Raw genomic sequence first — 72,089 nt, 5'->3', positions numbered from 1 at the left:
TCAATGTGTGCCCTCAAGTGTGAGGGGCCTTCGATATTGGTTCAAATCATTGAGGGCACCCTTATAAAGAAGGGGCCCTTTGGTGATTTAAATCATCGGGGTGTGTGCAAATGTGTAGAAAAGGGAAGAGTAGAAGAGGGGATTTGAGAGGTATTCTTTTGTCAAACCCACCTTATTCCAATCTTGATCTTCAAGGATGTACCCCTTTGAGTTGATCTTGACTTGCTTGAGAATGTAGAAGATTGAGTAGAGTTGTAAACTTTTAGTGAATTGAGGAGTGTTGAGTATGGATGTTGGGAGATAGTTGAGTGTAGATGATTGAGATTAGGATAGTATTCTTTTTCAAATGTTCATTAGTTCTTGTAAGGGGAGAATGGAGGGGTTTTTATAGAAGTTTGAGGGTTAGTTTAGGGGTATAATGGGGTGAAGGATTAGAATAAGGGATAATGGCATGGGTTTTAGAGAAGAAGGGTGTGAAATTTGAAATGAAAATGAGGGTAATTTTGTAATGAGGGAAATGGGTTGTGTTTTAACCCAAATGGTTTGGATCTTACCCAAATCCATTTGGGTAGAGTGTTTGGTGGGATTAGATGAGTGATGGTTGATGGGGGTGATGGGGGTGTAAGAGAGTTATTTAGAGAATCAGTGTTAAGTTGGTTGAGGTGGTGAGGTGTTTAGATTTAGGAGAATGAGTTGTGTAAGGGGTTAGGTGTTTGGATTTTTGGGAGGGATAGTGAGATGATGACATGTGTTAAAAGGGAAGAGTTGATGTGATGATGAGAATAATTGATTGGTGATGATGGTTGGTTGATAAGAAAGAAAGGTATGGGTTAGTTTGGTGATGATGGTGGGAGGTATGGGTTGAGGTGATTTTGTAGGAGTGTTTTAAGGGAAAGTGATGGGTTGAGGTGTGGGAGATATGGGTTGTGATGTGGGTGGTTGATGGTGTTAGAGAATGGGAAATAGGTTAGAGTATGTAGGGTATGGGTTGTGATGTTGGTGGTTGATGATGTTAGAGAATGGGGAATAGGTTAGGTTAGGGTAGGGTTATGGGTTGAGGTGATTTTTGGAGGGAAGTGATGTGGTTGGTTGATTAGATGAGGGAGGTGAAAGGGGGTGATGACATGTGTCATCTTTTGGTGTTGAATTGGTGATTGGTTTGATGTGGATGATGGGTTAGATTGGGTTTGGGTAGTGAATTGGGTTTGGGTAATGAGTTGGGCTTTGAACTTTGGTAGTGAGTTGGATTAAGGAATGATATGGTTTTAGATTGTAGGTTGGGCTTGGGTAGATAATTGGTTAGGGGGTTGAATAATAATGATAATGGACTTGGGTTTAAGAATAACGATTGGGCTTAGGTGGAATAGTATTGGGTTGAGTTGATTTGGATTAGGGTAGAGGTCCAATGGGCTTAGGCGATGGATTTAGGTTGGGTTGGGAAGTGTAGAATAAAGATGGGTTTGGGTTTATATTGAATTTTAAGGATGTAGGACGGTGGTGAGGTGTTCGGGTCTATGGGTCACGTGAGTATCTTTAGACATTTATTAATGGAAAATGCATTGGATTTTTGTAGGTTTGGGCTTTGGAGCCCATTCCAATTTTTCAATTTTCGGGGTATTTTGCGTCAAGGGCCCACTCAAATTTGGGTATCTATAGCTGCTCCTCTTTGCAAGAATTGCGTGCAAAGAACTGCAAAGAATAGACGAAACCCTGATTTGTGCGGGTCCAAGGATTTTGCTCAGACAAGTTTTGAAAACACTAATTTGATTTGATGGATAAGAGATGACTACCCAAGTACGGGGTCTGACAGGGTGAGCCTTTTGATCTCTTCGACCTCGTGGCGCGGAGCTCGTGTGAGGTCTCGGATTTGTGATAGTATGAGAAAAACTTTGGAATGGGTATTTTCAAATGAGTCAAAATGGTATTGAGCCATTGAATTTGGCTTTTGCAACAATACCATTTTCACTTTTGATTTTTGATTTTTTTGATTTATTTATTTTTTTTTTTGTTTTTTTTGTTTTTTGTTTTTTTTTTTGTTTGCTGTGCAGATATTCTCGGTCACCTTTCCAACTCTTCCTCACTCGGTCCAGGAGCACCGAGAGGTGTGGGCAGCCTTCAATCGAGACATGCGATGGGAGATCTATCCCTGCTTCATTGGCCATCTCCTCTATGTGTACTACTTCGGGGAGCGGTTATTCTTTCAGCATGATCGGTTTCTCAGTATCCCGACAACTCCGGTGACGCCTTCTTCTATGGATCTATCGGCTGAGGAGTACTTGGCCCAGGTCGGTGGGGTACCATTGCGAGGGCTTCTAGTGGAGGGCGATTATATCAGTTGGTTCAGGACCGCCTCCATTGGTTGCTTGATGCCTGCTATGCCTATGCGTGCCGGGGTTACTGAGATCGGTGGAGTCTTCATCCGGGAGCATGATGATACCGTAAGTCCTGGTTTTTCTTTTCTTTTCGTCTTCTGATTCTCCATATTTGTTCAAGTCTAATTTTCTACTTTCTTCTCAGATTGATGATCTACGTTGCCTCCGAGAGGGGTACAACGTGATCGAGGCCCAGGCGGCCCGTTGTGCTAAGATGGAGGCTCGATGGAGAGCAACTTAGGCGGAGGTGGCAGCTCAGGCCGAGTGTGTCCATGAGTTGGAGATGAGGCTGGCCATGAGAGAGTCTCGTTCACAAGCTGAGATGGTACCCTCTTCTTTTCCTTTACCTCTTTCAATTTATTATTTTTATCACTATAGGCTGATTGTTTTGTTTTCTTGTGGTGTTTCAGGATTATCATCAACGCCATGATGGGGCCAGCTCATCTGCTCATCAACCTCCTCCTACTCAGGTATATTTAATTTCAGTCATTTTCTTTCATTAGCCTACTTGCATATTTGCCTGTTATTTGAGTGCGCCTGTTTGTCTTTTCAGGCTTCGGATGGTGCCAGACCTTCTACCCGACCCCTAGCTTTCATTGCAGATTTTTCGGATACTTCCGATATGGGCTTAGGGATGCATGATTTGCCTGCCTCTTCGGGTACCGGCTCTGTCTTCTCCGGTTTGAGGGACGTGGATCTATCTGGCGTTGATTCTGCTGCCCGAGATGCCCTTGGACCAGATGATGATACCCGACTCTGTCTTCTCCGGTTTGAGGGACGTGGATCTATCTGGCGTTGATTCTGCTGCCCGAGATGCCCTTGGACCAGATGATGATAGGTCTTAGGATGTATTTATAAACATTTGAAACACATGTATATATATATATATTTTTTTTGTATTTTGTATTTTGTGCACATTGTATAACTCATTTTGATTATATATATGACATCGTTTATTTCATTTTGGATCTTTTTGTGAAATTGTGAGTTATTTTTTAGGGGTGCTTGATCTCGCGAGTCCTTAAGACTCTCAATTGACTTGTCTTTTCAAGACCTCGAGATATGTGTGATGAGACTTTTGGGCCTCTGAGAGTGCAAGGATTTGGCAATATTTTTGGCCTCTCAAAGGTCTACTTGCGTGTTTCGATGTATTTGGGCCCACGAAGGCCCTCATGGTATGACCAGGATTTTTGAGATCCTGAACGAGTGGTAACATCAAATAATTAGGGTTTGTGGGCCCCTTTTTGCATCAATTCAACATCTTGAATGTACTGGTCCGTGCATGAAGTACGGACTGTGCTAATTTTGAACGGTCCGTGCTTCATGTACGGACTGTTTGAATTCCTTTCCGGTCCGTGCATGAAGCACGGACTCAACTAAATTTATTCAGTCCGTACTCCATGTACGGACCAGAACCTTTTATTTTCCCCTTTTAACCCACAGCACCTCATTTGGTCATTCTCTTTCACGATTTTAGGTATTTCACACCCACTAGGGCATCAATGGAGCCTACTCATGCTTTGGAGGATTCAACCAACTTTGATCTTGCGGTTGAAAGCTCATCTCTCGCTTTTGAAGGTAACTTCAACCTTCCAAATCTTAAAAGGTACGCCGTTGTAGACCCCTTTTTACATCAATGGCTTAGTTCTATGACCCATGAAGAGAGAATTAGGTGGGATTCTAACAAGCATGGGTTCACTCTCTCTTTGTCGAAGGTCACTATCATGTGGGACTTGATAGAGGCTCTTATGGGATTTTGGGTCCCGGAACTCAATTTGTTTTGTTTTGGAGACAAAGAAATGACTCCTACGATTGAAGAGTTTGAACGCATACTTGGCCTTTGCCAATCACCTCGGATGGTGGTACCACCTTTACGTGAAAGTTATAGGAAAGAAGCGTCGGGATTCTTTGGGGTCACAAAGCAACAACTAGAGCGGTTTGATGGGAACTCGAATCTCCTCAAGGTTTCTAAATAATTTTTGCTTCGATGGCTTGGGGACATGAATTCCCAATCTCGTTTTGACATTTTGACCTTGGTGGTAATGAACCAACTCTTGTTCCCTCGGAACGATGAGTATGTGAATCTAGCTTTGATAAGCGTACTCGACCAAGTTCGTCAAGATTTTAGATTGGCTCTTATGCTTCTAGGGGAAACCTATTTGTCTCTCACGACTTGTTCGAGCGGGAGAGAGCGAGTGTATCATGGATGTGCTCCATTGTTGCAAGTAATGTCCCTTTTTTGTCTGTTTCAAGTTTGTAAACATCACGATTAGAGTTGAAGCCTTTAAATTTTGAAGCGTTAGAGTTGACTTCCCTTTTTGTGCAGCTTTGGTTCTTCGATCATTTGGCTTTGATTACACCCATTAGTCGCCCTTTCAACGTCCATGCTGATTTAGTGGTTTGATGAACAAAAGGAAACTCCCTGTCCATTTAGGTGGCAAGTTGGGTTGGTTTGAAGGTTTGCAAGGTATGCCAAATGAAGAGATATGTTGGTTAGGCACCTTCCAACCTTCGACTCCACCCATTCTTTCCTTTTCCCAGAGTTATTTTGCCATATTGATTGGATTAACTGGGGCTACTCACTACATCCCTCTTCGTGTGTTGCGACAATTTGGTGAAGAACAGGGCATAGTGACTTATGGAGATTTCAGCGAGTTGGTTGGGTATTTTTCTCCTTCTTCGCCCTCATGGTGATTGCGTGATCAATTGGAGAAAGCTTGGAAGAACGTGGTAACTCTTGACCGCCCTGTATTTCCCGGTTATTCTTTTTCGAACTACCAACTTTGGATGCAACAACAGATCACTGAGAGAGCTTGTACCACGTCTTCGGTTCAAGGGAGGACTTTTGGTTCTCGTTCTTTTGACCACCGTAATCGACTAGCAGAGATGAAGATGTCTCATAAGCGGATTGAGAAGATTTGGTTGCGTTCTGAGAATGATTTGAAGAACCAGATAGCTTGACTCGAGTCTTTGAAGAATGAAGAGTCTTCCATTCTGAGGGCAGAGATTGATGATCTCCGGGAGAGACTTGCTCACGGTCCCTGTTTTGATGCGTTTGCAGCATACCTAGTGAGCCGTGATGCTTCGGACGCTGAGGTGGTAATGATAGGGCAAGCTACCCGCATTCGCGCCTTGGAAGAGAGACTCGATTCCTTCTTCATTTCTCGTCGAGATGTGTGATTGACACCATTTTTTTGTATTTTCTTTTCGTTTACAAAATGTAATGTGAAATTTTTTTGAAATGAAAGGAAAATAAGTTTTTACTTACTTGGCCTCAGGTGTATCTATTGCTTTGAAAACATGATTTTGAATAAGTCCTAGATTTTTCATCATTGGCCAAAATAGTAATTTTGAAAATATTTGAATTTTTGGTGATTTGTCTTTGTCGAATAGATATTGTAGATCCAAAATATGAAGATTTTCGAAAAAATTTTGTTATCTCGATGATATTTGTGCTTTTGCCAACTACTGAGGATATAGATGTCAGCAGTTTTCAGGCTCTTTTTAGAGTCATCCCCAGTGCCCCAGTACTGGGTGAATATCGATTGAGCAATGGGACTTAGGATTTTGGGAAATTTTCGTCGTTCACAGTTTATACTCATGCGGGCCAGGAGTTCTTCATTTTGTTTTTTTGTATTTTTTTTTATTATTTTATTATTATTTTTTCTTTTTTTTCCTTTTTGTTCCCTTATTGCCCCTGGTGCCAGTTACGGTTTTCACCAGACCAGGTTTCCACATTTTTGAGCATCGACGCCTTTTTGGGTTTTCATCGTGCCGGTGGCTTTGGTCTTGCCATAGTCTGATTCTTTTACTCATAACGCCTTTTCAGGTTTTCACTATGCCCTTTCAGGTTTTCACTATGCCCTTTTGAGGTTTTCACTATGCTTGTATTTTTTTGGATTTTTACATTACAAATCTTGTTTGGAGCCTCTGTGTCTTTGTGGCTTGGTGACTCAAGTTGAGCTGCGAGATCGGCGACTCTACTTTTGTAGTGGCACTCTTTCTTGAGTAACAGATCTAGATTCCCCTCTCGAGTTTGCTGACGACTATTCGTGGCTCGGCAACTCAAGTTGAGCCGTGAGATCGACTACTCTACTCTTGTAGTGGCACTTTTTCTTGAGTAATAGATCCAGATTCCCCTCTCGAGTTTGCTGACGACTATTCGTGGCTCGGCAACTCAAGTTGAGCCGTGAGATCGGCTACTCTACTCTTGTAGTGGCACTCTTTCTTGAGTAATAGATCTAGATTCCCCTATCGAGTTTGCTGACGACTATTCGTGGCTCGGTAACTCAAGTTGAGCCGCGAGATCGGCTACTCTACTCTTGTAGTGGCACTCTTTCTTGAGTAATAGATCTAGATTCCCCTATCGAGTTTGCTGACGACTATTCGTGGCTCGGCAACTCAAGTTGAGCCGCGAGATCGGCTACTCTACACTTCAAGTACTCTTTTTTCTTCAAATATCCGACCTAGATTCCCCTCTCAAGTCTTCCAACGACTAATAAAACTTGAGGTCCGGATCAAGTTACCAGATCATTAGTGCTGCCACCGTCATTATGACGCCTTAGAACATTTCCTGATCCGAAAGGACTTTTGATAGGACAAAGTGTTGGCTAAGGCTAAGCGTAGTGGAAAGATACAAAAAGGTTAAGGTAGGTCCGTCTAGAGTGGGTTAGACTTGGGGTTCATCTATTTTTGTTTCGAAAAGGTGATTTATGTCTCCTTCCAACGTCTCTCGAACTTGTTTAGGCTGAAGATTTGGGTCGAGCTCAAGATCAAGTATCCGAATTTTTTGAATTTTTTGATTTTTTTGTATTTTAGCCGTTCACAGTTTATCCTCATGCGGACCAGGAGTATCTTGATGCTTTGATTTTCTGATTTTCTTTTCTTTCGTCTCTTTTTTTCATTTTTTTTGTAACGTTGACTTGCCCGAGTCTTAGGTTAAGAAATGAACGTGATACCTCAAAAGGGGTTGACTAGGGTTAGATAGTTGTTTTCAGGTTTAGTAAAGATGGCCTTTCGTCGTCTCAGGGTCAGATCTCGGCGTAATATTTCTTGACTATGTCAGCATTGATCGGTTGAGGAAAAACTTGTCCGTCCATCTCTATAAGGATCAAAGCTCCTCCCATCATCACCTTCTACAAAATGAATGGTCCCTCGTAGTTTGGTCTGAATTTTTCCCTAGAATCTTCTTGTATCGGTAAAATCTTTTTCAAGACAAGGTCTCCTGGTGAGAAATTCTAGGGTTTGACTTTCTTGTTGTAGGCACGTGCGATTCGCCGTTGGTAAATTTGACCGTAACAGATAGCTGTGAGACGTTTCTCTTCTATCAGATTCAACTGATCGAATCGAGCTTGAACCCATTCTGTTTCATCCAACTCTGCTTCTTTTAAGATCCAGAGAGAGAGAATCTCAACCTTGACGAGTAAGACCGCTTCCATGCCATACACCAATGAGTATAAAGTTCGAAATGAAGTCCAATAAGCGTAAAGGGAGAAAGACAACATGTCGTGCCAATCTTTGTAAGTGACTGCCATTTTCTCGATGATTCTTTTGATATTCTTGTTGGCGGCTTCAACTGCTCCATTCATTTTGGGCTTTTAAGGTACAGAGTTGTGATGAGTGATCTGGAAGTCTTCGCACATCTTAATCATATCCTTATTTTTGAAGTTCTTGGCGTTGTCCATCACTAACCCGTTGGGAAGCCCATATCTGCAGATAATGTTGTTCTTGACAAACTTCAGAACACTGCTCTTGGTGACATTAGCATAAGAAGCTACTTCTACTCATTTCATAAAGTAATCGATAGCGACTAGGATGAAGCGGTGCCCATTTGAAGCTTTTGGGGAAATCTGTCTAATAGCATCCACGCCCCAGAACGAGAAGGGCCAAGGAGTAGTCATATTGTGCAATTCTGAAGGTGGCGCATTGAAAGCGCCCTCGATCCGCGGGGTGCGCGGATCCGCTTTTGACCCTTGAGGTTTGGGAGTCGCCACCTAGTTATTACGGTCTAGGAACCGATCAATGACTCTAAACGGATAAAAACTAATCTAAAACCAAAAAAAACTGAATTCGGGGATCAAGTTACGGGGTTGGAGGAGGTGTTAGGCACCAACCCCGCCCGGCCAAAGCCGGTCTCTACTAAATTCTCAAGTAAATTACATTGCTAAAACCTAGATAAGAAAATAAATAAAAATAAAAGGTTTACCTTTCCGATGGCAAGGACTTGGTTCCCTCAGATCTGACAAAAAGAACTCCTTGTACCGTGCTCCCTTGCTTCGTTCTGCTTCCGGATTTGACTTCGGATCTCCGAGGCAAGGTATCTCCTTGTTTTTTGAATCTGAACTCTTCAAGTTTGTTGCGGATTTGGAGATGTTTTTAGAAGGCTTTTGGGTGTTTTCTAGACTAAAATTGAAGGAGGGATGTTAGCTAAGGAGTTGGGGCTCCAAAACTAGGGTTTATGGGGGGCTAGGGGAGCTTCTAGACCTACTTCTCTTAGGGTTTATATTGATACATACCAAAATAGGGTGAGCACCTCTATTTATAGATGTTTTTAGGGGTTGATTTGGATAGAGTTAGTGTTTAATTAGATCTTTTAATTAGAGTTGTGTTTTAGTTTGACTTGTTTTCGGTAGTAGAATTGTGTTTTAATTAGAATTGTTTTAGGTAGAATTGTGTTTTAATTCAAATTGTTTTAAGTAGAATTGTTTTTAAGTTAGAACTCTATTAGATAGAGTTATTATTCTTAGATCTCTATTATGACTTTTCTTATTTGATTGACTTTAATTTTGTTTTGACTTAGTCTTAATTGATCGACTTTCAATATCTGACTTCAGTCTTGCTTATTGACTTTAATTTTGACTGTAGTCTCACTCGATTGACTTTAATACCTTGACTTCAGTCTTGCTTGATTTACTTTAAATTTTTGGAGAAGGCCCCTCCATTATTTCTTTAATTCTTTGGACCCCCAATGGGGGGTCCTTAAAGAAATATCCCACGAACCCTCAACAATTTTGCCTGAAGTCCGATTAATCGATTTTTTAGGTTCAAAATTTTAAATTAATTTCATTAATGTTTCACTTTAATTATTTAATGTTTTATTTATTAATTTCGGAATTTTTTATCATGAAAATTGTGAAATTACCGTTTTGCCCCCGGAGAGGACTTCTCACGTTTTAAGTCGGTTTTTAATGTTCTAGGATGTTTTAGAATCGGTTTTTCGTAAGGAATTCAATGGAAATATTGGTTTGTGTCATTTATGAAATTTTTTATGTGAAATGATTGTGAACTTTATGAGGGGTATTTTCGTAATTTTGTCAGATTCTGTTAAAATTGGTGAAATGATCTATTTGGTTCTGATTTGTTATTTTATGTGTTCGAGAGAGTTTTCCTAAGCGTAACGTAGGCTCTAGGGTTGTTTTGAGGTTAGGGGTATTTTGGTAATTTAATCATTTTTAGTGATTTTTATCGTGAAGCTTCTTTTTGGTTTGCAAGATGATGATTTCTATGTTTTTTGGGGTTGTGTTTTCCTAGCGTAGCGTGATTTCTAAGGTTTTGTCAATTCGAGATCCTCATCCGGATTTCTGAAACACATCTGGTAACAAAATAAAGCAATGGAATACACATCCATCATTGGGAATCATTGCGATCGGGTTGACGAGTTGATTAATCAGGCGGATGCAAAAATGGGGTGTCTACAGATGCCCCTCTTTGGCAGAGGGTTGAAGCAAACTAGATAGCAAATCTATTTTGGTAGTAGTGCGATATCCGAATGCCAAAGCTAGTGACAGTTCATTTTGCAACCTGATTAGCAATTCGTCAGGGTGTTCGGATCCTTGAGAATTAAGCTCTCCCCGAATCAAAAGGTTGTCAGGTCCTTGAGCGCAAACTCTCACTGACGGTGTCAGATCCTTGAATTTTAGAGAATTCTCCCTGACTAAAAAGTGCAAATGTGCAAGTGTGTGCACTGTGTGAAACTGAGTAAAACTTGAGAATAAATTGAGCATAGTCTGAGTATAAACTGAGCATAATTTGAATATAAACTGAGCAAAATTTGAATATAATCTGAGCATAAACTGAGCATAGTTCCGAGAAAACCCTCGGCGGTATCTGAGCATAATTCCGAGAAAACCCTCGGCGGTATCTGAGCATAATTCCGAGAAAACCCTCGGCGGTATCTGAGCATAGTTCCGAGAAAACCCTCGGCGGTATCTGAGCATAATTCCGAGAAAACCCTCGGCGGTATCTGAGCATAATTCCGAGAAAACCCTCGGCGGTATCTGAGCATAGTTCCGAGAAAACCCTCGGCGGTATCTGAGCATAGTTCCGAGAAAACTCGGCGGTAATCTGAGCATAGTTCCGAGAAAACCCTCGGCGGTATCTGAGCATAATTCCGAGAAAACCCTCGGCGGTATCTGAGCATAATTCCGAGAAAACCCTCGGCGGTATCTGAGCATAATTTCGAGAAAACCCTCGGCGGTATCTGAGCATAGTTCCGAGAAAACCCTCGGCGTTATCTGAGCATAGTTCCGAGAAAACCCTCGGCGGTATCTGAGCATAATTCCGAGAAAACCCCCGGCGGTATCTGAGCATAATTTCGAGAAAACCCTCGGCGGTATCTGAGCATAGTTCCGAGAAAACCCTCGGCGGTATCTGAGCATAATTCCGAGAAAACCCTCGGCGGTATCTGAGCATAGTTCCAAGAAAACCCTCGGCGGTATCTGAGCAAAATCCAAGATAACCCTTGGCGGAGACTGAGCAAATCCAAGATAACCCTTGGCGGAAACTGAGCAAAATCCAAGATAACCCTTGGCGGAGACTGAGCAAAATCCAAGATAACCCTCGGCGGACTGAGCAAAATCCAAGATAACCTTGGCGGAGACTGAGCAAAATCCAAGATAACCCTTGGCGCAACTGAGCAAAATCCAAGATAACCCTTGGCGGAGACTGAGCAAAACTGGCAAAGGAATGAATGAATTTTGGAGAAAACTGATTAGAACGAATCGGAGAACGAATAAATCTGGAAGATAATGAATCTGGAAGAGAAATGATTGATTCCAAGAATGATTGAATCTGGAAAAGAATCTGGAGAACGAAAGAATGTTATATCTCCTATGTGAGATCCAATATGCTTTTGTTTGAACCTCAAGGATTTATCAAAAAGTTTTATGAATTTAAAACCTGAGTTTTTATTTCTTTTGAACCTCAAAAGTTTTTCGAAAAACTGTTATCAAGAGGGTAACCTTACTTTGGGGTTCCTATTATTTTTTAGGATTAACATTGCTCGAAGACAAAATGCCCCTAGTTTGACAATGACCATGGCCTTGAAAATAATTGAACACATCATAAAAAAATGCCCCTAGTATAAGGGGGAAAAGTTACATTAACAAAAGAAGAAAATGCCCCTTGTATGAAGGTTTGAAATAATTGATTACCACAAGCGCAATAAAGACTCAACTTTTAATTTTGATTAATTTTATTGAAGGTTTTGAGTCAGGCTCAAGAATACAAAATTATTTCCTTTCGAGACTCATCATAGAATTCACCCTTATCTCCCTTGGTTCACTTGGGGAGTAAACATTTTCAGATCGATCGTAGACAAGATACTTGTAATTTCTGAGTCTATGCCTGGTTTAAGTTAAGTATTGACTTTGATTATTCGGACTTCTGATGTTTCAGCTTGGATCGCTCTCAGCTTGGGATTTTTTTTCTGTTTTTCTTTGTTGCTCTAACTTTTTCCTAGATCGCCTTTTCAGGTTTTCAATCTAGCGAGCTTGCTCTAACTTTTGCCTAGATCGCCTTTTCAGGTTTTCGATCTAGCGAGCTTTTTCTTTTTTTTCTTGGCTCTGATTGTTGCCAAAGTTGTCCTTTCAAATTTTCAACCTTGCGAGCTTGCCTTAATTTTTGCCTAAGTCGCCCTTTTCGGGTTTTCAACTTAGCAGGCTTTTTCATTTTTTTTTTATCTTTTTCTTTTTTTTCTCTGAACTTCTGGAGTTGCTGTCTAATCATGCTTTGCTATCTTCCTTGACTTCTCGCACGGTACTTAGGAGGACTTTCATGGGTAAGCTTAGGACTGGGTATAAAAAGAAAAGGATTTTGAGGCTCAAAAACCCAAATGCCCCTTGTGTGGCATTTCCTTTTAAGTTATTTCTTTTTCTTTAAATTTTCTTTCCCACTTTGAATTTCTTTTTCTTTTGAATTTTCTTTGATTTTTTGATTTTTTGTGTGGGGAAATAGATTTTTTTTTTTTTTTTGATGTGGTCGGGCCTGAAGTAATTTCTCAGGTTGCCTACGTACCCCAGAATTTTGGGATCAGACCAAAACGTAGTTCGAAATTCCCTCCCCTAGGTTAGGTGATCGGGCTGAGAAAGAAAAGGGCATCATTTTTTTTTTAAAAGGCTGCAAAGGGCTGAGAAAGGAGATAATGAACTGGGTAGCAGGAAAATTGATTCGGCCAAAGATGGCCTCCTTAAATGTAGTACCATTTGATTCGATCAAGGTTAGTTGACTCTGGTAGTTCACTTCCATCATGATCTTGAAGTCTGACGACTTTTCCAGACAATATTTCCTTAATGAATGAATTTCTCCAATTAGGTTCAGACTTTCTCCTATAGTCGAGGAGGAGTGTTCAATTTTCTTTGAAGTCTAACAGTTAAATCCTTGACTTGTAAATGATGAGCTTTGACCTTTTTGTCAAATGCACGGGTGACTCTTCTTAGATAAACTTGCACATGGTATAGGACTTTAACTCGTTTTCTTCGATCAAATTTAACTTTTCATATCGTTAGCGAACTCAGTCTACTTCTGACAACTGACTTTCCATCAAGACCTTGAAATACAGGATTTCCAATTTAACTAGCAAAACTGCTTCCATATCATATACTAGATAGTAGGGAATATCTTCAATAGAGGACTGCATTGAAGTATAATGTGCCCCTAGTGTGAATGGTAATTTTTCTAACTAATCCCAGTGTGATTAACACATTTTCTTGATGATTATCTTGAAACTCTTACGAACTGCTTCAACTGCTCCATTAATCTGAGGAAGGTAGAGTGATGATCTGCGATGCCAGATTTTGAACTTTGTACACAGAATAATGACTTATGCTTTGAAGTACGACCCATTATCAGAGATCAGTTTAGAAGGTATCCTCATATCGACTGATAATATGTGATTTGCAACTCAAGATGTAGTAAGGATAGTGCTGATACATTTTATAAAATCTTCTTTGATTCCATCGATATAGACGAGTATCTAGTCCATGTCGAACAAGACTCAAGCTTGTACCTAACATACCCTCATATGATCACACGAACAAGTCTTTTGAAATTTCTGAGAAAATTCATTATCCCCTTGTGTTCCTCTAGAGATAAGATGGTTTCTATTTGAATCTCTTTAGGAATTTAATTATGTTCCGAGGTCAATGACCTTTACTCTCTTGAGCCCGACTCTTATCTTCTTGTTCAGGAGAAAAATCTATCCTTGAAGCCAGATCAGTAGTTAATTCGTTAATGCACTCGAGGTATTCAAAAATTTCCTTTATCCAATCAAATTCAGAAGGGACGATAAACACCTCTATAGACTCGACGAACTAACTTGACTCAATAAGAAAGAGTAGACTCAATCTAAGGAAGACATGATCTTGCTAGAAAAAAGGACTCGAGCTAACCCAAATGACTCATGAAAACTCAAGACTACCCAAAACGGGCCTGATGAGAACTGAGACATTGCTTACAACCGGTAGGATTGAAGCACTATGATTTTCAAAGAATAACTGGATGATGTTGAGAAATTTTGAGGTCATTTCTGACTGTTGACTTGATATTGACGTTTATTCTAACTAACCGGATTTACAACTTATCTTGACGATGGACGATTGAGCTTAGATACAATGATAACCCTTAAACCTCTTTCAAGGTGAATTTAACCAATTTCAGTGTCACCCCCTTGATAACATTTTAAATGAACCTTGAGATTTTATTGAATTTTGTGCACCAATCCATTAAAAAGTTCATCCATTTAATGATTATTCAGAAGAAAAATATTGACAAATAATGTTTTCATTGAATAATAACTTCAAACATATTTCAATAATTTTTCATGCAAATATATATCTTTTGTAAATCATTTTTCCTTCATTTTTTTCTTTTCTTTTGGAAAACATTTTCTTCTGGAAAACATTTTTTTCTTTGAAAAATAATTTTTATTTGGAAAACATTTTCTCTTGGAAAATATTTCTAGAAAACATTTTTTTCTTAGAAAACATTTTTTCTAGAGAATAACACTTTTTCTGGAAAACACTTCTTTTGGGAAACATTTGTCCTAGAAAATACTTTCTTTTTCTTCTTTGAAAATTCGATTTCCATATAACTGGCCCGGTCCATCATGATTGTTGGATCGGGATGGACTGGGTCATTATTGTAAAAGAATGGATTTTTTTTATTGGATCGGTGCACCCATTTTACTTTTCAAAAGCAACATTTTTATCCTTGAGATCAATTATGCACTCGGATTTCATCATTCACATCATTCACATGCATTCATCAATCGCATGCATTCATTCAATAAACAACCCGGGAACACCTACGATAAGTTCGAGTCGTGACCTACTGGGAAGGTTTCTAGACTCTAGGCTTACTACGTGCAATGCATTTTTATCTGGCCACTCTTGCCCAAGCACACCTATATACCTTTCGATACGTGGTGACTTGGTTTGATATACCGTATAGGTGATAATCTAAAACCTCAATTCACTTCTCTGAAGCCAAAAACAGCCAGTTTGATCTCCAGTTGAGAGGTGGCGCACAATGCTGAGCAAGGGCCCACTTAAATACCTCTCGTCTAGAATAGACGTAGTCTATCCCCCTCGTACAGTAGGGTACAGCGGGGCAAGATCTTGCTTAGGCACCGATTTTGACCAAGAAGTGCAATTGATATACTTAGATTACCTTTTATACCTACGGATACGAGTCAAGAGTTGTAGCTTTCATAAATGGTTTGGCATCCCACGAGGGGACCGACCACGTACTAGTACTACGTTGGCAATCGGGACATGTGACTGTGTGGCTTACAATAGGATAAAGGCTCAGGTCACCCCAACATGGGTGCATCAATATGTCTCTCAGAATCACCTGATCAGACGGTGTTGATGCCCCAGTTCGATATACCCTAAGGTACGTGACTGGAGTTGTGGGTTTCATGAATGACGTCGCATCTCCGAAGAGACTGGGCCACGCACTAGTGCCACGTTGGCTAAATGGGACGTGTAAGTGAGTAAAGCGGTAAACGTGCATGTGGTGTGTGCAAAGTAAGGTGGGGTGTGCCCGGGGCCTTTTCAAACAAATGGGCCCATGGCCCAATCAAGCCAATCAAGAGAGGATATTAAATTATACAAGTGCAAGCAAACATCGATCAGGAACATACTCATATGGTTTAATTCAAGCTTTAAACGTGCACATCTCTAGCATTCATCAATTAGCAAATCAATTAATAAATAAGGGCCTATAATAATTAATTAGCTCTAATCATCGCAATAGGCACAATTTTTATAATTTTTAAAGTCCAATCAATGATCACTTTTAGGTGATCCAAAATAAATCGAGATTCCAATAGGTGTTACATTGATGATAGAATGACAATGGTTGAGATGAGCTTACTCTCAAGAACATTAATTGTGCCAACATTAGATAAATTCAGATTTTCTGTGAATTAGGAAAATACAATCTGAACTTGCATTGCATCGATGATATCTAAGGCTCTCGATAACGAAATCGAGTGAACTCAAGTTCTAAATTAATCTACTCGATGAGATCTACATTTTAGTAATAGGTGTCCAGACTTAGTTCTCACCAGAATGTTCTGTAAAAACGTTTTAACGTTGCTGTCCCAACTTTCATTCAGAAAAAATTCCAGATTTACAGATTGAACTTGCATCGATGATATCTAAGGCTTCCGATAACGAAATTGAGTGAACTCAAGTTCTAAATTAATCTAATCGATGAGATTTACGTTTTATTAAGAGATTCCCAGATTTAATTCTCACTAGAATGTTCTGTAAAAAAGTTTTAACATTGCTGTCCCAACTTTCATTCAGAAATAATTCCAGATTTACATATTGAACTTGCATCGATGATATCTAAGGCTTCTGATAACGAAATTGAGTGAACTCAAGTTCTAAATTAATCTACTCGATGAGATCTACGTTTTATTAAAAGTTCCCAGACTTAATTCTCACTAGAATATTCTGTAAAAAAATTTTAACGTTGCTGTCCCAACTTTCATTCAGAAATAATTCCAGATTTACAGATTGAACTTGCATCGGTGATATCTAAGGCTTCCGATAACGAAATTGAGTGAACTCAGATTCTAAATTAATCTACTCGACGAGATCTATGTTTTATTAATAGGCTCTCAGACTTAATTCTCACTAGAATATTCTCTAAAAACGTTTTAATATTTCTGTCCAACCTTCATCATTCCATCAATTTGAATCTTTCATTATTTATGGGTCATCAAAAAGTGATCCTTAATTGAAAAAAAAAAAATGCAATACCCAAAAGCATCTACAATCAACAAAAAAAAATAAATAAATAAACAGAAAATAAATAAAAAAAATCCAAATAAATAATAAAAAAAACTAGGTCATCTTGGCAATGCTATACTTGGGGTTTTTCAAGTTTGATCCTCAATAGTCCCCAGCGGAGTCGCCACTGAAAGCGCCCTCGATCCGCGGGGTGCGCGGATCCGCTTTTGACCCTTGAGGTTTGGGAGTCGCCACCTAGTTATTACGGTCTAGGAACCGATCAATGACTCTAAACGGATAAAAACTAATCTAAAAAAAACAAAAAAAACTGAATTCGGGGATCAAGTTACGGGGTTGGAAGGTGTTAGGCACCAACCCCGCCCGGCCAAAGCCGGTCTCTACTAAATTCTCAAGTAAATTACATTGCTAAAACCTAGATAAGAAAATAAATAAAAATAAAAGGTTTACCTTTCCGATGGCAAGGACTTGTTCCCTCAGATCTGACAAAAAGAACTCCTTGTACCGTGCTCCCTTGCTTCGTTCTGCTTCCGGATTTGACTTCGGATCTCCGAGGCAAGGTATCTCCTGTTTTTTTGAATCTGAACTCTTCAAGTTCGTTGCGGATTTGGAGATGTTTTTAGAAGGCTTTTGGGTGTTTTCTAGACTAAAATTGAAGGAGGGATGTTAGCTAAGGAGTTGGGGCTCCAAAACTAGGGTTTATGGGGGGCTAGGGGAGCTTCTAGACCTACTTCTCTTAGGATTTATGATTTGATACCAAAATAGGGTGTGAGCACCTCTATTTATAGATGTTTTTAGGGGTTGATTTGGATAGAGTTAGTGTTTAATTAGAGATCTTTTAATTAGAGTTGTGTTTTAGTTTGACTTGTTTTAGGTAGAATTGTGTTTTAATTAGAATTGTTTTAGGTAGAATTGTGTTTTAATTCAAATTGTTTTAAGTAGAATTGTTTTTAAGTTAGAACTCTATTAGATAGAGTTATTATTTAATTAGATCTCTATTATGACTTTTAGTCTTATTTGATTGACTTTTAATGTTTTGACTTTAGTCTTAATTGATCGACTTTCAATATCTTGACTTCAGTCTTGCTTAATTGACTTTAATTTTGACTGTAGTCTCACTCGATTGACTTTAATACCTTGACTTCAGTTTTGCTTGATTTACTTTAAATTTTTGGAGAAGGCCCCTCCATTATTTCTTTAATTCTTTGGACCCCCAAATGGAGGGGTCCTTAAAGAAATATCCCACGAACCCTCAACAATTTTGCCTGAGAGTCCGATTAATCGATTTTTTAGGTTCAAAATTTTAAATTAATTTCATTAATGTTTCACTTTAATTATTTAATGTTTTATTTATTAATTTCGGAATTTTTTATCATGAAAATTGTGAAATTACCGTTTTGCCCCCGGAGAGGACTTCTCACGTTTTAAGTCGGTTTTTAATGGTCTAGGATGTTTTAGAATCGGTTTTTCGTAAGGAATTCAATGGAAATATTGGTTTGTGTCATTTATGAAATTTTTTATGTGAAATGATTGTGAACTTTATGAGGGGTATTTTCGTAATTTTGTCAGATTCTGTTAAAATTGGTGAAATGATCTATTTGGTTCTGATTTGTTATTTTATGTGTTCGAGAGAGTTTTCCTAAGCGTAACGTAGGCTTTAGGGTTATTTTGAGATTAAGGGTATTTTGGTAATTTAATCATTTTTAGTGATTTTTATCGTGAAGCTTCTTTTTGGTTTGCAAGATGATGATTTCTATGTTTTTTGGGGTTGTGTTTTCCTAGCGTAGCGTGATTTCTAAGGTTTTGTCAATTCGAGATACCTCATCCGGATTTCTGAAACACATCTGGTAACAAAATAAAGCAATGGAATACACATCCATCATTGGGAATCCTTGCGATCGGGTTGACGTGTTGATTAATCAGGCGGATGCAAAAATGGGGTGTCTACAGACTGTAGACACCCCATTTTGCATCCGCCTGATTAATCAACTCGTCAACCGATCGCAAGGATTCCCATGATGGATGTGTATTCCATTGCTTTACTTTTGTTTCAGATTTGTTTCAGAAATCCAGATGAGGTATCTCGGACTGACAAAACCTTAGAACCACGCTACGCTAGGAAATACGACCTCAAAACATAGAAATCATCATCTTGCAAATCAAAAAGAAGTTTCACGATAAAAATCACTAAAATTGACCAAATTACTAAAATACCCCTAACATCAAAACAACCCTAGAGCCTACGTTACGCTTAGGAAAAATCTTTCGAACACATAAAATAACAAATCTGAATCAAATAAATCATTTCACCAATTTAAACAAAATTTGACAAAATTACGAAAATGCCCCTCATAAAGTTCACAATCATTTCACATAAAAAATTTCATAAATGACACAAACCAATATTTCCATTGAATTCCTTACGAAAAACCGATTCTAAAACATCCTAGAACATTAAAAACCGACTTAAAACGTGAGAAGTCCTCTCCGGGGGCAAAACGGCAATTTCACAATTTTCATGATAAAAAATTCCGAAATTAATAAATAAAACATTAAATAATTAAAGTGAAACATTAATGAAATTAATTTAAAAATTTGAACCTAAAAAATCGATTAATCGGACTCTCAGGCAAAATTGTTGAGGGTTCGTGGGATATTTCTTTAAGGACCCCTCCATTTGGGGGTCCAAAGAATTAAAGAAATAATGGAAGAGGGTTTTCCAAAACAAAGTAAATCAAGCAAGACTGAAGTCAAGGTATTAAAGTCAATCAAGTGAGACTGAAGTCAAAATTAAAGTCAATTAAGCAAGACTAAAGTCAAATCAATCAATTAATACTAAAGTCAAAACATTAAAAGTCAATCAAATAAGACCAAAAGTCATTAGAGATCTAATTAAATAATAACTCTATCAAATAGAGTTCTAACTTAAAAACAATTCTACCTAAAACAATTTGAATTAAAACACAATTCTACCTAAAACAATTTTAATTAAAACACAATTCTACCTAAAACAAGTCAAACTAAAACACAACTCTAATTAAAAGATCTCTAATTAAACACTAACTCTATCCAAATCAACCCCTAAAAACATCTATAAATAGAGGTGCTCACACCCTATTTTCGTATCAAATCAAAAACCCTAAGAGAAGTGGGTCTAGAAGCTCCCCTAGCCCCCCATAAACCCTAGTTTTGGAGCCCCAACTCCTTAGCTAACATCCCCCCTTCAATTTTAGGCTAGAAAACACCTAAAAGCCCTCTAAAAACACCTCCAAATCCGCAACGAACTTGAAGAGTTCAAATTCAAAAACAAGGAGATACCTTGCCTCGGAGATCCGAAGTCAAATCCGGAAACAGAACGAAGCAAGGGAGCACGGTACAAGGAGCTCTTTTTGTCGGATCTGAGGGAATAAAGTCCTTGCATCGGAAAGGTATTTTTTTTATTCTTATTTATTTTTTTTATCTAGGTTTTAGCAATGTAATTTACTTGGGAATTTAGTAGAGACCGGCTTTGGCCGGGCGGGGTTGGTGCCTAACACCTTCCAATCCCGTAACATGATCCCCGAACTCAGTTTTTTTTGTTTTAGATTAGTTTTTATCCGTTTAAGTCATTGATCGGTTCCTAGACCGTAATAACTAGGTGGCGACTCCCAAACCTCAAGGGTCAAAAGCGGATCCGCGCACCCCGCGGATCGAGGGCGCTTTCAGTGGCGACTCCACTGGGGACATTGAGGATCAGACTTGAAAAACCCCAAGTATGGGAACATTGCCAATGACCTAGTTTTTTTTTTCTAGTTTTAGTTGATTCTATTTAATTGTTAGTTAGTTAATTCTTATTGTTCGTTTATCTTATTTTTTGTTTTTTTTGTTTTTTTTGTTTTTTTTATATTGGTGGGTTTAACCATTAATTTCGGGTCAATTTTGAATATGTTATTCCGGCATATTATTCTTATATAATTCAATTGAGAGTCACTTGGGGTGACTTTAGATAATACCAAGTTTCAACGGATACTTGGTTGAGGGTGGAATAATGATTGTTGAGGATGAAATAATGAAACAAAGGATTCTTTTTACTTTTTATTTTAAGGTATGGCGATTCATTGGTGATGACAAAAGATTTTTTAAAAAAAGGAAACATGTTCGATATCTAATTTGTTTTTAATTAGTTGTTTTTCATTTTTTTTTATTTTTTATTTTTATTTCTTTTTAGATGTGTTATAGGGAAGAGATGCTGCCCCTTGACAGCACATAATTTTTTTTGGAAGTTTCTGCCAACAGCAGCCTCCAATGGTGCGCCCCAAGTAAAGCGATGTGAGCTTTGTCAATAATTTGCATTGGGGTGCCATGAGCAAAATCTTTTTTTTTATTTTTTTATCCTCTCCTTTAAAAAGAAGTCGTCTTCCTCATGAGATCAGTCTCGACAGAGACTCAAGAATTCTGCTGATCAGAGGTTCCGAACCTTAGATTTTGGGTTAATGAATCTCAATCGACGAAGAAATAGTTGCTGGGATTTATTGCTTCTCGATCATACGTTTGTTGTTTAGGCGCTGTTTGATCTCGACTTTGAGTGCGATGTTCTTCGTGGAGATGAGATCAATTTTCGATTCTTGTTGGTTTTCTCTATCTTTCGAATTAAAGACTCAGAGAGACATTTTCCGAGAGAATTTTTTCATCTCAATTTAAGACAGCCCGTTGGAGAGAATTTTACTAATAAAAAAAAAAACTGTTTATTTTCTTCTCTCTAACGCACCAGTATGACAGAAGAGTCACCTGTTTTGTTTCGATTGTTGCTCTCGGTTCTGAGTAACCAAGAACGATTAGTGGCCCAACATCGAGTTGGTAACAGTGGCCCTGTTGTTTTAAAACAGCACCTAAGGATGATCTCGACGCTGGTATACCGTTATAGGCTGATCTCGACGATTAGCCTGCTGTTCTAGGCTGATCTCGACGATTAGCCTGCTGTTATGGGTTGACCTCGACGTTAACCTTCTGATCTCGACGACTAACCTCCTGAGCTCGACGACTAACCTGATGATCTCGACGGTAAGCTGACGTTGATCTCGACGTTAACCTGCTGATCTCGACGTTAAGCTGCTGATCTCGACGTTGAGCTCGACGTTATTATCTTGGTTTTTAAGATCAATTTATTTTCTAAAAAAGGGGGAAATTAATTTGTTTCACAAAAGGGGAAAATCAAAATAAAAAAATAAAGAGTAGAAAGTTTTAAAAAAAAAAGGAAGTTCAAAAAATAATGGAATCAAATTTTTTTAAATGTTGCTAATGGCGACATATGCTCAAGTTGTTTCGTTTTTTGAATTTCCTTGATTGGGCTCAATTTATATTTTTAAAAAAAAATAATAATGATGAACAAAACCATCCTCTTTATTTCATTGATCATTATTATACCCTTAACTCGAAATTCTTAGAAATTTTGAATTATTTTTGGTCGCCTCAAAACACCCTCGATTGGACTATGAAATTTATCAAAATATTGTGATGATCGGGACTCTAAACTACCATGATTGGTATATGAAGGTGGTGTGCATGCTTATGGTTCGGACCATATTATTAATTCATGATAATTGCCTATTTAATGTGCCATAATATCATTGGGAATGCATGTTTGATGTTGGTCATAATGTTGATCATGATTAAATGTTTATGTGATTGGAATGATGCTTATATCCATATGATTCATCATGTTATAATTGGTTTGATTGGGCCATGGGCCCATTTGTTTGGAAAAGGCCCCGGGCACACCCCACCCTGTTTTGCACACACTACATGCACGTTTACTGCTTTACTCACTTACACGTCCCATTTAGCCAACGTGGTACTAGTGCGTGGCCTGGTCTCTTCGGAGATGCGATGTCATTCATGAAACCCACAACTCCAGTCACGTACCTTAGGGTATATCGAACTGGGGCATCAATACCGTCTGATCAGGTGATTCTGAGAGACATATTGATGCACCCAGGCTGGAGTGACCTGAGCCTTTGACCTAATGTAAGCCACACAGTCACATGTCCCGATTGCCAACGTAGTACTAGTACGTAGTCGGTCCCCTCGTGGGATGCCAAACCATTTATGAAAGCTACAACTCTTGACTCGTACCCGTAGGTATAAAAGGTAATCTAAGTATATCAATTGCACTTCTTGGTCAAAACCGGTGCCTAAGCAAGATCTTGCCCCGCTGTACCCTACTGTACGAGGGGGATAGACTACGTCTATTCTAGACGAGAGGTATTTAAGTGGGCCCTTGCTCAGCATTGTGCGCCACCTCTCAACTGGAGATCAAACTGGCTGTTTTTGGCTTTAGAGAAGTGAATTGAGGTTTTAGATTATCATCTATACGGTATATCAAACCAAGTCACCACGTATCGAAAGGTATATAGGTGTGCTTGGGCAAGAGTGGCCAGATAAAAATGCATTGCACGTAGTAAGCCTAGAGTCTAGAAACCTTCCCCATAGGTCACGACTCGAACTTATCGTGGGTGTTCCCGGTTGTTTATTGAATGAATGCCTGTTGTTGGATGAATGTTTGTGAGTGATATGAATGTTGAGATCAAAGTGCATGATTGTCCTCAAGGATCAAAGAAAATTTTTATTTTTGAAAATTAAAATGGGTGCACCGACCCAGTAAAGAGTCCATTCTTTTACAATAATGACCCAGTCCATCCCGATCCAACAATCATGATGGACCGGGCCAGTTAAATCAAAATGGAAATCGAATTTTCAAAGAAGAAAAAGAAAATATTTTTCAAAAAAAAAAAGAGATTATTTTCCAAAAGAAGGCTTCTTTAGAAGAAACATTTTTCAGAAAATATATTTTCCAGAATAAAATATTTTCCAAAAGAAGTGTTTTCCAGAAAAAGTGTTATTCTCTAGAAAAAATGTTTTCTAAGAAAAAAATGTTTTCCAGAAGAAAATGTTTTCCAAAAGAAAAGAAAAAAAAGGAAAAATTTGCAAAAGATCTATTTTTGCATGAAAAGTTTTTATGGACCGTGGAAAACTACCAAAAAATGTTGCAAAAAATAATCAGATTTGTGAAATAAAAACATTATTTTCCAATTTTTTCAAGAGTGCAACATAATTATTTTTCTTCTGAATAATCATTGAATGGATGAATTTTTTAATGGATTGGTGCACAAAATTCAATAAAATCTCAGGGTTAATTTAAAATGTTATCAAGGGGGTGACACTGAAATTAGTTAAATTCACCTTCAAAGAGGTTTAAGGGTTATCATTGTATCTAAGCTCAATCGTCCATCTTCTAGCTAGGGTTGTAAATCCGGTCAGTTAGAGTAAACGTCAATATCAAGTCAACAGTTAGAAATGACCTCAAAATTTCTCAATATCGCACAGTTGTTCCATGAAGATCATCGTGCCTCAATCCTGTTGTTTGTAAGCAATGTCTCAGTCCTCAGTCCTAATCAAGCCCATTGTGGGTAGTTGTATTGAGTTTTCATGAGTTATTTGAGTTAGCTCGAGTCCAAATTTTCAATGTCTTATTTTCCTTAGATTGAGCTTACTTTTTTCCTATTGAGTCAAGTTAGTTCATCGAGTCTATAGAGGTGTCTGTTGCCCCATCTAAAATTGATCGGATAAAGAAAATTTTTGAATATCTCGAGCGCATTAACGAATTAACTAATAATCTAGATTCAAAGACAAGAAGATAAGAGTCGGGCTCAAGAAAGCAAAGGTCATTGACCTCGGAACAGAAATAAATTCCTAAAGAGATTTAAATAGAAATCATCTTATCTCTAGAGGAACACCAGGGGATAATAAATTTTCTCAGAAATTTCAAAAGACTTGTTCGCATGGGCCTATGAGGATATGTTAAGTGCAAGCTTGGGTGTTGTTCAACACGGAATAGATACTCGTCTATATCGATGGAATCAAAGAAGATTTTATAAAATGTATCAGCACTATCCTTACTACATCTTGAGTTGCAAATCACATATTATCAGTCGATATGAGGATACCTTTTGAACTGATCTTTGATAATGGTCGTACTTCAAAGCATAAGTCATTATTCTGTGTACAAAGTTCAAAATCCGACATTGCAGATCATCACTCTACCGTCCTCAGATTAATGGAGCAGTTGAAGCAGCTCGTGAGAGTTACAAGATAATCATCAGGAAAATGTGTCAATCACATCAGGATTAGTTAGAAAAGTTACCATTCACACTAGGGGCACATCTTACTTCAATGCTATTTTATAATGGAGTTACTCTCTACTCCTTAGTGTATGGCATGGAAGCAGTCTTGCCAGTTGAAATGGAGATTCCATCTCTCAGGGTTCTGTTAGAAAGTCAGTTGTCAGAAGCAGACTGGGTTCGCCAACGGTATGAAGAGTTGAATTTAATCGAAAAAAAAACGACTGAGAGCGTTGTATCACGTGCAAGCTTATCAAAGAAGAGTCGCCCGTGCGTTTGACAAGGAAATCAAGGCCCGTCACTTACAAATCGGGGATTTAGTACTCAAAGAGGACAGGGCACCTATTTTTGATCCCAGGGGAAAGTTCAAACCAAATTGGGGAGGTCCATTCATCATCAAAGAAATATTACCAGGAAAAGCTGTCAGACTTCAAGATCATGATGGAACCGAGTTACCAGAACCAACCAACCTTGACCAAATCAAACGGTACTACATTTAAGGAGGCCATCTTTGGCCGAATCAATTTCCTTGCTATCCAGTTCATTAACTCCTTTCTCAGCCCTTTGCAGCCATTTCAAAAAAAAAAAATTGTGCCTTTTATTTCTTAGCCTGATCACCTAACCTAGGGGAGGGAAACTTCGAACTACGTTTTGGTCTGATCCCAAAATTCTGGGGTATGTAGGCAACCTGAGAAATTACTTCAGGCCTGACCACATCAATTAAAAAAATCTAGTTCCCCACACAATAAAAAATTAAGAAAAAAATTCAAAAGAAAAAGAAATCCAAAATGGGGAAGAAAATTTAAAGAAAAAGAAATAATTTAAAAGGAAATGCCACACAAGGGGCATTTGGGTTTTTGAGCCTCAAAATTCCTTTCTTTTTACCCAGTCCCAAGCCTACCTATAAAAGTCCTCCTAAGTACCGTGTGAAAAGTCAAGGAGGATGGCAAAGCATGATCAGACAGTAAATTCTAGAAGTTCAAAGGAGAAGAAAAAGATAAGTGAAAATACCTGCTAAGTTGAAAACCCGAAAAGGGCGACTTAGGCAAAAATTAAGGCAAGCTCGCATGGTTGAAAATCTGAAAGGACAACTTTGGCAACAATCAGAGCAAAGAAAAAAAGAGAAGAGCTCGCTAGATCGAAAACCTGAAAAGGCGATCTAGGCAAAAGCTAGAGCAAGCTCGCTAGATTGAAAACCTGAAAAGGCGATCTAGGCAAAAGTTAGAGCAACAAAGAAAAACAGAAGAAAATCCCAAGCTAAAAGCGGTCCAAGCTGAAACATTAGAAGTCCGAATAACCAAGTTCAATACTTAGCTTAAGCCAGGCATAGACTCAGAAGTCACAAGTATCTTGTCTATGATCGATCTGAAAATGTTTACTTCCCCAAGTGAACCAAGGGAGATAAAGGTGAATTCTATGATGAGTCTCGAAAAGAAATAATTTTGTACTCTTGAGCCTGACTCAAAACCTTCAATAAAATTAATCAAATTTTAAAAAGTTGAGTCTTTATTGCGCTTGTGGTAATCAATTATTTCAAACCTTCATACAAGGGGCATTTTCTTTCTTTTGTTAATGTAACTTTTCCCCCTTATACTAGGGGCATTTTTTTATGATGTGTTCAATTATTTTCAAGGCCATGGTCATTGTCAAACTAGGGGCATTTTGTCTTCGAGCAATGTTAATCCTAAAAAAATAATAGGAACCCCAAAGTAAGGTTACCCTCTTGATAACAGTTCTTTCGAAAAACTTTTGAGGTTCAAAAGAAATAAAAACTCAGGTTTTAAATTCATAAAACTTTTTGATAAATCCTTGAGGTTCAAACAAAAGCATATTGGATCTCACATAGGAGATATAACATTCTTTCGTTCTCCAGATTCTTTTCCAGATTCAATCATTCTTGGAATCAATCATTTCTCTTCCAGATTCATTATCTTCCAGATTTATTCGTTCTTCGGTTCATTCCAATCAGTTTTTTCCAAATTCGTTCATTCATTCCTCTGTCAGTTTTGCTCAGTTTCCGCCAAGGGTTAACTTGGATTTTGCTCAGTTTCCGCCAAGGGTTAACTTGGATTTTGCTCAGTTTCCGCCAAGGGTTATCTTGGATTTTGCTCAGTTTCCGCCAAGGGTTAACTTGGATTTTGCTCAATTGCCGCCAAGGGTTAACTTGGATTTTGCTCAGTTTCCACCAAGGGTTATCTTGGATTTTGCTCAGTTGCCGCCAAGGGTTAACTTGGATTTTGCTCAGTTTCCGCCAAGGGTTATCTTGGATTTTGCTCAGTTGCCGCCAAGGGTTATCTTGGATTTTGCTTAGTTTCCGCCAAGGGTTATCTTGGATTTTGCTCAGTCTCCGCCAAGGGTTATCTTGGATTTTGCTCAGATGCCGCCAAGGGTTATCTTGGATTTTGCTCAGTTTCCGCCAAGGGTTATCTTGGATTATGCTCAGATATCGCCGAGGGTTTTCTCGGAACTATGCTCAGATACCGCCGAGGGTTTTCTCGGAACTATGCTCAGATACCGCCGACGGTTTTCTCGGAACTATGCTCAGATACCGCCGAGGGTTTTCTCGGAATTATGCTCAGATACCGCCGAGGGTTTTCTCGGAACTATGCTCAGATACCGCCGAGGGTTTTCTCGGAATTATGCTCAGATACCACCGAGGGTTTTCTCGGAACTATGCTCAGATACCGCCGAGGGTTTTCTCGGAATTATGCTCAGATACCGCCGAGGGTTTTCTCGGAACTATGCTCAGATACCGCCGAGGGTTTTCTCGGAACTATGCTCAGATACCGCCGAGGGTTTTCTCAGAATTATGCTCAGATACCGCCGAGGGTTTTCTCGGAATTATGCTCAGATACCGCCGAGGGTTTTCTCGGAACTATGCTCAGATACCGCCAAGGGTTATCTTGGAACTATGCTCAGATACCGCCGAGGGTTTTCTCGGAATTATGCTCAGATACCGCCGAGGGTTTTTCTCGGAACTATGCTCAGTTACCACCAAGGGTTTTCTCGGAACTATGCTCAGATGCCGCCGAGGGTTTTCTCGGAATTATGCTCAGATACCGCCGAGGGTTTTCTCGGAATTATGCTCAGATACCGTCGAGGTTTTTCGGAATTATGCTCAGATACCGCCGAGGGTTTTCTCGGAATTATGCTCAGATGCCGCTGAGGGTTTTCTCGGAATTATGCTCAGATGCCGCCGAGGGTTTTCTCGAAATTATGCTCAGATACCGCCGAGGGTTTTCTCGGAACTATGCTCAGATACCGCCAAGGGTTATCTTGGAACTATGCTCAGATACCGCCGAGGGTTTTTCTCGGAACTATGCTCAGATACCGCAGAGGGTTTTCTTGGAACTATGCTCAGATACCGCCGAGGGTTTTCTCGGAATTATGCTCAGATACCGCCGAGGGTTGTCTCGGAACTATGCTCAGATACCGCCGAGGGTTTTCTCGGAATTATGCTCAGATACCGCCGAGGGTTTTTTCAGAACTATGCTCAGATACCGCCGAGGGTTTTCTCGGAATTATGCTCAGATACCGCCGAGGGTTTTCTCGGATTATGCTCAGATACCGCCGAGGGTTTTCTCGGAATTATGCTCAGATACCGCCGAGGGTTTTCTCGGAATTATGCTCAGTTACCGCCGAGGGTTTTCTCGGAATTATGCTCAGATACCGCCGAGGGTTTTCTCGGAATTATGCTCAGATACCGTCGAGGGTTTTCTCGGAACTATGCTCAGTTACCACCAAGGGTTTTCTCGGAACTATGCTCAGTTACCACCAAGGGTTTTCTCGGAACTATGCTCAGTTTATGCTCAGATTATATTCAAATTATGCTCAGTTTATATTCAAATTATGCTCAGTTTATACTCAGATTATGCTAAATTTATGCTCAGGTTTTACTCAGTTTCACACAGTGCACACACTTACACATTTGCACTTTTTAGTCAGGGAGAATTCTCTAAAATTCAAGGATCTGACACCGTCAGTGAGAGTTTGCGTTTAAGGACCTGACAACCTTTTAATTCGGGGAGAGCTTTACCCTCAAGGATCCGAACACCCTGACGAATTGCTAAATCAGGCTGCAAAATGAACTGTCACTAGCTTTGGCATTCAGATATCGCACTATCTACCAAAATAGATTTGCTATCTAGTTTGCTTCAACCCTCTGCCAAAGAGGGGCATCTGTAGACACCCCATTTTTGCATCCGCCTGATTAATCAACTCGTCAACCCGATCGCAAGGATTCCCAATGATGGATGTGTATTCCATTGCTTTACTTTGTTATCAGATTTGTTTCAGAAATCCAGATGAGGTATCTCGAACTGACAAAACCTTAGAAACCACACTACGCTAGGAAATACGACCCCAGAAACATAGAAATCATCATCTTGCAAATCAAAAAGAAGTTTCACGATAAAAATCACTAAAATTGACCAAATTACTAAAATACCCCTAACATCAAAACAACCCTAGAGCCTACGTTACGCTTAGGAAAACTCTTTCGAACACATAAAATAACAAATCTGAATCAAATAAATCATTTCACCAATTTTCACAAAATTTGACAAAATTACGAAAATGCCCCTCATAAAGTTCACAATCATTTCACATAAAAATTTTCATAAATGATACAAACCAACATTTTCATTGAATTCCTTACGAAAAACTGATTCTAAAACATCCTAGAACATCAAAAACTGACTTAAAATGTGAAAAGTCCTCTCCGGGGGCAAAACGGTAATTTCACAATTTTCATGATAAAAAATTCCGAAATTAATGAATAAAATATTAAATAATTAAAGTGAAACATTAATGAAATTAATTTAAAAAGTTGAATCTAAAAAATCGATCAATCGGGCTCTCAGGCAAAATTGTTGAGGGTTCGTGGGATATTTCTTTAAGGACCCCTCCATTTGGGGGTCCAAAGAATTAAAGAAATAATGGAAGAGGGTTCTCCAAAAATCAAAGTAAATCAAGCAAGACTGAAGTCAAGGTATTAAAGTCAATCAAGTGAGACTGAAGTCAAAATTAAAGTCAATTAAGCAAGATTAAAGTCAAATCAATCAATTAATACTAAAGTCAAAACATTAAAAGTCAATCAAATAAGACCAAAAGTCATAATAGAGATCTAATTAAATAATAACTCTATCAAATAGAGTTCTAACTTAAAAACAATTCTACCTAAAACAATTTGAATTAAAACACAATTCTACCTAAAACAATTTTAATTAAAACACAATTCTACCTAAAACAAGTCAAACTAAAACACAACTCTAATTAAAAGATCTCTAATTAAACACTAACTCTATCCAAATCAACCCCTAAAAACATCTATAAATAGAGGTGCTCACACCCTATTTTCGTATCAAATCAAAAACCCTAAGAGAAGTGGTCTAGAAACTCCCCTAGCCCCCCATAAACCCTAGTTTTGGAGCCCCAACTCCTTAGCTAACATCCCCCCTTCAATTTTAGGCTAGAAAACACCTAAAAGCCCTCTAAAAACACCTCCAAATCCGCAACGAACTTGAAGAGTTCAAATTCAAAAACAAGGAGATACCTTGCCTCGGAGATCCGAAGTCAAATCCGGAAGCAGAACGAAGCAAGGGAGCACGGTACAAGGAGCTCTTTTTGTCGGATCTGAGGGAATAAAGTCCTTGCATCGGAAAGGTATTTTTTTAATTCTTATTTATTTTTTTTATCTAGGTTTTAGCAATGTAATTTACTTGGGAATTTAGTAGAGACCGGCTTTGGCCGGGCGGGGTTGGTGCCTAACACCTTCCAATCCCGTAACATGATCCCCGAACTCAGTTTTTTTTTGTTTTAGATTAGTTTTTATCCGTTTAGAGTCATTGATCGGTTCCTAGACCGTAATAACTAGGTGGCGACTCCCAAACCTCAAGGGTCAAAAGCGGATCCGCGCACCCCGCGGATCGAGGGTGCTTTCAGGCGCGTTGATCTTGTTGGCATAGATCTGGCAGAGATCACATTTACGGACGTGTTGATAACAATCACTTTCCATGGTAGTCCAGTAATATCTCATTCTCATGATCTTCTTAGCAAGCATGTGACCATTCATGTGAGGTCCGCAAACTCCACCATGTACCGTTTTGATCAGTAGTTTTGCTTCTATTTCTGCCACACATCGGAGTAGGACTTCATGATGTGATTTCTTGTACAGAATGCCGTTGCTCATGAAGAATTGCCCTGCTAGCTTCTGAATAGTCTTTCGATCATTAGACGTTGCGTCTGATGGGAGGGTTCGATCTTTTAGGTATGCCTTGATGTTCGAGTACCATGGCTTTTCTTCAGATTCTTCTACTTTGACAGGTAGACAGTAAGCTGGCTCGTCTTTGAATCCCTATCTCGAGGGGGTCGATGACTAGGTCTTCCGAAATACTGATCATGGAAGCGAGTATTGCTAGTGCATCAGCAAATTGATTCTTAGCTCTTGGCATATATGTGAATGAAATCCTGTTGAAGCTTGAGCTTAGTTCCTCTAGGTACTTGTGGTAAGGGATCAATTTCTGTTCTCGAGTCTTTCATTCTCCAGTCGTCTGATAGATTACTAGGCTTGAAACTCCAAAAACATCAATCTCATCTACCTTGAGATCTAGTGCTACTTTCAACCTTGCTATGCATGCTTCGTATTCAACCTCGTTGTTGGAACATTGGAACTTCAGTCTGATTGCAATTGGTACGTGGGACCCATCTGGTTTGATCAAGATTGCCCCTATTTCGTTCCCTTTCTGATTTGTTGTTCCGTCAAAGTACATTTTTCAGCCTGGTTCTTCGTCATTGTCCTCAATCTCAATGAGCAATATGGCTTCGTCAGGAAAGTTTGTCTTCAATGGTTCGTAATTAGTCAATGGATGCTCAGCTAAGTGGTCGGCGATGGCTTGCCCCTTGATGGTCTTTTAAGTGTCATAGGTGATGTCAAATTCAGATAACAGTAATTGTCATTTTGCAGTACGACCTGTTAACGCTGGCTTTTCGAAGAGATACTTAAGCGGGTCCATTCGAGCGATAAGCATAGTCGAGTAGCTGAGAAAGTAGTGGCGTAGTCGTTGAGATGCCCAGACCAATGTGCAACAAGTCTTCTCAAATACCGAATACTTGGCCTCATAATCAGTGAACTTCTTGCTGAGATAGTAAATGGCTTGCTCTTTTCTACCTGACTCATCATGTTGCCCCAGTACACAGTCTATAGACGTTTCTTGCACCGAGATATACATTAGTAAGGGTCGCCCTGGCGTAGGAGGAACCAAAACTGGTGGATTGAGCAAATATTTCTTTATCTTGTCGAAGGCTTCTTGACAATCCTGGTTCCATGCTTTCGGCATATCTTTTCTGAACAGCTTAAATACTGGTTCGCAAATGGGCGTGAGTTGTGCGATGAATCTGCTGATATATTGTATTCCACCCAAGAATGCTCGAACATCATTTTCTGATACCGGTGCTTTCATTTCAAGAATGTACTTGGTCTTTGCTGGATCTATCTCGATACCTCTTCTACTGACGATAAAGCCCAATAGTTTGCCCGATGTTGCCCCAAATACGTACTTTGCTGGATTGAACCTTAAGCTGTATTTCCTTAGCCTGTCGAACAGTTTCTTGAGATTTACTAGATGATTTTCTTCTATGCCTGATTTAGCGATCATGTCGTCTACGTAGAATTTCATTTTCTTGTGGATCATATCATGGAATAAAGCCGTCATTGTATGTGGATAGGTTGCCCCTGCGTTTTTAAGTCTGAATGGCATGACTTTGTAATGAAAAGTACCCCAGGGTGTGATGAATGCTGTCTTCTCTTGGTCTTCTTCTACCATTTTTATCTGATTGTACCCGGAGAAACCATCCATGAATGAGAACATACCATGCCCCGCTGTGCTATCGACTAGAGTGTCGATGTGAGGTAATGGAAAATCGTCATTAGGACTGGCTTTGTTCAAATCCCGATAGTCAACACACATTCGTACTTTCCCATCTTTCTTCAGTACCAGAACGACATTGGCTAGCTATTCGGGGTACGTGGAGACTGCGAGAAATCCTGCTTGGAACTGTTTCATCACTTCATCTTTGACTATGAGTGTCCATTCTGGCTTGAGTCTTCTTAACTTTTGCTTGATCGACTTGCTCCCAAGAGCGATCGACAGCTTATGAACAACAAAATCTGTGTCCAAATCGGGTATATCTTTGTAGGACCAGGCGAATACGTCTTGATAGTTACGCAGTAGTTCAATCATTTCTTCATTTTGCTGAGAGGTTAACAAGACTCCAATTTTTACAACACATGGATCGTCTTCAGTGCCGGGATTAACTGAGTCTGTATCCTCAATGTTTGGCTGAACACCTTTTTCATATCGTTCTAAAAGGTCCTTGATTTCCTTAGGAGGGTATTCCACTTCGTCCTCAGATTCTTCCTCGATTCCCATGAGATCGAAGTCGAGTTCTAGACCGAAGTCATACTCATCATTTTCATATTCCGTTCTGTCCAAAGGTCTATTCGATTGAGACAAATCCCTTAAATTTTGAAAAAGCTCTTTTTTGATTTTTGGAATATATCTATTTTTTTGAGATTTTGAAAATTTTTTGATTTTTTTATTTTTTGCAGACTTTTTGATTTTTTTGCTTTTTGAAGAATTTTTGATTTTTTTAGTTTTTGAGTGATATTCTCTGGACATTTGAAATAAGAAGAGCAATCATGCATTAGTAAAGATAGGGAGCCCTCAAAACAGTCTTTACCAGATGACGAGGGCTCGTTATGATCCTCGGGCAAACTGATGTTGCCTAACGACATTTTTTTTGGAGGCTATGGTAGCCTCAAGGGTTAGAGGGAATTCTTCTTAATTGTTCAAAATCTCTCCTTCTATGAGGGGGCGGATGAGATGTGAAAGTGATTTGTTGGATGATTTGGTCGGTGGTTAGGAGATGACCATGATCTCCGATTGATTTTTGTTAGATTGGGGCATAGTCCCTCCCAAACTCGGTAGGATGACGACTGATGCCCAGTCAATGCCAGTGGGGAAAGGTGATTTTTTTCCCTTACTCTCAATTACTTTTTCTTTCGTGGGCTCTTAGGTAGCCATTGACAGATCTTTGTCGGAATCCCTATTGAATAGAACATCAATGCCTTTTACGAAGGATGGCTGGGACTCAATGACTGGATCTTCTTGGATATGCACGGACTTGAAATTTAACGTTTTTGACCTTTTAGCTGGTAGTGGTTCCGATAAGTTGTCGGGTCTAGTATGAGATTTCGGGAAGCTAACGCTGATATGCTGAACTCTGCCCAGATTCCAAACATTTGGTTCACAGTTTTGCCTTCTCGCTAGTCGAAGCTCTTTTTTCATGTAATTCATATCCGATATATCTTTTTTCGTGGGCCTAAACCTCAGGCGAAAATAAGGAATGTGTTTTTTTGCTATGACTGGTATAGCCTTCCCTTTTCCTCCTGGTCCACCCTTGTCTAGGTCGGTAACCTGCTTTCTTCAAGACCCGACCGATCATCAGATTTGTTCTCGATAACTCTACCTTTACCTTCTCTTTCCCCTTCTCAATGTGATTGACAGCGACGAATTGATAAGAGTGATAGAGTGCTTTGTCCTTCGTCATCTCTATATCGATAAAGGGCACTTCCGAAGCTCTGCCAACCGGGATTAAGTTTTCTGTCAAGACGGATATCATCTTCTGCCCCATAATGAATTTGACTCTTTGGTATAGAGAAGAAGGTACAGCCCTAGCAATATGGATCCATAGTCTACCCAGTAGTAAGTTGAATGTTGTTGGTATCTCCATGACTTCGAACGTTACTTCAAAAATACATGGGCCTATTGTGATAGGTAGATCCACCTCTCCTAGAGAATCTCTTCTTGAGCTATCAAAACCTCGAACGACCTTATTATTAGGCTTGACGTGTGACCAATCAGCATCGAGTTTCTTGAAGGTTTCTAGCGGACAAACATTAAGTGCTGAGCCGTTATCAATCAGTACTCTTGCCACCATCATGCCCTTGCACATGACTATGATGTTCAGCGGTTCCACGTGTCCCCGTCCTTCTGGTACAAATTCACTTTCAGTGAATATGATGGGATTGGGAGCCATTATCTGGCCAACTGTTTGTTCTAGTTGTGCGGGTGAGGTAGTTGCAGGTACATGCGATTTTCCCAAAACTCTCAGTAATGGCTCCTGGTGTTCCTCTAACTTCTGCATCAGACCCAGAATACTGATTTGAGCTGGCTGTTTGTTTAGCTGGTCCATAATATTATGCTCACTCTTGCGAATAACCTTAATGAAGTCTGCAGCCTCTTTATCTGTCACTTTTACCTTATCTTCTTTCTTGTCACTTTCGTCCATTTTGTCATTTTCTTTTACTTTTCTTCTTTCTTTGTCTGTCATCCCTTTCGTTGTTTCTTCAGTCTCTTCCCTGATGCTTACCCCCTTTTCTGATATTTTTTTGTACTCCCTGCCTTTGTCATATGGCCGATATCAGCCACCATTGTGGTGATGGTGGTCTCATAGCTCTAGGGAACTGCCTGGTCGGAGCTATAGGGGAATGGTTTCGGTGAGTGTATGGTCATGGGAGGCGGATCAGGTTTCACATTGAGAATGAGGGGTGGTGGCGATGATTTGGATGAAATGACAGCAGGGGGAGTTGATAGAGTATATGGGATGATAAGCGGTGGACGTGAAGATGCCATTTATGGTATATGGAGAGGGGGTCGGGTTGACCCTTGAACATTTGGCAGTGTGTAGGGGATAACAAGAGGAGGTCGGGCCGAGTTTTGATGGTTTGGTGATCCATAAGGTATAATTAGAGGAGGTCGGGTAGTAGCATTTTGATGAGTAGGATGGATGGTGAGGTCGGCCAATCTGAGTGGTGGTAGTGAATTTTGGGATGAGCTTGTTGTATAATGGTTGATTGTGCTGACTGTTGGTACTTCTGATCCCTGAGTTAAATGGACCCTGATTTTTGCCCCGATAGGTGCTATCAAATCTGAGAGATTGAAGTCGAGTTCTCCACAAACAACATTTACCTTGTGTCCACTTCCCCCTCCACTGTGAGTATGTAGGGGATTTTGATTGATGTTCTATTGTTGGGATGGGTTGGCGGGTCCATCCAGGATAAGAGCCTTCCTATCAATCAAGTCCTGTACCTGATGTTTGAGCTGCCAGCATTGGTCTGTAGAGTGCCCTGGTGCACCCAAGTGAAATTCGCAGAACAAATTGGGGTTGTACCCTGGCCCCTTGGCGGCCTCAGGATTTGGCGGACGTTTTGCGAGATACTCACCCCTGAGCAAGATTGGCAGTAACTCGGACAGTGTCATAGGTAACCTGGTAAATACTCTATTTACCCTGTTAGGTTTTGCCTGTTGGTTCTGCCCATATTGTGGTGCTAGCTGTGCTTGTGGAGGAACTGTCCAGAAGGGATTCTGCGGTGCTGGAGCCCAAGCAGCTCGAGGTACTAGTGCCCAAGGTGCTTGGGTGCCTGTGTCCGTTGAGCTGGTGCTTGAATAACGAGAGGTTGGCTGGGTTGTACATTATTGACTTGGATTTCCTCTTTCTTTTTGACAAAAGGCACTGATTTCTTTTGTGCCGATGTCCCCGCTGTTACACTCAAGGCTGTAAAGTCGAATATTAGACCAGTTCGGATCCCGTCCTCGACCCGGTCTGCTACTTGAACTAAATTTGAGAAGGTGTCTGTAGTGTGTCCCACCAGATGAGTATAAAAGGCATGCCCTAGTGTTGAGATAAACGTAGTGTTCATCTTTTGTTCAGTCATCGTGGGCCGTACTTGCGAAGCGGACTCCCGCCATCTCTGGGCATACTCTTTTACTCTTTCTTTGTGTTTTCTCGTCATCTTAGCCATATCATTTCTATCCAGACCCACATCTGTATTGAATCGATAATTGTGCTAGAATATTTCAGCTAAGTCCTGCCAACTCTTGATGAGTATATGGTACAATCCCGAGAACCGTTTGAGGGCCGGTCCTGTTAGGCTTCTTTGGAACAGTTGTACCAACAGTCTGTCATCCTCCCCATATTGACACATTGACCCACAATACAATTTGAGGTGCGATAGAGGACATCCAACGCCATTATATTTCTCGAATTCTAGGCATTTGAACTTAGCCGACAGCTGTGCATTGGGATAGAAGCATAGGTCCCTGAATCTTGTTCCTCCCAGAGTATTTGTGCCCTTCATCCGTCGCATTTCCTCTTGGAGAGATTCAATCTGTCGGGTCATTTTATCGTGGGTAGCACTCTTAGCTTCAGGAGCCTTAAAGTCACACTCATCATCTGGGATCACCATCGGAGGTGGTTGATTATGTGGTATATAGAACGGAGGACCCTATTATATATTGGCACAGTAGGAGGTGGGGTGGTTTGTTCATCCGATCGAGGTTGCTCGGGTGGTTCGGGGTTTGACCCGGATGCTTGGTGCTGAGCTGCCTGTGCTTGCAGAAAATTAGTGTTACTCAAAACGACCGTCAAGATTTGTTCCTGCCTTTTCGTTGTTTCTAACAGCTTTGCTATCATCGCATTAGCTTCGGCCAGTTCATTTGTAGCAGGTTGTAGGTCATCTGAGTTACTCATTATTGATGAAGATGATCGAAGAAAGTATGGAGGCTTCTCATGGTGTTTGTATTTTTTTCGTTTGGCCACCTGTGGATACAGAAGACCAAGTGTTATCATCTTACTTATCAAAAGGAAGATGCATGATGTTTTATTAAGTTCGATAATTATTAGGGATGGTACTCAAAAGAAAATTTTAGTTAGGTGAGTTTGAAAATGTAATTCATCAGCGCGGAGCTAGATTGTTTGAGAGAAAAAAATTACATCAGCACGAAGCTGGCATTGACACGGAGTCGGTAAAACATTTTGAAAAAGAAATTTCATCAGCACAGAGCTGGCATCGACATGGAGTCGGTAAAGCGTTTTGAAAAAGAAATTACGTCAGCATGGAACTGGCATCGACACGGAGTCGGTAAAGCATTTTGAAAAAGAGATTTCATCAGCACCAAGCTGGCATCAACACGGAGTCGGTAAAACATTTTGAAAAAGAGATTTCATCAGCACGGAGCTGGCATCGACACGGAGTCGGTAAAACATTTTAAAGAAAAATTTCATCAGCACGGAGCTGGCGACACGGGGTCGGTAAAACATTTTAAAAGAAGTTTCATCAGCATGGAGCTGGTATCGACACGGAGTCGGTAGAACGTTTTGAAAAGAAATTTCATCAACACGGAGCTGGCATCGACACGGAGTCGGTAGAACGTTTTGCAAAGAAATTTCATTAGCACGGAGCTGGCATCAACATGAAGTCGGTAAAACATTTTCGAAATAAATTATATCAGCACAGAGCTGGCATCGACACGGAGTCGGTAAAACATTTTAAAAAGAAGTTTCATCAGCACGGAGCTGGTATCGACACGGAGTTGGGAAAACATTTTGAAAAAGTAATTTCATCAGCACGGGACTGGCATAGACACGGGGTCGGGAAAATATTTTGAAACGAGTAATTTCTGAGATGAATCAAGTTGGAATCACCCATGTTTTTGGTAGCCTCCAATTCAGTTCTCTGAAATCATCGCCAGCCAGACAGATCTCCAAGGAAGAGGCGGCGCACAATGACACTCTTAAATCACCTTATTCCCTGAATAGACATAGTTTATCCCCCTCGTATCAATAGGGTAAGATCTTTCTAGGCACCGACTTTGATCAAGGACTGCAATTGGTACTTTTGAAATCCTTTTTTTTTTGTTTTTTTTATTTTGAAAAAGTTGAATGCATTTGAGTCGATTGATGGATTGTTATCTTTGTTAGATCATAAATGGATCATGGACTTGATTCGATATGGGTCGTGGACCCGGTTAGAAATGGATCTAGGTCGTGGACCCAATTGAGGTGGTCTGGGTCGTAGACCCAGTTTGAAACCGATCTGGGTCGTGGGCCCAGTTGAAGCGGATCTGGGCCGGGGCCCAGTTGAAATGGATCTGGGTCATGAACCTAGTCGAAGTGCATCTGGGTCGTAGACCCAGTTGGAACGGATTTGGGTCAGGGACCCAGTTGAAATGGATCTGGGTCTTGGACCCATTTGAGGCGGATCTGGGTCGTGGACCCAGTTGGAATGGATCTGGGTCGTGGACCCAGTTGAAGCGGATCTGGGTGGGGGCCCAGTTGAAATGGATTTGGGTCGTGGACCCAATTGAAATGGATCTGGGTCGTAGACCCAGTTTGATTGGATTTGGGTCGTGGGCCCAGTTGACATGGATCTGGGTCGTAGACCCAGTTTGATTGGATTTAGGTCATTGACCCACTTTGAAGTGAATACTCAGTGAAGGACGGGTTTGATTATGACCAAGATCGATAGTGAGTCACGTTGGGCAAAATCCATTTTGAGCGGGATCGATTCTAAGTGGTTGGCCCTGAGTTTTATAGTAAAGTGATTCGTTTAACCATTTTCAAGCTTTAAAACTAAAAATAAAAAACTCCAAGAAGAAAAGTTGTCAGGATTGACATAGAAAACAAAATGAGCACAAATTTTTTTTTTTTTTGGTCCGTTTTTCAAGTACGGACCTAACATTTTTTTGCTGGTCTGTGCTCCAAAAACGGACCAGAACTTTAATTTTTTTTTTTTTTTTGCACTGGTCCGTGCTTCAAACACGGACTTTACCATTTTCTTGAGTCCGTGCTTCAAACACGGACCAGAACCTTTTTCTTGAGTCCGTGCTTCAAATACGAACCAGAACCTTTTCTGGCTTTCCCAACTTGCTCTGTTTTTGGTCCTCATCCCATTTTAACCCAGAATTTCTGGGTTTTGAGGCACATAGTTTCTATTTTTTGGCTTGGGCCACAAAAATGTCACTTTTTTTTTATGATGCCAACATAAACAAAAACGACTTCCCCCTTTACCTAGGGGGACATGAAACAACACATAAAAGGGGAAACCTCCTAACATCTATACAACTTGCCATCGTGGGCTTAAAAAAAAAATTACATCACATATAAGCATGGGATGGATACGGAATTAATTTTGAAAGCCTTAGTGTCCTTTGTCTATTAATTACGCTTCGATGCATGCGGTTTGTAGGTAGTTTTCGGCTACCCATTCTTCAAACCTCGATGTACACCAAAGTGTGCATGTCTTAGGTTGGTGAATGGGGTGGATGTTCTCCTCCCTTGCACCCAAAATAGCGATCTCGGGGGCTAGAGAGTACCGACATCCGGGGTTAGAAATTTAAAGAGGAGGGTGGTGGCTTATGCATAGGGGTATGAATCACATGTACATGTGCGTGCATTATTTATTTTTATTTTTTGAAACGTATCCATCCTTACATTCTTTGTCCCAAAATAAAAATAAAACAAAAAGCATATGTAAATAAATATTACAACCATTCCTATGTGAAACTTGCAAAAATAACAAAATAAAAAAAAACAAAGCAAACGTTAGTAGATAAACAAAAAAGAAAGGAAAGCAAACATTTTTTTTTGACAATGACCGAATCAAAGAAGAGGGCCGGACCCGCTAGTATGTGTCCCCAGTGGAGTCGCCAAGCTGTGGACATGGGATTTTCATCATTTTTAAAACATCCCTCCACTTTGGGGTGTTTTGGAGTCGCCACCATTCAATTTCGAAAATGGGTGTGAATGGTCACCCTAATTTGTATTTTTGAAGAACATGTCATTTTGACATTTGATGACTCTCATAGGGATAGGGTACATGTGGTCCAACCTTTGATTCAAAGGTAAGGGGGTCCATTTATGGAATATGGAAGGTGTTAGGCACCCTATTCTATCCACGTAATGTGGTAACCTCGGATTCGTTCTTTTAAAATAAAAGAAAATAAAATCAAAAAGGATTCGATGTGTGCCCTCAAGTGTGAGGGGCCTTCGATATTTGTTCAAATCATTGAGGGCACCTTTATGAAGAAGGGGCCCTTAGGTGATTTAAATCATCGTAGTGTGTGCAAATGTGTAGAAAAGAGGAGAGTAGAAGAGGGGATTTGATGGGTATTCTTTTGTCAAACCCACCTTGTTCCAATCTTGATCTTCAAGGATGTACCCCTTTGAGTTGATCTTGACTTTTTTGAGAATGTAGAAGATTGAGTAGAGTTGTAAACTTTTAGTGAATTGAGAGTGGAGTGTTGAGTATGGATGTTAGAAGATAGTTGAGTGTAGATGATTGAGATTAGGATAGTATTCTTTTTCAAATGTTCATTAGTTCTTGTAAGGGGAGAATGAAGGGGTTTTTATAGAAGTTGGAGGGTTAGTTTAGGAGTATAATGGGGTGAAGGATTAGAATAAGGGATAATGGCATGGGTTTTAGAGAAGAAAGGGTGTGAAATTTGAAATGAAAATGAGGATAATTTTGTAATGTGGGAAATGGGTTGTGTTTTAACCCAAATGGTTTGGATCTTACCCAAATCCATTTGGGTAGAGTGTTTGGTGGGGTGAGATGAGTGATGGTTGATGGGGCTGATGGGGGTGTAAGAGAGTTGTTTAGAGAATGAGTGTTAAGTTGGTTGAGGGGGTGAGGTGTTTAGATTTAGGAAAATGGGTTGTGTAAGGGGTTAGGTATTTGGATTTTTGGGAGGGGTAGTGAGAAGATGACATGTGTTAAAAGGGAGGAGTTGATGTGGTGATGAGAAGAATTGATTGGTGATGATGGTTGGTTGATAAGAAAGAAAGGTATGGGTTAGTTTAGTGATGATGGTGGGAGGTATGGATTGAGGTGATTTTGTGGGAGTGTTTTAAGAGAAAGTGATGGGTTGAGGTGTGGGAGATATAGGTTGTGATGTGGGTGGTTGATGGTGTTAGAGAATGAGGAATAGGTTAGAGTATGTAGGGTATGGGTTGTGATGTTAGAGAATGGGGAATATGTTAGGTTAGGGTAGGGTTATGGGTTGAGGTGATTTTTGGAGGGAAGTGATGTGGTTGGTTGATTAGATGAGGGAGGTGAAAGGGGGTGATGACATGTATCATCTTTTGGTGTTGAATTGGTGATTAGTTTGATGTGGATGATGGGTTAGATTGGGTTTAGTTAGTGAATTGGGCTTGGGTAAAGAGTTGGGCTTTGGGTTTTGGTAGTGGGTTGGATTAAAGAATGATAGGGTTTTAGGTTGTAGGTTGGGCTTGGGTAGATAATTTGTTAGGGGGTTGAATAGTAATGATAATGGACTTGGGTTTAAGAATAATAATTGGGCTTAGGTGGAATAGTATTGGGTTGAGTTGATTTGGAGTAGGGTAGAGGTCCAATGGGCTTAGGTGATGGATTTAGGTTGGGTTGGGAAGTGTAGAATAAAGATGGGTTTGGGTTTATATTGAATTTTAAGGATGTAGGAGGGTGGTGAGGTGTTCGGGTCCATGGGCCACGTGAGTATCTTTGGACATTTATTAATGGAAAATGCATTAGATTTTTTCGATTTTAGGGGTATTTTGCGTCGAGGGCTCGCTCAAATTTGGGTGTATACAAGAAAAATGTGTCTACTCTTACCATTATATATATGTGTATATATATATATATATATATATTATATATATATATATATGATTTTTAGCCTTGACTATAGCTGCCTAGTTATCACAATGAATGGATATTGAAGGCATTGGTTTTTCCCATAAAGGAATATCTAGTAAAAGATTTCTCAACCATTCTACTTTAGTTCCTGCCAATTTCAAAGTAATGAACTTTGATTCCATTGTTGATTTGGCCATGCATGTCTGCTTGAAAGATTTTCAAGAGACAACTCCTCCACCTAGTGTAAAGAAATAACCACTAATGGACTTAGCTTCATCGGATTCTAAGATCCAATTAGCATCATTGTACCTTTCAAGTACACTTGGACTTCCATTAAATTGTAAGTACAAATTGATGATTTTCCTAAAAAATTTAAGAACCCTCACTAAATCTGTCTAATGATCTCTATTAGGATTACTAGTGTATCTACTTAACATTTCCATAGCAAAAACTATGTCTAGGAAAGTACAGTTCATCAGATACAATAAATTTCCTATGATCTTTGCATACTCCTTTTGTGACGCACTATCACTTCTATTTTTCTTTAATTTCATGTTAGGATCAAAAAGAGTTAAAATAGGTACACTATCAAAATGTCCAAACTTCTTAAGTACTTTTTCTACATAAGCTTTTAAATAAAACATACCCTTCATCTTTTTTTGTGCTTTTAATTTCTAGCATAATATCAACTTCTTCTAAGTTTTTGATATCAAACTTAGATTTTAAAAAGGATTTGGTATCTTCAACTACTTTAAGACTAGTTCCCATGATCAATATATCATCTACATATAAATAAATGATCACATTAGTCTTACCTCTAAATTTGCTATAAACACATCTATCACAATCATTAAAGGTATACCCACTAGATTTAAGCACATAATCAAATTTCCGATGCCATTGCTTAAGTGTTTATTTTAGTGCATGTAAAGACTTTACAAGTCTACAAACTTTATTTTCCTAACCATATACCCCACACCCTTCTGGTTGGTCCATATAAATTTCTTCTTCTAAATCATCATTTTAGAATGCTATTTTGACATTCATTTGATGAATAACTAGCTTATATATAACTTCATAATCATTTTCATTTGACCTCAAAGTTAAAAATCTATCTAAAGAACTATTTTTTGAATATTGTAAGAATGCACAATCAACAGTTTTAGGACCTATCTTTCTCTTTTTAGTTTCTAGGAGTCCTACCTTACACAAACACCCCACACTTTGAGGTAACTTAGGTTAGGTGCATAACCCTTCCATAACTCATAAGGAGTTTTTCCTAATTTCCTATGAGGAATCTTAGTAGTAATATGACAAGCTGTCAAAATAGCTTCTCCCCACATGTTAAAGCATTCAACATCTTTTAAAGTAATATATTCCTTCTTTTTGCTATACCATTTGACTTGGGAGAATATGGAGGAGTAACTTCAACGATAATTCCATTTTGTTCACAAATTTGACTTAAAATATTTAACACATATTCTCCTCTTTTGTCTGATCTCAATTTTTTTAGTTTCTTATCAAATTGATTTTCTACCTTATTTTAATACTTCAAAAACATATCTCCGACTTCATTTTTATTTCTTAGAAGATAAAATCTCGTATATCTAGAATAATCATTTATAAAGATAATATAATACCTTTTACCTCTCCTAGACTTAAGGTTCTTAAAGTTTTCTAGATTACTGTGCATAAGACTAAAAAGTTATAACATAGTTCTAGATACATTAAGTTGTGGTTTGTGGGCAAACTTTGATTCTACACAAACTTTACATTTTCTAACTCTTTAATTTCTAGATTTGGTAAAATCTCTAAATTATTTAATTTATTTAACTTTCCTATACTTGTGTGATCTAGTCTAGCATGCCAAGGACAAGTAGACTCAACAAAATACATGAAAAAAGTACTTTCATTCATAACATTCAGTACAAAAGGTCCTTGATTACAATACCCTTTTTTTTATAATATCCCATTTTTAGTCAATACAAGTTTATCAGTTTCAAAAATAAGTTTCACTCCTGCTTTGTTCAAAAGAGAACCAGAAATTAAGTTTCTTTTAATATTAGGGACGTGAAGAACATCAATAAGCATCAATGTCTTTCTAGAAGTCAGTTTGATTAGTATTTTTCCTTTTCTAGTAACTTGAGATGTCCTCGAGTCTCCTAAGTAGACTATCTCATCCCCAACTAGATTTTAAAAAGTAAACATCTCTCTGTTTCCATAAACGTGCCTTGTAGCACCAATGTCAATAGTCTACTCCTTTGTGTTTTCCACAAGGCTGACCTTTGAAATATCTGTCACTATAATGTCTTCGTCCGTCTCTGTCAGGTTCACTACATTCTGCCTTGGTCTTTCTTTGGTCTTCTTGGACATATACTTTGCAGCGAAGTGTCTAGGCTTTCCACATACATAGCAATTTTTTTTTAAGTTTCTTAAATCCTCCAACATTTTTTTCCTTAGTTTTATCATTTTTGAATGTCTTTTTTATTTTGAATTTTCTAAACTAAGAACCCCCTTCGACAAAGTTAGCTTTTATAACATGTTCCTTCAATTTTTTGTTGTTCTATCTTTGCCTACTGGTTTTTTCTGTGTTGATGTGAACGATGAGATCTTCAAGGGCTTTGTCTTTCTTTTTCTACCTTAAGTTTGTTTTATACTCATTCCAAATCGGAAGTAATTTTTCAATTAGAGACCATGTAGATACGTGGTTTTCGATTACGATGGCCACATCTACTAAGATTTGGAGTCGCCACCATTCATTTTGTAAGTGGGTGTGAATGGTCACCCGATGTACATTTTTTGAAAAAGTGACATTTTTGGCACGTAGTGACTCGTGATGGATAAGGGACCGATCAACCTCGAGATCGGGGTAAGCTGCTCGATTGGAGAAAAGGGAAGGTGTTAGGGACCATTTTTTCCCCGCCAAGTGACGATAACCTCAAAGAACTCGATCATTTTGATAAAAAAAAGTGAAAAATAAAATGTTACATGTTGTGCATTTGTACCCTAAGTAGGGATTTATTTTCGGCTTAATTATATGATTATCCTATTGAGGTGGATGATCTTTATAAATCATTTGTCTTAAGAGCCATGTGTGATTTGAAAAGTATTGGATAAGGTCATGGATCCATTCTCATGGGTTGAGAGGGATCCGAATACCAATTGTCCCAAAACAGTTTAGAGATTAAAATTGATTTCACTTTTTTTTCAAAAAGGATTACAACCCCTACACTTTTAACCGAACCAAAGTCCGATCTATCGGAGATAGGGGAGGGGGATCATTGCATCTTAGAGGCTTTCTAAAATACAAATTAAAAAGATGAGGGGGATAAGAGAAAAGGAAAGTGGAAAGGGTAGAGACAGAGAGGGGGTGGTGTTTTGTTGAACCCACCTTGAAGCCTCAAAATGGTTCTTCTTTCTTCTTCTTCTTCTTCTTCTTGTTCTTTGAGTCTTCTTGAGTTCTTCTTGAGTGCTTAGTATAATATGAGAGTATTTTTTTTCTTTGAAAAGATTGATGATGAGAATGGGGAAGAGGTGATTAGAGAATAGAGATTTTTTTTAGTGAGACTTGGTAACCCATTTTGGAAAGAGAAGGGGGTATTTATAGATGTTTGGGGGTATTTTATGGGTATAATGAGATGAAGTGTGGGAGAGTAGAGAATGACACATGTTTTAAAGGTGGGGGGTATGAAATTAGGAGTTGGGAGATGGGTAATTATGTAATAGAAGTAAATGGTTTGTGTTTTGATCCAAATGATTTGGATCTTACCCAAACCATTTGAGTGGAGTATTTGGTGAGATGAGATGATAGGTGTTTAAGAGAGTGATTGATTGATTTGGTGGTATTTGATTTAAGAGAATGGAGGGTGTAAGATGGTGGTTGGGAGGGTGAGGAAGATGGTGACTTGTGACAAGATTTGTGGAGGTTAGGGGTTTAAATTTAATTGATGAGAGAGAATGAGTGTTTGATTTGAGAGGATAGGTGTAGGTTTAGGTTGTAGAGATGGGTTTATAAGGAATGATGATGGTAGATTAGGGAGATGTATGATAATGGTAGGTTAGGGGGAGGTATGGGTTGGAGGTGTTTGATTTGAGAGAATAGGTGTTAGGGAATTATGAGGGTAGGTTAGGGGTATGTATGGGTTGGAGGTGTTTGATTTGAGATAATGGAGGTTTATAGGGAGTTATGAGGATAAGTTAGGGGAAGGTGTGGGTTGATGTGATTTTTTTAGAGAAAATGTGATGTGGGTAGTTAATATAAAAAAAAAAGATGATAGGGTGGGTGGTTTGATGAGGGAGGTGAGAGGGGGTGATGATATGTATCACCTTTTGATGATAAATTGGTGATTGGTTTGATGTGGATGATGGTTTATGGATTATGATTGTGGGTTGGATAATGAATTGGATATGGATAATGTCTTGTGGGCTTTGTAGTGTTGGGTTTAGTTTTTAGAGATAGTTTGTAGGTTATTTTGGATTGGGTAGGGTTTGTTTTGGATTGGATTTTGTAGGATGGGTAGGTTTTAGGGTTTAGGTGATATGGGATTAATTTTAGGTTAGGGGGTAAGGTGGAAAATTGGTTTTTGGAGAATTGAGGGTTCATGGGCTTTAAACGGGTTTAGGGTATTTTTGGATTTGAAGGATGGAGTGGTGAAGGGATAGGTGTGCCAAGTCTCATTTTTTAATTTTATCCAGGTTTTTGAGATTTTTTAAAATTATTGGATCGGTCAAAATGCCACTTGTTGGCAAATTGGGCTTTTTAGGCTCATTGGCTACTTTTATTGACATTTGATATTTTTTATTTCAAAAGTGGAGCGGTGAAGGTTGGGAAGGTGTATGGTCGGTCAAATCCCTTTGGTGGGCCCACTAAATCATTAGGAGGTCTTAAGGGCCTTGGTTCGATCAAAATGTCACTTTTCAATGACTTGGGCCTTTAAGGCTCGTTGGCCCATTTATTTGGAAAATTGATATTTTTGGGCCATTTCGAGTAGGGGCCCGTTTAAATTGGGGTGTCTACAACTGCCCTTCTTTGCAGGAATTGCCTGCAAATAACTACAAAGAATAGACTAAATCCCTATTTGTACGGAACAAATTTTTTTACTGAAATACGACTTCGAATTATCGGTTGAATTGATAACTTTTGTAGAAAATGGCTACTCAAGCACGGGGTCTGATAGAGCCTTTCCTTATTAATTCCTTAATCTTGATGGCGCGGAGCTCGTGTGAGATCTCGGATTTGATGAAAGTTTGATAAGTTTTGAAATTCGAATATTTTTTATCGTGTTTTAACAAATCGGAGTTGAGTGCAACTCGAAAGGATTTTTGAAAGATTTTTTTTGTGTATTTTCTTGATTTTTAATTTTTAATTTTTTGTATTTTCTCGATTTTTGATTTTTGATTTTATTTTGTTTTTATTTTTATTTTTTATCTTTAGATGTAAGGTGCGTTCTTGACTTCTTTACTTTCTTTCTTCTACAACCTAAAATCCATTATTCGTTTTCTTTTGTTGATCTTACTTTATTTTTACCATAAGTTAATCCTCACAATTCATGCATTGTCCCTTGTAATGACGCCTTTGATTCTTTCAACGGTGCAAGCGATAAGGTTGTTAACAGTTGCCACAGATCCGAGAGGGAGTTTTGATGTTGGAGTTGAATCAACTAAGATCTGAAATGCAACAGTCGGGAGAGATCCCTCAGACCCATCCTCAGTAATTCCACCTTTATGAATTGTTGGCCAATCTGAAAGTATAGTGAAACCTGAAGGCATGGGAGCTACATAGTCTGGGTCACCTCCATTTAGAACACATTCATTGCAACAATATTAATAGGAGCATAAGCTGCGAACGAGCCTATTGCATCGGTGCTACTCTCTTGCAATATCAGCATGTCATTCCGGTTGGAATTTGGAGTATTTACTCGCAGTAGAGACACACAGTTACCAGGATCTTGGCTATTGAACAACACCAATGTTAGAAAGGATATCCCACTCATCACGAGAATCCTCATTCCAGAAGGAATCAAAGACTTTCTTTGGTGGAGTAGGAAGTCAGAAGGAAGTAATTGCATTTAACACAATAACAGGCGGTTGGTCTGGGTCGTTTCTTAGACCACCGTGATCGAATGGAAGAGATGAGGGTATCTCATAAGCGGATTGAGATGCTTTGGCGACGTTCTGAAAACGAATTGAAGACCCGGATAGCTCATCTTAAGTTTTTTAGGGAGGATAAATTTTCCCTTTTGAGGGTTGAGGTTGATGATCTACAAGAGAGGTTCCCTGCTTCGATGCCTTTGCATCTTACCTGATGAGTCGTAATGTTTCGGATGCCGAGGTGTTAATGATGGTACCCTATTTTTTTTATTCTTTTTATTTTTTAAATAATTTTTTTTAATTTTTATTTATTTATTTTTTTTGCTAGCAAAAATGTAATGTGAAGCCTTTGAAATAAAAAGAAAATAAGTTTTTTACTTACCTGGTCTCAGGTGTATCTAATACTTTGAAAACTTGAAGTTTGAATAAGTCCTAGATTTTTCATCATTGACCAAAATAGTAGTTTTTCTTTTTTGAAATTTTATGAAATATTTTTATCAAATGAGTACGATAAATTCAGAGTTTGTAAAATCTTTGATTGTGACGATCTTGGTGTTTTTGTCAAACATAGGGGATATAAGCGTCAATTATCTTTTGGTTCCTTTAGAGTCATCCCCAGTGCCCTGGTGTTGGAAGACTATTTTTTATTCGAGCCACAGGTTTTCTTAGAAAGATTTTGCTGTTCACAGTTTATACTCTTGTGGGCCATGAGTTTTTTTTTTTTTTTTATGTTTTTATTTTTATTTTTTATGTTAACCTTTACTGCCCCTGGTGCCAGTTACGGTTTTCACCAGACCCGATTTCCACGTTTTTGCGCATCGACGTCCATTTTGGGATTTTCATCTTGCCGGTGGCTTTGATCTTGCCATAGTCCGATTCTTTTACTCATAGTGCTCTTTCAAGTTTTCACTATGCCCCTTCAGACTATGCTTGTATTTTTTTGATTTTTTATTACAATTATGCTCGGAGTCTCTGTCTTTATGGCTTGGTGACTCAAGTTGAGCTGCTAGATCGACGACTCTACTCTTGTAATGGCACTCTTTCTTGAGTAATAGATCTAGATTCCCCTCTTGAGTTTGCTAACGACTATTCGTGGTTCGACAACTCAAGTTGAGCCGCGAGATCGGCTACTCGAGTACTCTTTTTTATTCGAATATCCGATTGAGTCTTCCAACTACTAATAAGATTTTGAGATCCGGACCAAGTTGCAAAATCATTGGTGTTGCCATTGTCATTTTGTTGTCCTGGAACATTCCCTAATTAAAAAAGACTTTTGTTGGGATGAAACGTTGGCTTAGGCTTATGGTAGTAGAAAATATACAAAAATGTTAAGGTTTGGGTTTATCTAGAATGGATTAGACATGGGGTTCGTCTATTTTTGCTTCGAAAAGGTGATCTATATCTCCTCCCAATGTCTCTCGAACTTGTTTAGGCTGGAGATTTGGGTTGAGCTCAGATCAAGTGTCTAAGTTTTTTGACTTTTTTAATTTTTTTGTATTTTTAGCCGTTCACAATTTATTCTCCTGCGGGCCAAGAGTACGTTGATCCTTTCTTTTTGATTTTTTGATTTTCTTTTCTTTTATCTCTTTTTTTTCTCTCTTTCCCCCTTTTTTTGTCTTATTTTGTAGTTGTTGACTTACCCCAGTTTTAGGTTAAGAAATGAACGTGATGGCTCAATAGGGTTGAATAGGGTTAGCTAGTTTGTTTAGGATAGCAAAAACGACCTTTCGTCATCTCAGGATCAGTTTTTAGGCGTAGTATTTTTTGACAGTGTCAGCATTGATCGGTTGTGGGAAGACTTGCTCGTCCATTTTTGTAAGAATTAGAGCTCCTCCCGTCATTACCTTTTGCATGATAAATGGTCCCTCATAGTTTGGTCGAAACTTTCCCCTGGTGTCTTCTTGGATTACCAGGATCTTCTTCAAGACAAGGTCTTCTGACGAGAAATCTCTAGGCTTGACTTTCTTATTGTAGGCACGAGCTATTCGTCGCTAATAGATCTATCCATGGCAAATGGCTGCAAGGTTGCTTCTCTTCAATTAGATTTAACTGGTCGAACAGCTTGAACCCATTCAGCTTCATTTAACTATACTTCTTTTAAGATTCGGAGGGAGGGAATCTCAACCTCGACGGGTAAGACTGCTTCCATTCCATATACCAATGAATACGGAGTTGCCCCAGTCGAAGTCCTGAACGAGGTTCGAAAAGCGTGAAGTGCAAAAGGCAACATGCCATGCCAATATTTGTACGTAACTATCATCTTCTCGATAATTTTCTTTATATTCTTGTTAGCTGTCTTGACTGCTCCGTTCATTTTAGGTCTGTAGGGTACTGAGTTATGATGAGTAATCTGGAAATCTTCGCACATCTTGATCATATCTTTGTTCTTAAAATTCTTGGTATTATCAGTCACTAGTCCGCTGGAAAATCCGTATCTGCAGATAATGTTGTTCTTGACAAACTTCAGGACATTGCTTTTCGTGATGTTGGCATATGAAGCAGCTTCTACCCACTTGGTGAAGTAATCGATAGCAACTAGAATGAAGTGGTGCCCGTTTGCAGCTTTTGGTGAGATTTGCCCAACGACGTCCATTCCCTAGAGTGAGAAGGGCCAAGTGGTGGTCATGTTATGTAGTTCTGAAGGTGGAGCATTGATTTTGTTGGCGTAGATCTGACATAGGTGGCATTTGAGGACATGTTGATAGCAGTCACTTTCCATGGTCGACCAATAATATCCCATCCTCATAATCTTCTTGGCTAGCATATGACCATTCATATGGGGTCTACAGACTCCCCCATGTACGGTCTCGATTAGTCGTTTCGCTTTTGTTTCTACCACACACCGAAGTAAGACCTCGTGATGCGATTTCTTGTACAGAATGTCGTTGCTGATGAAGAATTGTCCTGTTAATTTCTGAATGGTTCTTCGATCATTTGGCGTTGCATCTAAGGGAAGGGTTCGATCTTCGAGATATGCCTTGATGTCCGAGTACTATGGCTTTTCTTCAGATTATTCTACTTCGACGGGTAGACGGTAAGTCGATTCGTCTTGAATTCCAATCTCAATGGGGTTGATGACTAAGTCTTCTGAAATGCTGATCATAGAAGCGAGTGTAGTTAGTGCATCTGCGAATTGATTTTTAGCTCTCGGCATATATGTAAATGAAATCCTTCTGAAGCTTGAACTTAATTCTTCGAGACACTCATGGTAAGGGATCAATCTTTATTCTCGAGTCTTCCATTCTCCAGTCGTCTGATAGACTACTAAGCTTGAATCTCCGAAAACATCGATCTCATCTACCTCGAGATCCAGTGTTGCTTTCAACCCTGATATGCATGCTTCGTATAAAACTTCGTTGTTAGAATATTGGAATTTTAATCTAATGGCGATTGGTACGTGGGACCCATCTGGCTTGATCAAAACTGCCCCTATTCTATTTCCTTTTTGATTAGTTATTTCGTCGAAGTACATTTTCCAGCCTGGTTCCTCATCATCGTCCTCAACCTCAGTGAGTAGTATGGCTTCATCCGGGAAGTTCGTCTTCAGTGGCTCGTAGTTAGGCAACGAGTGCTCGGCTAGGTGGTCGGCGATGGCTTGTCCTTTGATGGCTTTCTGAGTGACATAGGTGATGTCAAACTCAGATAACAATAATTGCTACTTTGCCGTACGACCTGTTAATGCCGATTTCTTGAAAAGGTACTTCATGGGGTTCATCCTAGCGATAAGCATAGTCGAGTAACTGAGCAAATAATGACGTAGTCGTTGAGATGCCCAGACTAATGCACAACAAGTCTTCTCAAGCATTGAATATTTTACTTCGTACTTAGTAAATTTCTTACTGAGATAGTAGATGGCATGTTTCTTCCGTCCTGATTCATCATGTTGCCCTATTATACACCCCATTGACGTTTCTTGCACTGAAATATACATCAGCAGGGGTTGTCCTAGAGTAGGAGGGACTAGGACTGGTGGATTGAACAGTTATTGCTTGATCTTGTCGAATGCTTCCTAACAGTCTTTGTTCCACTTCTTGGGTGTATCTTTCCTTAATAGCTTGAAAACTGGCTCACAGATAAGTGTGAGCTGAGTAATAAACCGGCTAATGGCCGAACATCTCTATTTGAAACGGGTGCCTTCATGTTAAGGATATATTTAATCTTTGCCAGATCTATCTCAATGCCTCTTCTACTGACGATGAATCCCAATAGCTTGTCCGATGTTGCCCCGAATACACATTTTGCTGGGTTGAGCCTTAAATTGTAGTTTCTCAACCTGTAGAATAACTTTTTGAGATTTACCAGATGATTTTTTTCTATGCCAGATTTAGCGATCATGTCATCTACGTAGACCTCTATTTCTTTATGGATCATATCGTGGAATAATACGATCATTGCCCATTGGTAAGTCGCCCCTGCGTTCTTCAGCCCGAATGGCATGACTTTGTAGTGGAAAGTACCCTATGGTGTGATGAATGCAGTATTTTCCTGGTCTTCTTGTCGTGTCCTGCTATACTATCGACTAGAGTGTCGATGTGTGATTGTGGGAAATCATCCTTGAGACTGGCTTTATTCAAGTTTCAGTAGTCAACACACATGCGTACCTTCTCATCTTTCTTAGCTACTAGGACAACGTTAGCTAACCACTCAAGGTACGTAGATATTGCAAGGAATCCTACTTTGAACTACTTCATGATCTCATCTTTGACTTTGAGGGTTCATTCTGGCTTCAACCTTCTTAATTTCTGCTTGATCGGCTTGCTTCCCGGAGCAATGGGTAACTTGTGGACGACCAGATCTGTGTCTAATCCCGGCATATCTCTGTATGACTATGCGAAGACATCTTGGTAATCTTGTAAGAGTTTGATCATTTCTTCTTTTTGTTGCTGTGTTAGTAAGGCTCCGATCTTGACAATTCGTGGGTCTTCTTCGGTACCAAGATTGATTGAATCTGTATCCTCGATGTTTGGTTGAACACATTTCTCGTGACGTTCTACCAGGTCTTTAATTTCTTTGGGTGGGTACTCCATTTCACCTTCAGACTCTTCTTCAATCCCCATGAGGTCGAAGTCGAGTTCAAGATCGAAATCATACTCGTCCCTTTCAAACTCTATTTTATCTGGGTACTCATTTGATCGAGACAAATCCCTTGAAAACTCAATTTTGGTTTTTGAAAAATATATAATTTTTTGCACTTTTGAAAGGTTTTTGATTTTTTATCTTTTGAAAATTTTTTGAATTTTTTTATTTTTGAGTAATATTTATTTTTTTGGTACCTTTTGGATACCTGAAATAAGAAGAATAATCATGCAAATTCATTAATAAAGATAGAGAGCCCTCAAAATAGTCTTTACTCGAGGATGAGGGTTCGTTTTGATCTTCGGGCCAACTAGATTCGTTTAATGGCATTTTTTTTTATGCCTCAGCAGCCTCAAGGGTTAACGGAAATTCTTCCCAGTTGTTCAAGACTTCCCATTCTCTGAGGGGGCGGATGAGATGAGAAAATGATTTGTTTAATGATTTGGTTAGTGGTTTGGAAATAACCATTATCTCCGATTGATTGCTGTTAGAGTTGGTAATAGTTCCCCCCAAACTTGGTGGGATGATGACTAATGCCCAATCGATGCCAATGGGAAAGGGTGATTCTTTCTCTTGGTTAGTGATGATTTCCACTTTTGCAGGCTCTCGGATAGTCTCTAATAGATTTGCGTTGGAATTCCCATTAAATAAGATATCAATGCCTTCTACGAAAGATGATTGGGACTCAACAACTGAGTCTTCTTGAATGTGCACAAGTTTGAAACTTACTGTTCTCGACTTTCTGGCTGGTTTTATTGGCAGTGGTTCTGATAGACTGTCGGGTCTAGCCTGTGACTTTGGAAAGCTGACACTAATATAAGGAACTTTGCCCAAATTCCAGACGTTCGGCTCATGATTTTGCATTCTTGCTTGTCGAAGCTCTCTTTTCTTGTCATTCGTTTCTGCTATATCCTATTTCATGGGCCTAAATCCCAGACCAAAATAAGGAATGTGTTTTTTTGCTTCGACTGGTGTAGCTTTCCCTTTTCTACCTAGTCCCAACCCTTGTTTGGGTCGGTAACCTACTTTCTTCAAAACTTGCCCGACCATCAGATTTTCCTTTGATAGTTCTACCTTTATCTTTTATTTTCCCTTTTCCACATGATTAACAGCAGCAAATTGATAAGACTGGTACAGCGCCTTATCCTTTGTCATTTCAATGTCGATGAATGGCACATCCAGAACTTACCCATTCGGAATAAAATTTTCTGCCAATACTGATATCATCATCTGCCCCATGATAAATTTGACTCTTTATTGCAACGAGGAAGGTACAGTCCTTGCTATGTGGATCCATGGCTTGCCTAGCAGCAAGTTAAAGGTTGTCGGTATCTCCATGACTTCAAATGTTACCTAGAAGGTACAGGGCCCTATAGTGATCGATAAATCCACCTCTCCCAGAGAATTCCTACTCGAGCTATCGAAACCTCGAACAACCTAATTGTTAGGTTTGATGTATGACCAGTCAACGTTGAATTTTCAGAAAGTTTCAAGAAAACAGACATTGAGGGTCGAGTTATTGTTGATTAATACTCTAGCAACCATCATGCCCTTGTACATGACCATGATATTCAGTGGCTCGACATACCCCCGCCCTTCAGGCACGAATTCACTTTCTGTAAAGATAATGGGATTGGGAACCATGATTTGACCTACTATTTGTTCTAATTGTGCCGGTGTGGTAGTTGCAGGTACATGCGATTTTCCTAAAATTCTTAGCAATGCTTCTTGGTGTTCTTCTGACTTTTGCAACAGACCCAGAATATTGATTTGAGCTAGCTGCTTGTTCAATTGGTCCACTATATTACGCTCACTTTTGCGAATAAGCTTAATGAAGTCTGCTGCCTCTCTATCTGTTACTTTTGCCTATTCCTTTTCCTTGTCGTCTTCGTCTGCTTTACCCTTCCCCTTTTCCTTTCTTCTCTTCTCGTCCTCTGTCCCTTTTGTTGTTTCTTTTGCCTTTTTTCTAATGCTTACCCCTTTTGCTAGCAACTTTTGGCACCTCCCTACCTTTGTCATATGATCAATGTCAGCTACCATTGCTTTTTTCATTGTTTCGACCCCTGCCGACGTGGTGATGGTTGTCTCATAGCTCCAGGGGATGACTTGGTTAGAGCTATATGGGAATGATTTTGGTGAACGTATGGTCATTGGAGGTGGATCAGGTTTTATACTAAGAATGAGGAGCGGTGGTAATGATTTGGATGTGGTGACGGTAGGAGGAGTTGCGTGAAGGGTTGATAGCGTGTATGGAATGACGAGTGGTGGACGTGAAGATGAGGTATATGGTATATGAAGGGGGGGTCGAGTCATATTTTGAGGACTTGACAATGTGTAAGGTATGATGAGAGGTGGTCGAGTGGTAGCATTGGGATCTTGATGAGTAGGATGGAGGGTGAGGTTGGCCATTCTGAGTAGTAGATGTGAATGTTGAGATGAGTTGGTTGTGTAGCGGTTGACAGTGTTAACCGTTGACGTCTCTGATTCCTTTATTAAGTAGACCCTGATTTGTGACCCAACAGGACCTATCAAAGCAGATGGATTGAAATCGAGTTCCTCGAGAATGATATTTACCATGTGCCCATTTCCCCCTCCATTGTGTGTAGGTAGGGGATTTTGGTTGATGTTTTGTTGTTGGGGATTGGTCGGCCCATCCAATATGAGTGCCCTTTTGTCTATCAAATTCTACACCAGGTGCTTGAGTTGCCAGCATTGATCTGTAGAATTTCCTGGTGCACCCATATGAAATTTACAAAACAAGCTTGGATTGTATCCTGGTCCTTTTTCAGCTTCTGGGTTTGGTGGTCGTTTCGTGAGGTACTCTTCCCTAAGCAAGATCGGGAGTAATTCTGATGGTGCCATTGGCAACCTAGTAAACACTCTGTTAACTTTGTTAGGCCGCGTTTGCTAACTCTGCCCATACTGTGGTACCTATGGTACAATGGGTGGAGGATTTGTCCTGAACAAGTTCTGAGGTACGGGATTCCAGGTTGGTGAAGGTGTCGGAGCCCATGAAGTTGATGGCGCTTGTGGTCTTGGTGCTGATGAAGGAATGAAAAGGGGTCGGTTTAGCTATACGTTGTTGACATATGTTTCTTCCCTCTTCTTTCTCGTAGGCATTGGCTTTCTCTGAGAAGGGATTCCTGCTGTTGTCCCTAGACTTGTAAAATCAAATATTAGACCGGTTCGGACCCCGTTCTCGACCCGATCTGTTACTTGTACCAGATTTGAGAATGTGCTTGTGGTGTGCCCCACCAGATGAGTATAGAAGGCGTGCCCTAGTGTCGAAATAAACGTGGTGTTCATATCTTGCTCGGTCATTGCAGGTCTTACTTGTAAAGCAGCCTCTTGCCAACTCTGTGCATACTCTATCACCGTTTCTCTTTGTTTTCTTGTCATTTTAGCCATGTCGTTTCGATCTAGACCAACATCTGTGTTGAACCGGTAATTGTGCCAAAACATTTCTGTCAGGTCTTGCTAGTTCTTGATGAGTATGTGATCTAATCCAAAGAACCATTTGAGTACTGGCCCTATTAAACTCCTCTGAAACAACTGCACTAGCAATCTGTCATCCTCACCATATTGGCACATAGACCCACAATATAACTTTAGATGCGATAGAGGACACCCTACTCCATTATATTTCTCGAATTTTGGACACTTGAACTTGGCCGACAACTGTGCATTAGGGTAAAAATAGAGGTCCTTAAACCGAGTTCCACTCATGGTGTTAAGGCCTTTCATCTTTCTCATTTCTTCTTGCAGAGACTCAATTTGCTGAGCTAATTTTTTATCTGTTACACTTTTTGTCTCTGTGGTCCTGTACTCGCATTCGTTATCAAGAATAACCACCGGGGGTGGTTGATTCTGTAGAATATAGAGTGGAGGCCCTTGGTATTCTGGCACTGTGGGAGGCATAATGGTCTGTGGTCCCTGTGGAGGTTGCTCGAGTAGATCCTGATTTGACCCTGAAGTAGGGTGTTGCATTGTTTGGGCTTGTATGATGCTAGCATTGGCTAACACGAGACACTCATCATCTTTTCATGCCTCTCAATCATTTTCAATAATGCTGCTATTTTGGGATCAACATCTGACATTTTGGCTACTGTGGGCTGTGCTGGTTCGGAAGAACTCATGGTGACGGTGGAAGATTTGAGAAAATACGGAGGTACCTCTGGCTGCTTATATTTCTTTTGTTTGGCCACCTGTGAGTACAGAAGACTAAGCGTTCTTATTTTGTTTACAAAAATAAAGATGCATGATATTTTTATTTGATCGGGTCAAGTTATTTATTATAAGGTAAACGAGTTTTAAAACAAAGGGTTTCTCGGCACGGAGCCGACATCAACACAAAATTGGCATCAGCGCGGAGCTACATTGTATATATTTAAAATAATTACATCAGCACAGAGCTGGCATCAACACATAGTTGGCATCAGCACGGAGCTGGCATCGACACGGAGTCGGAAATATTTTGAAAGGGAATTTCATTAGCACAGAGCTAGCATTGACACGGAGTCGATAAAATATTTTTTTGAAAAAAAAAATTATCTCAGTACGGAGCTGGCATGGACATGGAGTCGATAAAATATTTTTTTTTTATAAAAAGAATTATCTCAGCACGGGGCTGGCATCGACACGGAGTCGGCATCAATACGGAGTTAGCATCAACATGGAGCTGGCATCGACATGGAGTTGGCATCAGCACGGAGCTGGCATCGACACGGAGTCGGTGAATTTTTTTTTGACAAAAAGATTATCTCAGCACGGAGCTGGCATCGACACGGAGTCGGCAAATTATTTTGAAAAATAGAATTTCATCAGCAAGGAGCTGGCATCGACACGGAGTTGGTAAAATCTTTTGAAAAAAGAATTACATCAGCGCGAAGCTGGCATCGATACGGAGTCGGTAAAATATATTATTTTTTGAAAAAAGAATTATCTCAGCACGGGGCTGGCATCGACACGGAGTCGGCATCAGCACGGAGCTGTCATCGATGCGAAGTAGGCATCAACACAGAGTCGGCATCGATGTGGAATCGACGTCAACACGGAGTTGGCATCAACACGGAGTTGGCATCAGCACGGAGCTGGCATCGACATTGAGTAGGTATAACATTGCGCAAAAAGAATTACATCAGCTCGGGACTGACATCGACACAGAATCGGTATAACATTTTGAAAAAGTGGATTGCTGCAAACAAGTCGAGTTGAAAAGATGTTTTTTTTGTTAGCCCTCAATTCAATTTTATGAAATCAATGCCGACCAGTCAGATCTCCAAGGAAGAGGCGGCGCACAATGGCACTCTTAAGTCACCTCATTTCCTTGAATAGACATAGTTTATCCCCCTCGTAACAGGGCAAGATTTTTTTAGGCACCGACTTTGATCAAGGACTACAATTGGTGCTTTTAAAAATTTTTTTTTTATTGAAAAAGATTGAATTAATTTGAGTTGATCAATCAGTTGTCAGCCTTGTTAGATCATTTATGAATCATGGACTTGATTCAATATGGGTCGTGGACCCGATTTGTAGTGTACCTAGGTCGTGGACCTAGTTGTAGTGGATTTGGGTGGTGGACCCAGTTGAAATGGATTTGGGTCGCGGACCCAATTGTAGTGGATCTGGATCATGAACCCAGTTGAAATGGATCTGGGTCGTGGACCCGATTTGTAGTGTACCTAGGTCGTGGACCTAGTTGTAGTGGATTTTGGTGGTAGACCCAATTGAAATGGATTTGAGTCGCGGACCCAATTGTAGTCGATCTGGGTCGTGGATCTAGTTGGAGTGGATATGGGTCGTGAACCCAATTAAAATGGAACTGGGTCATAGACCCAGTTGAAATGGATCTAGGTGTTGACCCAGTTGTAGTGGATCTAGGTTGAGGACCCAATTGTAGTGGATCTGGGTCATGGACCCAGTTGTAGTGGATCTGGGTTGTTGACCCAATTGAAATGGATTTGGGTCGTTGACCCAATTGTAATAGATCTGGGTCGTGAACCCAGTTGAAATGGATCTGGGTCGTGGACCCAATTGGAGTGGATTTGGGTTATGGACCTAGTTGAAATGGATCTGGGTCGTGGACCCAATTGAAACGGATATGGGTCGTAGACCTAGTTGTGGTGGATCTGGGTTGTGAACCCAATTAAAATGGATTTGGGTCGTGGATCCAGTTGAAATGGATTTGGGTCGTGGACCCAGTTGTAGTGAATTTGGTTGTGGACCCAGTTGAAACGGATCTGGGTCGTGGACCCAGTTGAAATGGATCTAGGTCGTGGACCCAATCGTGGTGGATCTGGATTGTGAACCCAGTTGAAATGGATCTGGGTCGTGGACCCAATTGTGGTGGATCTGGGTCATGGACCTAGTCGAAATGGATTTGGGTCGTAGACCCAATTGTAGTGATCTGGGTCGTGAACCCAATTGAAATGGATCTGGGTCGTTGACCCAGATGTAATGGATCTGGGTTGTGGACCCAGTTGAAATGGATCTGGGTCTTGGACCCAGTTGTAGTGATTTGGGTCGTGGACCCATTTTTGATGGATATAGGTCGTGGACCCATTTTTTATGTTTGGTGATGAACGGTAATGGATTTGATTATAGGCGAGGTTGATAGTGTACCACGTTAGATGGGGTCAACTTTGATCGATAGAATGTATGCGAGTTCCGTTTTGATCAAACAAAGAAAAACGGCGAGGAGTAGGCCCTACGCTTAATTAAAAAATGATCCATTTAAGCATTTGTAAGCCTTAAACGTCAAAAAAAAAAAACCCGAGAACAAAAGTTGTCAAGACTGATGTTAGGAACAAAATGACCAAATTTTTTTTTTCATCTGTATTTCAAGTACGGATACAGGTAATTCATACCTATCCGTGCCTGAAATACGAACCAGTACAAATTTTTGGCTAAAAAAGTTTTTTTATTTTTATTTTTTATTTTTTATATTTAAGTTTGTTAATCTAACATTGAGGCATATTGCCTCTGATTTTTGACTTGGGCAAAAAAAAAGTTACATTTTTTCATTTTTTTTTGTTTTGTTTCTTTTTTTGATGATATGCATGATAAAAAAATTGATTTTTTCCCTTTTACCAAGGGAATAAGCAAAGAAAAGACATATCCCTAAGCCTATACAACTTGCCATTGTGGGCTTACAACGGTGCTTCGAGGGTGGATATAAAATTGAAAACTTGTGTCCTAGCATTGTCTAATCGGGCACATGCATACGGTTAGTAGGTAGTTTCACAGCTACCCGATATTCAAACCTCGATGCATACCGAAGTACGCACGTCGTTGGTTGGTGATCGGATTTGATGTGTTCATCCCCGACACTTGAAATAATGATCTCAAGCTGTAGAACTACTAGGCATCAAGGCTAAATATATTGAGGGTGGGGTGGTCGTGTAATGGGGCTATGCTCGCAAGTGCACAAATACATTTTCATTTATTTCTTTTATCGACCCCCTTACAAATAACCTTGAAGCAAAAGAAAATAAATATTACAACATGTCACTTGAAAAAAAACATGAACAACAAACACAAACTACGTTAGTAAACCAAATAAAAATAATTTTTTTTTTGTTTTGATTTTGTGGAAGTGACCGAGTTGACACGAGAATAGAACCTTTGTCCCCAGTGGAGTCGCCAACTGTAGATACGTGATTTTCGATTACGATGGCCACATCTACTAAGATTTGGAGTTGCCACCATTCATTTTGTAAGTGGGTGTGAATGGTGACTCGATGCATATTTTTTGAAAAAGTGACATTTTTGACATGTAGTGTCTCGCGATGGATAAGGGACCGATCAACCTCGAGATTGGGATAAGCGACTCGATTGGAGAAAAGGGAAGGTATTCGGCACCCTTTTCTCCTCGCCAAGTGGCGGTAACCTCAAAGAACTCGATCATTTTGATAGAAAAAAGTGAAAAATAAAATGCCACATGTTGTGCATTTGTACCCTGAGTAGGGATTTAATTTCGGCTTAATTATAAGATTATCCCATTGAGGGGGATGATCTTTATAAATCATTTGCCTTAAGAGCCATGAGTGATTTGAAAAGTATTGGCTAAGGTCATGGATCCATTCTCATGGGTTGAAAGGGATTCGAATACCAATTGCCCCAAAACAGTTTAGGGATTAAAATCGATTTCATTTTTTTTCAAAAAGGATTACAACCTCTATACTTTCAACCGAATCGAAGTCCGATCTACTGGAGATAGGGGAGGGGGATCATTGCATCTTAGAGGCTTTCTAAAATACAAATTAAAGAGAGGAGGGGGATAAGAGAAAAGGAAAGTGGAGAGGGTAGAGAGAGAGGGGGGTGGTGTTTTGTTGAACCCACCTTGAAGCCTCAAAATGGTTCTTCTTTCTTTCTTCTTCTTCTCTTTAAGTCTTTTTGAGTTCTTCTTGAGTGCTTAGTAGAATATAAGAGTATTTTTTTTTCTTTGAGAAGATTGATGATGAGAATGGGGAAGAGGTGATTAGAGAGTAGGGAATTTTTTTTAGTGAGACTTGGTAACCCATTTTGGGAAGATGAGGAGGTATTTATAGATGTTTGGGGGGGGTATTTTAGGGGTTTAATGGGGTGAAGTGTGGGAGAGTAGAGAATGACACATGTTTTAAAGGTGGGGGGTATGAAATTAGGAGTTGGGAAAGGGATAATTATGTAATGAAGGTAAATGGGTTATGTTTTGATCCAAATGGTTTGAATCTTACTCAAACCATTTGGGTGAAGTGTTTGGTGATTTGAGATGATGGGTGTTTAAGAGGGTAGTCGATTGATTGAGTGGTGTTTGATTTAAAAGAATGGAGGGTGAGGGAGATGGTGAAATGTGGCAAGATGTGTAGAGGTTAGGGGTTTAGATTTAATTGATGGAAGAGAATGAGTGTTTCATTTGAGAGGATGGGTGTAGGTTTAGGTTGCAGAGATTGGTTTATAGGGAATGATAATGGTAGATTAGGAGGAGGTATAATGATGGTAGGTTAAGGAGAGGTATGGGTTAGAGGTGTTTGATTTGAGAGAATAGGGGTTAGGGAATTATAAGGGTAGGTTAGGGGGAGGTATGGGTTGGAAGTGTTTAATTTGAGAGAATGGAGGTTTATAGGGAGTTATGAGGATAGGTTAAGGAAGGGTGTGGGTTGATGTGATTTTTTTAGAGGAAAGGTGATATGGGTAGTTAATTTTTTTTTAAAAGGTGATAGGGTGGGTGGTTTGATGAGGGAGGTGAGAGCAGGTGATGACATGTGTCACCTTTTGATGATAAATTGGTGATTAGTTTGATGTGAATGATGGTTTATAGGTTAGGGTTGTGGGTTGGATAATGAATTAGATATGGATAATGTCTTGTGAGCTTTGTAGTATTGGACTTAGTTTTTAGAGATGGTTTGTAGGTTATTTTCGATTGGGTAGGGTTTGTTTTGGATTGGATTTTTGAGGATGGGTAGGTTTTAAGATTTAGGTGATATGGGATTAATTTTAGATTAGGGGGTAAGGTGGGAAATTGGTTTTTGGAGAATTGAGGGTTCATGGGCTTTAAACGGGTTTAGGGTATTTGTGGATTTGGAGGATGGAGCAGTGAAGGAATAGGTGTGTCAAGTCTCATTTTTTTGAGATTTTTTGAAATTATTGGATCGGTCAAAATGTCACGTGTTGGCAAATTGGGCTTTTAGGCCTGTTGGTGACTTTTATTGACATCCGGTATTTTTGGTTTCTAAAGCGAAGCGGTGAAGGTTGGGAAGGTGTATGGTAGGTCAAATCCCTTTGGTGGGCCCACTAAACCATTAGGAGGTCTTAGGGGTCTTGGTTCGATCAAAATGTCACTTTTCAATGACTTGAGCCCTTAAGGCCCGTTAGCCCATTTATTTGGAAAATCGATATTTTTGGGCCTTTTCGAATAGGAGCCCATTCAAATTAGGGTGTCTACAGACCTAACAACAAATTGTTCAGGTAATTTAATACCTTCATAAGTCAACTCATGAACGATGTTCTGAAATTCGTTCACTTGGTCCATGACCAATTTTCCATCTACAATGGTAAACTCTAAAAAATTTCTGACAACATATTTTTTAACTCCGACATTCTCAATAACATACTTCTTTTCTAAAGCATCCCACATTTTTTAGAAGACTTTTAAACACAATAAATATCATAAAGTGTGTTCACAAGGTAAGACAATATAATTTCTACAGATCCCATCTGCTATATTCCAGTTTTTCATATTAGGGTTGGTTTCTACAGGTTTTTCCACCATAAGTACAAATACAACGTTCGGGATTTCAAAGAAATTTTCATTCCACCTACGATAATAATTTTTTGGTTTCAGCATGTCTAGTCTAACATGTTTGGGTTTGAAGTCCATGATTCAAGATTTAAATAGTAGATAATGAAGAATTTTAGTTTTAAGATTGTTGGAGATATTCTGTGTTCTTGAAATAAGTATTATAAATCCAAAAAATAGATTGTAGAAAGTGTAGATTGGAAATAACTTATTAATTTTGATGTGATTGAGGCACGTAAGAGCCGATCTTCTTAAAACCAAATTCGCACCCCTTTAGGATGATATCTACAGTGTAAAAGACTCTGGTGGTTGATTTCCAAGATTCAACAATCACTATCCTACTAGTCATGCATGCACTCGAAAATAGCATGTTTACAACGAATTCGATCGGTCTAGTATGAGCAACAAGAGATTTAGGGTAACTCGAACATAAAAGAAGAAGTAAAAGATCAAAAAATTATTTTCTTACCTCTAGGGAACACTTCTTTAATATAGTGAAAAGTCCAACAGATTAAAGAAGGAGAGAGACATGTAGGCCTTAAACGATCAACACACACGTAAAAGTAGGCCTATCATGCGCACCCACGTGAGGCTTAAATTTGAGATTTGCACCCCCTATGTCGCATACGCACACACACATTAAGGTTTTTCGACGGATTTTCCCCAAACACAATAGATTGCAGTTTCATGATGCCTTGGCCTCCCATATGTACACGAGGTCCACTCTCTTTCTCATCCACATTCAAGCAAGTGAAAAAGTAGGATCCTTTATTTGGTAAGCCACTCTTGTATTTATCCGATGTGGGACTAAAATTTGGAAGAGTGGTCTTTATAATTCTTACAAAAAAGAAAGCTAAGAGAATCTTTGATTTTCAACTTATACAAACAAAGAAAAAATATTTTTAGCTTAAGTTTCAACAATTGAGGAGATCTCCACATTTTACAAATAACACTCAAAAGGTCTTGAGTTCAAACCTTGTCCCCAATAAAACATACAAAACATAATAATAGATTACATGATAAAACTATGAATTTTTCAACGAACTCATTCCCATTTGCATTGAATTTGTTGTGTATGCTTGAAATCACAGGCCAACAACAAACTTCCATCCATTCTCCTCAAAGCAAACCTCTCAATCAACACATAACAACAAAACTTACCCCACCCTCTTATCCCTCCAAACTCTTCTACCCTCTCCACCCTCACTTGCCTTCCTCCATCTCCAACCAATAATCCCCCTTTTTCTTGCTCCCACCTCATTCTCTCCACAATTGCTAAACTCAAGCCCACACTCAAGTCTCCTGCTTCACTCTCAAGCCTTCTAAACCACACCACCCCATCAACCGCGGGTTCATCCTTTATGGCATCCTTACCTAAGATTAATGCAGTTTCTCTTTGGACCCATTCATTAACAACTACGACATTACCTTCTTTGGAACCATTATCACACCTATAAATCTCTTCCCATCTTTGTTCAAGTGTCATCTCGTAAAACATTGATCTTTGCATCTTATCTTCCAAGTTATTCATTTCTTTTACAAACATGGAAGGACAATACCACTTCCCCACGACTATGATCTCAGAATGTTTATTAAAGATAGGGAAATCGAATTGTGGAAGACGTGCTCGAAGGGAGGAATCAAGGCCTTGAGCTTCATTTATGTGATAGTGTCGCGGATTCTTGGCCTGGATCTCCCACCCTTTTCTCCTCAAGAAATAAGGAGGAAATCCATCTGGAGCTATAGACTTGGCGTAAAACCCCTGATAGAGCCTCCGACAAACAATTTCAACCTGTTGATAAATGTCATGGTGATCAAAAGCTCTTGGCTTTACATCTTTGATGTGGTTGCAGAAACAACATTGGGCCATGTCTTCCTCTTTTGAACATGTGCATGCTTGCCTAAAAGTCAATTTAAATGCAAATTAGAATTCAAGGCCATAATTAAACGAAAAATTTAATATAACTTGTGCATTCTCACATATTACCAATTGGTAAATCCCAAACCGGTCCTATAAATTTTCAGATGAGTTCCTAATTGGAACCTAAATCCTTGATCCAAAACCCTAAATTATAGATATTGTGATTGAAAATTCAAATCATTAAGATTGACCTTCGATCCAATCGTCCAGATAAAAAATTATGAATAATCCATCTCGAAGTTTGAACATATGATCATTGAGATCAACATTGAAATTGTCGAGATTGAACCAAACCCCTAAGTTATAGAATGACAATTCAAATCATTAAAACTGACCTTTGATCCAATCGTCCAAATAAAAAATTATGAATATCATTCTTGAAGTTTGAACACATGATCATCGTGATCAACATTAAAATTATTGAGACTGACCTTGTTATAATTGTCGATCTCGACCTTTCAACATGAATCATCAAGATAAATTATTCAAATTGTCAAGATCAATGACTTGAATTGTTGATCTCACTGATTCGAATCATCAATTTCGACGATTTGAGTTTGTCATTTTATGGGCGAGAGGGGCATTAAGAAAGAAAGAATTTACAAACTAGGTTGTTAAAATATTGCCCAACCTAGAAGTAGATCCTCCATAGCACACTTGAGAGAGAGGTATTTTAAAAAAAATTAAAATCTCAGCCTCTTGTGGTTATGACTTAGTTTTGATTTAGAAAAAATCAAAAATTTATTTTTTGATGCAAAACCATGTCTTTTAAAATGAACGGCTACTGAACTCCCTAGATTTTAAGTGTGACATCTAATTTTATCGGCTGATGTGGTACTCTCTCAACTGTTTAAAGTGTGCTATATAGGAACCATGTGCTACAGAGGATCTGCTTCCGCCCAAACTCAGGCTGCATTTGGAAAGATGTCCTTACCACAAGATCTTATTAAGTATTTCTCAAAAAAACAAAGGAAATATTGTGTACTTGGTTCGATTTGTATGGATGCTCTTTGGGGCTACTGATCCATATAAATACAACCATGGTTTCATATCTCGTTTGAGACCAAGATGAATTCCCTTCTCGATATTATTACTAACGAGATGGATTTATATCGTGTCTCAGGATTCACGCATTTCCTGAGACAAACAAGATGATTCACACGATATTTTGAAAATTTTGGCCGTCACTAAAACTTGGCATGTTAATTCTGATTTTAAAGTGACAATGTCGCTGATAAAAATTAAAACATGAGGTAGCGAGATCATAGATATTTATTCTAGAGAAAAATTTCAAAACATGATCTTTTGGCGAAATTCTAATTACGGCTCACTATTCATTTAATTCCAAAAACGTGAACAGCTAGATCGCATGTTAAAGTGACAATCTCACATGTTCGCTACTTTTAGCGAGATCGTTATTATATACACTAGTGAGATTGTCACTTTAAAATGATGGAGACAAGACAAGACGTAAAATGGAGATTTGAAACCATTTGATACAAATCAGAAAGAGTAAAATTGACATGGTTTCACACATTGCTGATGTGGAGTTGCGAACATGGTTATAGATGAAAAGCATATATGGCTCCTTACACACATCCAAGGTTAGCAATGTCGAAATCACAAAGTAGTTACTGCGATTCTCACAAGTCTGACGTGGGATGTGCACATAACCATAGATGTATTTCCTCGTGATACGAGTAAAAGCCATCTACGGTCATGTATGCATGTCCATGTCATACATGACCACGTCAGACTTGTGAGCATCACAGTAAATTCTGTGTCACCCCAGCACGACTCTTTAAGGAAAATGCTGTGAATGTGATAATATTAATTAAACATTGCCACGTGAAATAATATTAATTAATAAAGAAAGAAAGAAAGAAAGAAAGCTGTGAATGTGATAGGAGTTGAAGACAAACCCTTGGTATTCTCCTTGGGCGTGTATAACGTAGTATTGATTGGAAGATAAAGGGAGACCCAAAACTGGGATGAAGAACACCTCATCATGTGAAACAGAATGAAGCTCTCCAGCTCCTGATGAATATCGGACGGCTAGGATCTTGTTTTGTGGAAGAGGAAGATCTCTAATCTCCGGTACTTGACAGAAACCAAAACAACACGTATCTATAGATTCTTCATCTTGAATAACAAGGTAACCCGAATTCGGACCTTCCGGTGGAGGTAAAGAGACGGACTCTGGAAATCTTTTGTACAGCGAGAGAGGCCGAGTTACGTACATTTTCTTCTCTCTCTCTCTCTCTCTCTCTTTTCCTATCTAAATTAAAGTCAGGAAGGTGATATATATAATATACATTAAAGTCATCATGAAGGTTATATATATATATAATATACATTAAAGTCATGAAGGTGTCTGGTCAAACCCGTTGTCTAAGTCATAACGCGTCATACTTTTTTACCAAATCTCCCTTCTTCCAAGAATCAGTCATTGAGGGGTTTGCATTGGTTTATGTTTTTCTTTTGGGAAATACCCCCCCTTAATGTTTATCCTTTATCTTAGTGGTATGATTAGTAAAAAGCTTGCTTTCTTAATGCCCCTTCACCCACTTATCAATTTTAATCATTGAGATCGATGTTCTAAATTGTGATCCATGATTTCAAATCTCAGTTTGACATCTCATCACGTCCCATCCCATCCATGAACGAGACCAAGTTGTCCCGACTAAGTCAACTCATCTTAAATGAGATAAATCATTTAACTGGATTATAATTATTTATTCATATATATATATGAAAATAATTATAAATTTTTTAAAAAGATAAGGTAGGTTAGTAGATATTTTATTATAAAATCATATTTTATTCGGATAATCTATATAATAATAAAACACAATTGTAAGTCCCACTCAATTATAATTTTGTAGGGGATAAACATCGCACTCTAGTTACAATAGAGTGGGATCCACATTATCCTCATTTTAGAAAAAGTAAAATTAGGATTGCAACTTAGGTAGACAAAACTTGAACTTGACCTTGGGTCATGTTTGGGTCCAATTAGCTTGGGTTGGCCTCGGGTACATACAACAACAAAAAGTGCCCGACTCAAATTAGGTTAGGCTGGGCCTAAAACTCAAACTTAATATGACTAAAATTTAGAAATATTTTTTTTTTCTTGGTTTTCTTCACATTAATAATTCATATTTCAATATGTATACTTTTGTTTATCTATATATCAAAATTAATGTATGATTATTTTTATTAGATAAATAAATTGTTTTGATTTAAGTATAATTCTATATTGTCATACAAATATTACAACTTTAAATATTTTTTTTTTCTATTCTTGAAAATTATGATTATTTTAGTTAATCTTATTATTTTTTTTTTCCTTTAAATTTGCTTATAATTTTATGTATATAAACTTTTGCAACACATGTTTAGGAAAAATAATTTTAAATTTTAAATTCTTTTATATGTCATTTATCTTTATAAAAACTTTTACCAATATTAAATTGCCTAGTATTAATGAGGAATGAATTAACCTGACCAACCCAACTTGGCTAGGGTTGGGTTGCGCATTTCATGCTCAAGGTCAGGTTGGGCAAGGGTGCATATTAGTGTTTGTCAAATTTGGATTGGGAATGGGTTGATCCCAACACGGTCCAACCCGCCCGAGTTGCAACCCTAAGTAAAATACTTTATTGAAAAAACTAAGGTCCAAAAGACCAAAACAAAGCAAAAAAATAAAGAAGAAAGAAAAAGAAAAGAAAAAGAAGAAGACAATAATAAAGAACTCCCCATAAGATTACAAACCTAATCTCACCTCCCCCAAAGATCTTAGAAGAAAATCTTTTTACTTCAATAAAAAGCCAATTCCAGTGGAACATAAGACTTAAGACATCACATCACACTATCCACTTTATTATCTTTTTTCTTTACCCCTTTCAATTTTATTATCTTTACTCTTTTCTTCCCCCTCCCTCACACACACATCACACACACACACACACACACACACTTTTTTTAATAATATCCCTCAAATTTATTATCTTTCATTTTTTATTATTATTTTAAAATAATACCCTTCTAACTGTAATATCTTTTCTCTTTTAATCCTTTGAGTATAAATTCTTCAAAGCAATATATAATTATTTTCATTAAAATATATAAAATCCTAGTTGACTAAGACGAGTTATACTAATTCAGCAGAGATTGTAAAAATATTGCCCGAGTCAACTTGTTTATCTCACGAGATTATACATACGTAAGACACCAAGTCTATCGGTCTCGTTCAAGGACAATATTGAGATGACTTGGATGAATTTAAAATCATGTCCAAATCAATGAGGTTGTCGTTTGAACATGAGTTGCCAAGATTAATCATCCAAATTGTTGGTGTTGGCAATTTGAATGATTGATGTTCGACAATTTGAATATTAATCACAAAAATTTGAGTTCGTTCTTTACTTGGGGTGAGGGGGGGGGGTATTAAGAAAGAAAGTTTTTTACAAACTAGGTTTTAAAGATGTTGACCAAAAAGTCAGAATACATTTAGAATTATTAAACATGTCCCTACGGCAGGGTCTATCAAGTATTTTTTTTTCTTTTTCTTTTATAAGTGAGCTCGTGTTTGGGATAATTATATTATAAGATTCGGTGGTTGTAACATCTATTAATTCATAGCATAACAAAAGATAAATTATTTTTAAAATATATACTTACATTTTTCCAAGGGCAGAGCCAGAATTTTCTTTAGGGGAAGGGGAGGGAAAACTATAGTCAACTTTGTAAGATTGAAGAGCTTGATAAGAAATGGTATTGGAGAGATAATTCAAGAGCTTTAGGTCATTTCTCATTAGCCTATGAAAGAAGGATTGGGATCCGTAGACTCATGAAAGTAAACTCATATGTTGAAACACAATCTTGACTGTGTATTTGTGAGATCCAAAGATTGAGTTGTATCTTAGAGATCCATAATATAGTCTAGGGATATATCTTTTATCCCAACAGTTGAATCTCACATATACACAGTCAGGATTGTGTGTGAACATATGAGTTCACATTTCATGAGTCTACAAATCCTGACCCATGAAAGAAAATGTAATTCAAGGGGGCAATGTCTTTAGTTTTAACGCGTAGGATGTTGGAAAAATCTAGGATTTATCCTAATGTTTGAATGGAAGTAAAAGCGAAAGTGGTTTGTTTTTGAAGTTATAGTGTAAATGCTTTAGTCACACATCTAATAGAAATAAGTAAATAGTGTAACTCTTATATGGAAGCTCTCACATAGTGTAGGGAATGTGAGAGAGATATGGGTAAAGTCCACGTGTACACTAGGGCCCATGGATTCAAAAAAGACTTTGACCCATTAGTTCGAAAAACCTTAGTGCATGTGTATGCATGTGATGCGTACGTAGGGGGGATGCAAATTTCGGATTTAAACCTAGTGTGAAAAGTCCACATTTGCTAAAATTTGTTGGGCCTTTTACTTTAATTAATTTATCCATTGAGTTGAACTCAACGGGTTACAACTCGTGACTGTTCTAAGAGACACGAGTGATAGATGTTCTAACAGGGACGTCCTCACAAAGTATCTGTCCGCACAATCACACAACCAAAAGAGATGTTTTACAAACATGTGTGTTTATTCAAATAGCCACTTCAAAGGGATATTTTCACCAATCATGGTGCTTGTCTAGAGAGACACTTCCAACTCTATAAATTCTCATCTTTTCTTTCATTTGCATTATTGAAATATTTTCAAGTTTTATTTCATTATGTCATCTAATTTACTATGAGATTTCGTGTGACCCCTTGAGAGCATAACCACAGTACAAGTTCGATTGAACGTGTATACTTAGAATGCTATCTTGTAGATGTGTGGAGCATTGTATCCTAGGAAACAAGCATTCAAGGACTGTTAGCAAATTGCAGGGGCAAAATTAGTCTCAAGGTTGTTGTAATCAATACAAGCCTTGTTCTGTTCAAAATTGAATTGTGTTTTATCGGTATTTATAATTTATTTGATTATATTATTTCACATTCTGTTTTGTTTATTTTTTTGAATCTAACATCACATATATAACAACCTTAAGACAAGTCTAATTAGTATTTTTGTGTGGATTAGATTTTCAGAAATAATGAATCCTCTTATGAACCATCATGAGAAATTCAAAAAATTTGAT

General features: G+C 38.9%; 1 protein-coding gene across 1 annotated transcript; it reads right to left on the bottom strand.

Annotated features, from left to right (window-relative positions):
• Window positions 1-64,945: 64,945 nt before the first annotated feature.
• Window positions 64,946-68,225, bottom strand: LOC147406001 (uncharacterized). Its single transcript, XM_086433917.1, has 2 exons — window positions 67,866-68,225; window positions 64,946-65,923 (listed from the first exon to the last, which is right to left on the bottom strand). The coding sequence occupies exons 1-2, from the start codon at window positions 68,183-68,185 to the stop codon at window positions 65,068-65,070; spliced, it is 1,176 nt and encodes a 391-aa protein (XP_086290043.1). The 5' UTR covers window positions 68,186-68,225; the 3' UTR covers window positions 64,946-65,067.
• Window positions 68,226-72,089: the final 3,864 nt, after the last annotated feature.

This window comes from Akebia trifoliata, chromosome 3, assembly GCF_017979445.1.
Source record: "Akebia trifoliata isolate Shusen 1 chromosome 3, ASM1797944v1, whole genome shotgun sequence".
NCBI classification, from domain to species: Eukaryota; Viridiplantae; Streptophyta; class Magnoliopsida; order Ranunculales; family Lardizabalaceae; genus Akebia; species Akebia trifoliata.
This window is presented reverse-complemented; position numbering and strand designations above follow the sequence as displayed.

Coding starts and splice junctions, on each gene's coding strand:
- LOC147406001 (XM_086433917.1), bottom strand. CDS start 68,185: ATGTACGTAACTCGGCCTCTCTCGCTGTACAAAAGATTTCCAGAGTCC. Junction 65,924..67,865: donor GCCCAAGGAGAATACCAAGG/GTTTGTCTTCAA, acceptor ATTGACTTTTAG/GCAAGCATGCACATGTTCAA.